Source organism: Muntiacus reevesi, chromosome 12 (genome assembly GCF_963930625.1).
Source record: "Muntiacus reevesi chromosome 12, mMunRee1.1, whole genome shotgun sequence".
In the NCBI taxonomy this organism is placed as follows: Eukaryota; Metazoa; Chordata; class Mammalia; order Artiodactyla; family Cervidae; genus Muntiacus; species Muntiacus reevesi.
In genome coordinates this window covers 42670374-42731321 of record NC_089260.1, presented here as the reverse complement: position 1 = coordinate 42731321, position 60948 = coordinate 42670374, and the positions used below count along the sequence as shown (strand labels likewise).

General features: G+C 42.8%; 1 protein-coding gene across 2 annotated transcripts; it reads right to left on the bottom strand.

Moving 5' to 3' along the window:
• Positions 1 to 806: 806 nt before the first annotated feature.
• SBSPON (somatomedin B and thrombospondin type 1 domain containing) lies at positions 807 to 34313 on the bottom strand. 2 transcript variants are annotated; one of them, XM_065902859.1, is made up of 5 exons: positions 34003 to 34313; positions 21130 to 21358; positions 9848 to 9938; positions 8015 to 8191; positions 807 to 4145 (listed from the first exon to the last, which is right to left on the bottom strand). In XM_065902859.1, exons 1-4 carry the CDS (start codon positions 34214 to 34216, stop codon positions 8033 to 8035), a joined length of 693 nt encoding a protein of 230 aa, XP_065758931.1. In that variant the 5' UTR covers positions 34217 to 34313; the 3' UTR covers positions 807 to 4145; positions 8015 to 8032. The 2 variants fall into 2 exon arrangements, with proteins under 2 accessions (XP_065758931.1, XP_065758930.1); XM_065902858.1 differs by having other exon boundaries at positions 21164 to 21358; positions 34003 to 34312.
• Positions 34314 to 60948: the final 26635 nt, after the last annotated feature.

Genomic DNA, 60948 nt, shown 5'->3' with positions numbered 1-60948 from the left:
GGCTTACTTCACTCTGTATAATAGGCTCCAGTTTCATCCACCTCATTAGAACTGATTCAAATGTATTCTTTTTAATGGCTGAGTAATATTCCATATGTATATAAAAAGACTGGAAATAGAACTACCATATGACCCAGCAATCCCACTACTGGGCATACGCATTGAGGAAACCAGAATTGAAAGAGATACATGTACCCCAATGTTCATCACAGCACTGTTTATAATAGCCAGGACATGGAAGCAACCTAGATGTCCATCAGCAGATGAATGGATAGAAAGCTGTGGTACATATACACAATGGAATATAGTCTTTTCTTTATCCTTGATTTTAAATTTCACAAGTTTGTCTCTAGGGGTGGAGAGTTTTAAAATCCATTTTGTTTGTGCTCGGTGGGACTGCCACACCCCAAGAAGAATGGCTCTGCTTCCATCTTCTTTTCTACATGTTTGAAAGGGCATGGTCCCCCTATTCTGGTTTATCCATCCATAAAATTCTATGTGCTTTCAATCTTCAAAAAGTTTCTTCAAAATCTATGAGCTGATTCCATCCCTGCCTTCTCATCTGTGTTATAGACTCTTCCATGACTCCTATAATCTCAAAGGGAGTTGAGGAAGAAGATAAACATGCTTATCCATCTGTCACCTTGACCTAGAAGTTTCACTTCTCTTTCAATATATTCATCAGAATATTCAGCTTTTTTAAACCATCTTACACTTATTTGTATAAACCTTCACCAAAATAGTCTTAGAGGGAAGAACTAGTTTTATTTTACATCATTTTAGTGCATTCCTAGAAGAAATGGTAATTACAATTTTTATGCCAGAGTAGAACTAAACAATGTAAGTTATTGCTATTGCTGTTTATGCATAATTTCAACATTCTCGGATAAAAACATCCCAAGAAAGGGAACTCCCTGGTGGTCCAGTGGTTAAGAATAGGCCTGCCAATTCAGGGGACATGAGTTCAATTCCTGGTCCAGGAACTAAGATCCCACATGCTGCAAGGCACCTAAGTCCGTGCTCCACAACTACTGAGTCCACACACAACTACTGCTGAAGCCCGCACACTCTAGAGCCTGTGCTCCACAACAAGAGAAGCCACTGCAATTAGAAACCTGCACCTTGCAACGAGAGAAAGCTGGCACAGAAACAAAAACCCAGCACAGACAAAAATTAAGAAATAATTTTTTTTAATTCCAAGAAAGACCCTAAAAAGATTATAGTTTACCTTGATCCTTTTCCTACTCTTTTCTTTTCTCATTTCCCCTCCCTCAGCTTTTCTCTACTAAATGATCACCATCTTTAATTCCTTTCCCCTTCTTTCCTGAGTGAGTATATTTACTTTTGTTCAAATTACTTTTCTCATGCACTTCTGAAAAGCACCTATTAAGTAGTGCTAGAGCCTGTAAATCATTGCAGAGTGTCATTGGAAAGGACCCCAACTCTAACGTACTCATTAAAAAGGAATACCAAAGAAGTCTTAAATCCTTGATCTTTATCTCTGAAAATAAAAAATTTGGGGTTCTTCATTCATCATTTAGACCACATGTTTCAGTTTGTTTCAGTTTTGTACTGTTTCCTTGGGCTTTGCTAGAAGTAATAATAAGCTTTTCAAGATCATTATTTTAGTAGTTATGTCTTCCAGCCCTTGAAATTCTTCATAAAAATAGAAATAACAAAAATATGCTTCAATATGAAAGTAATTAATGGTCCTGTAGTGAAAGCTAAATATGTAATTTGAAAAATTGATTTTATACAACTCAAACTATGCTGAATGTTATAACATATTGGAACCATAAATACATCATAGCTTTATTGCTGTTAGTCATCATACATATGCCTATCAATTCTAAAATGTTTTCTTTTGACTTTTGTTAAATTTTTTGTTTATTCTCTGACTTGTCCAGAAAACTTGGGTATTTTCTAGCCAAACAAGTAAAGAGTTTTTCAAAATGTGAACAGAAAGTTTATTTACTGGTATAAAATTTTAAGTAACATTGAAAATTACCCAGGTATGCCTTCAAAACTTTTGTTTTACAAATGTTAGAAATGGTCTTGAAATGTTAATACTGAGCTGATAGTTGAAGTTTCTAACTTTTATGAGACTCAAATTTTTATTGTTAGTTTATGAAGAAATTAGTTTACCACAAAACAGTCCTGACATTTAAACAAATACATTCTCAGAAATATTGCTACTCTCAGCATTAAATATTGGGGACTTTTTCATCCCTATCAAACTTGCTATTGTCATTATATCATTACATGATAAGTGCCAAGAAATAGGTATTTTAGTATATCATTTGTTAGTAAATAATATTTTATACATATGAAATCAAAGAAATTTCATATACAGGCACACCTCATTTTATTGTGCTTTGCAGATATCTTTTTTTTTTTTTTTTTTTTTTTTTTTTACAAATTGAAGGTTTGTGGCAGTAGATTGAGTAAACCTATTGGTGCCATTTTCCCAATATCATTTGCTCACTTTGTGTGTCAGTGTTCCATTTTGGTAATTCTCAGCATATTTCAAACTCTTTCATCATTATTATTATACTTGTTCAAGTGATTTGTGATCAGTGATCTTTGATGTTACTACTCACTAAAGGCTCAGATGATGGTTAGTAGTTTTGGTTTTTAAAAAAAGTAATTTTTAATTAAGGTATGTACATTTTTTTAGACATAATGCTATTGCACACAATAGACTGCAAACATATGGTGTAAACGTAACTTTTATATGCACTGGGAAACCAAAACTATCTTATGACTCGCTTCATTGTGGTGGTCTGGAGCCAAACTCAAATATCAAAATTACCTGTAGTTTAACTCTCCAGATTCAGTTTTCTGAAGAAAATATTCTGAATTTAAAATTTGCTTCAGAAATAAAAAGGGCTTTGCTTTTACGGAACAGTCTTTGGCAACATTAGGTTCTTCATCAAAGCTGAATTCTGAATGAGAAGCTAAGATTTGGCTCTGTCAGTCCAGATTCTTCAACAAGGCCTTTTGTCTCTGGTTCACTGATTTTCCAATCATACAATAAGGAAACTAATACTTCTGTGTTTGTAGCGGTGGGGTGGGGATGGGGACCATAGCATTTGTAATAAATCTATGCCTTCCATAATCTATGCCTCTACCTTCTACTCCAAACAAAAGAAAACCTGTGTTATAGGGGGTAAAAAAGGTAGGAAGTTTACCTCAATTAAACTTGAAGCTGGACTCCAAAATTAATGTAGCCAATTTCAGGCTTTATGCCTTGGAAATAATTTTTGATGCTAATGATGGTAGAATGTTCATAATTAAAGCAATTGTTTCACTTATCGTTGCCAAAATTTCACTTCATGGAAATTAAAACATTTAAAGGAATTGTACTGACCTAGAATGAACATTTGCTTGATGCTTTTCAGTTAACAGAAGGAAATTTCTTCTATTTAAAAAAAAAAAAAGTATATTTAGCAGAGCTCTTGGTTTTGCTTACTAAATCTCAAACAACTTGTCCTGTGGAAAATTATTTGTGACAAATTTGCTTGAAATTATTATTGCAGAATTTGTGGAATAATATATGGGAAATGCATGCATAAGTATACATATATCTGTAGACATTTTTTAAGGCAAGAAGTTTTTAAGAGATTACAGAATAGAAAGAAAGAACCCAAGATCCAAAGCATGCGTACCCTTAAATGACAACTTACCAGTAAGTGGACCAACAAAATGTAGTCATTTTAGTGCAAACAGATTTACTCTGTGTCCAGAGAGCTATCTGTTCAATGAGGAAGCTCCAAGTGACAGGCCAAGGTCAGAAAACCACAGGAGACTTTAGGATGGGTCCTCAAAATAGTAAAAAATAAAAATAAAGGCACTGTGTTTCTTAAGAACTGGTCCCTGAATTTCTTTTCTCTGCTTCAGAATGTGGCAATGACACATATTTAGGAACTTTAGGCCGAAGAGTTTTCAAAGGATTATACAGCGTCGAACATGACTTGCTAGTATTTAGCATGTTTACAAACACATTTTGAAACGTTTATATCATGATCTATATAAAAATGAAACTATGAACAGCTGGACAAGAACATTGTTCTACCCGCCGAACTTTTTTCCAAGTTCCTTGACATCGAGGATTGCCAATTGCTTGCCAATGGAGGGTCTGATTTCTGAAATGATATTTTGAAAATGTGAGTTACACAAAGCAAACCAAAGATGATTCTAATTTGCAGAATTATAAATCAAGGTTTTGGTTTTTGTTTTTTTAAAAGGTTAACACTTGGAGTTTTGAAGTGCATTACAAATTGAAATTAAAAAACAAACATGATCACAACTCACAACTGTTTCTTTTCTTTGGGTTCTGTCAAAACAAGTTACCAATTAACCCTTATTTGAGGACCTCCCCCAACCCTGCACATTGAGACCTATAGTTTGAGGTCACTGCATTTGTGTCTCTCAGTGGCCCTGAGTATACGAAGTGTTGCATAAAGGAAAATGACTTTCTGTTTTGTGTACATGTTTTTAGTGTATTTTTACTGGAGTCTAGTTGCCTTACAGTGTTGTGTTAGTTCTACTATACAGCAAAGTGAATCAGCTACACGTGTGCATATATCAGCTCTTTTTTGGATTTCCTTCCGATTTAGGTCACACTGATTTAGGTTTCCCTGAGCTCTACAATAGTTTCTCTACCTATTTTATACATGGTATCGATAGTGCATATATGTCAATCTCAATCTCCCCAATTCATCCCATCTCCCAGGGTTCCCACACTGGCGTCCAGCTGTTTGTTCGCTATGTCTGTGTCTCTATTTCTGTTTTACAAATAAGGTAATCTATGCCATTTTTCTAGAGCCGACAGGTATGCATGAATATGAGATATTTGTTTTTCTCTTTCTGACTTACTTCACTCTGTATGACAGTCAGTCCCTAGGTCCACCCACATCTCTACAAATGACCAAATTTCATTCCTTTTTATGGCTGAATAATATTCCACTGTATACATGTAACACATCATTATCCATTCCTCTGTTGATTGTCATTTAGGTTGTTTCCATGTCCTGACTATTTAAATAGTGCTGCAATGAATGTTGGAGTGCATGTTTTTCTGAGCTATGGTTTTCTCTGGGTATATGCCCAGGAGTGGGATTGCTGGATACTGTTTTGTGTACATCTAAATTAGAGGGAACTGAACCAAATGATTCCTTGTAATCCTTTACAACTCTTTGATTCCATAATTAAAAATGTGAGCAGTGAAAAGAAAATAGCCCTATTATTGAAATTATAATTTTTTAAGTCACTGGAACTTCAGCCAGGGTTGAAGGTGCTTTATGGGTACATATTAAATTATAATATTCATTTTAAAGTCAAAATATGGATGAGGTATTCAGGAAAATATTAAGTCTACATATTAAGTTTCTGTTTCATGTGAATTCTTTACCCACTTTACTCTTCGTGTGCATACTCGATATAGAGGCTGTTGGACACAAGAGACTAGTAAACATAAAGTCAGGTTATTAAGTATTAAAATATGATCTGGGAATAATGATTAACTAGAAAGGGCCACATTTTTCTTTCTAATCTATATTTTTACCAATTCCATCTTACATTTTTAAAAGCCATAAGCCAAACCATCACAAATTCTACCCGTCTCTTAGTTATGAATAATGTTATTGGATTTAACTGGTAGATAAGTACAGGACCAGAATGGGTTTTTAGAAAGGTAAAATGTTTTCAAGGGTCAATTCTTTTGGACAGTCTAGATTTCTGTAGATTTATGCAATATTATGATTTACAAGAAACATATTTGGCCATTCAGGTGACTAAACTTTATTTCTCATGTGTATTTGGTTTTTGTCCAATTTCTAACTGACAGTCCCCAAAGCCATTGGAATTTCTTAAATGTTGAGAGTGATAAAGGTGTCTTGTTATGTGAATGGGCAGATTTTTGGAAGCACCTGAAGTTGAGAGCTGGTTGCCAGGAGAATTAACCAGGTGGTTAGCACGTTGGAATTCATGGCTCCACACCCCCAACCCTAACATCCAGGGATGGGAGAGGGGCTGGAAGTTGAATCAGTCAATAGCCAATGACTATTGGTGTCACTATCAATGACACCTCCATCGTGAGACATCCAGGAAAGCCAAAAGGACAGGGTTCAGAGGGTGTCTAGGTGAGTGAACACACGAAGAGGTGGGGAGAATGACACCCTTTCCCACACTTCTTCCCTGTCTCCCTTCGGGCCGTTACTGAATTATATCCTTTTACAATAAACTGGTCATCTCGTCAGGCTTCCCAAGTGGCACTAGTGGTAAAGAACCGGCATGCCGATGCAGGAGGCATAAGAGACACGGGTTCAATCCCTGGGTCGGGAAGACCCCCCTGGAGGAGGGCATGGCAACCCACTTCAGCAGTATTCTTGCCTGGAGAATCCCATGGACAGAAGAGCCTTGTGAGTTACAGTCCATAGGGTTTCAAAGAGTCAGACACAACTGAAGTGACTCAGCACACACACATGCACAGTCATCTAGTCCGTCAATGTGTCTCTGAGTTCTGTGAGCCACTCTAGCAAATTAATCAGACCTGAGGAAGGGATCATGGAATCTCTGATGTACAGACAGTCAGTCAGAAGCACAGGTAACAGGTAACACAGACTGGGCTGGAAACTGGTATTTGAAGGCGGTGGCAGGAGGCAGCAGTCTTGTAGGACTGAGAGTGTCAGAATTAAGTTAAATCACTGGACGCCAACCTGGTGTCCCATGAATTGCTTCATGTTGTGTCAGGGAATCCCTCCCCCCCACCCATATTAAAATTGAGTGCTTAGAACATCAAAAGAGTTTATGATCCTGCAAAACGAGGCTCACCAATACTATCTTAGTCACATTGAGTACTGGTTCTGAAATTTTGCTGTGGGTATGAATCATCTGGACAGGGTTCAGCACACTGTGACCCATGGGCCAAATCCAGCCCACCCACCCCTTGTGTAGTCTACAGGTTAAGAATGATTATTACATATGATCCAGAAATTCTACTCCTGTATATATATATCCAAAGAAAATGAAAACAGTAATTCAAACACATACATGCACCCCAATGTTCATAGCAGCATTACTTACAATAGCCAAGACATGAAAGCATAAAAGTGTTTACCAACGGTTGAATGAATAAAGAATATGTGGTATACATACTGCAACTGAGACATAAAAGAAATGAAATCCTGCCAGTTGCAACAACATGGGTGGACCTGCAGGGTATGATGCTTGGTGAAATAAGTCAGATAGAGAAAGACAAATACTGTGTGTTATCATTTGTATGTGGATTCTGCAAATTAAAACAAACTAGTGAAAATAACAAAGAAACAGACTCACAGATATAAAGAACAAACTAGTGGTTACCAGTGGGGAGAGGGGTGAGCAAAGGACAACTAGGGGTGGGAGATTCAGAGGCATAAGCTACTATGTACACAATAAATAACCCACAAGAATACAGCACAGAGAATATAGCCAATATTTTATAATAACCATAAGTGGAGTATAAGCTATAACATTTTTGAATTGCTATGTTGTACACCTGAACCTAATATAATACTGTAAATCAACTCTATCTCTACTTTTAAAAAATAGTAATAAAAATAATGATTTTTATGTTTTTAAAGAGTTGAAAACAATTCATATATTATTTCATGATACATAAAAATTCTATAAAATTGAAATTTTAGTGTCCATTAATACAGTGTTACTAGAACAAAGACAAGCTCATCTGTTTGCATAGTGTCTGTGGCTGCTTTGGGGGCAGGTCTCTGAATGTCCCTTGAGACCTTGGTCTGAACCCCAATATCCAAATTCACCCACACCTCTCTGGTACAGAGCCTCTAAGTCCTAGAGTGTGAACTGGATCCTGCACTCTGTAACGGCCAGATGGAAGTTTCTCCCCACTGTTGTGACTCCCCAGATCGCATACTGGTCTGCCGTGCATGACATGAAGAGGTCATATCTCCTCAAATGAGGGCCAAGAAAAATCCTCCAACCAGTTTCTCTCCCTTACCCGTCAGAGTCCAAGCCATCACCAGAACAACGAAGGCTCACAGAGTTCATAGCTGGAGGTTGACAATCCACACACACTGTGTAGCCCTCTCGGAGATATTGCATCCATCGGGTCAGGGGGCGATTTTCCATGGCACAGTGATGAGTCAATGACTCTGTCTTGAACTCCATACAGTATCTAGAGCAAAAAAAAAAAAGAAAAAAAAAGCAGCAATTTCACTTGCTGTAATTATTGGATTGGTCAAAAAGTTCATTCTCACTTTCCCATACCACTTTATAGAAAAATCCAAACAAACTTCTTGGTCAATAAGAACAACAAGAAGTGCCCTGATGCTGTAGAAAGTCTTAGGAAGGCTGGAACCTCCTGAGGACACCTGAGAGCCCGGAGAAGGTAGGGTGTGGCCCTGTCACAGGTCACAGAAGGCCTGGTCAAGTTTATCACGCGCTGAACTCTTGACATCTGACAACTGAACCTTTTTGCTGTTTTTCAATCCATGGTTGAATTATCTGGTCAACACCATACTGCACAAATTTCATCTCATTTCCTGTCTAGTTTGACCGTGAAATTATGTCTCAAAACACATTTCAGTAGGAAAATTGCCCTTGATAACTTTGCGGAGATTTTAATGAATTATGGAAATTGAACAAGAAACTTGCTTGAATCTGAGAACATGTGAGCCCCAGGAAGGCTGGTCCTGGATGTCCAGGCCAGCACCTGTGTTTTTCTGCCCCACCAACATTCCCGCGACCTTCCCTATACCCACTCTCCCGGCTCACCTACATAATCTGGGATAATGAGATGAGCTTTGACTTGAAGTCAAGCATCAAAGTTATACTGGACATCACAGATGACAGGACACAGGAAGCTGAGACATGCTTTTCTGTAACAGACTAGAGTCACCTTACACTGAGTTATGGAAAACTCTAACATTATATTATGTGACTAGACCCCGAAGGCCCCAGGGGTGCATGCAGACATGGATGAATATTTCAGAGGTTTGTACTTAAAAGCAACACAATTTTACAACTCTTCAGGGAAACAAAACAACATGGCATTTTAGGTTCTAACTATGCTAAAATGGGCTCTTGTTTTTTAATCCATATAATTATGACTTGTAATCAGTTAGATGGAAAGTGTTTGGAGAGATTATTTTAAAGAAGATCTTTAATGATGGTAGGTAAAGTTTATTTGGTACCTTAAGGTACTAAGGTAGGAAATCTATGATGCAGCTTCAGTCAGCTTTAGACAGCTTAACCCTGATATCTTTTCAAGGATATTTGCTCATTAAATGCTCACAGCAACACCACATGGTAGGAATCAATATTCTCATTTTATAAGAAGGAAAAATTGAGGCACAATAAGAGATGGTATGGGTATTTGAATATGCAGCCATCTGTTGTCCCTATTCTAACAGCAGAAGAGTGGGCTTTTAATGAGCATGGAGGTTCCTTCTGAGCCTTAGGTCTTGATAGAAATGCTCAGACCTCAGATGGGGGCCATGTTCAAATTCACAGAGGTGGTGCTGGAGTCCACGGTTCCATAAAGACTATATGCTGAGAATCCTTAGTGTGAATGACAAAATAATACCATCTCATTTCTACATAGCATGTTTCTTGTTAAGGATCAGAGACAAAATATTTCTAGCCCCTTCTGCAAAAAAAACCAGGGAAGGGACAAGTATTTCCCAGCTCTGGGATAAAGAGTCACATTTTATTTGTTCAAAGTACATGAACAATAGCAGAAGACATTCCACCCCAACAAGCTACTTTCGTGAGCTGACTTGACCATCCGACTGGAAAAAACAGAAGTGAAAGACAAATAATACCAAATTACCCAGCATCCTCTGTGTCCGTGGTCCAGTGTGGGGAGGCCGCCTGTCGTGTTCGCTCCTTGTTGAACGCGGAGGAGGTTATAAAGGCAGGGACTGGGAAGGAGAATGACCTTGAGCACGTGCAGCTTGAAGCGCCCAGAGCAACTGTTCCCAAACTCGTTTCAAACCCATCCAAAGCCCTCCCGTCCTAGACAGCTAAGGACTCAGGGAAGGTCATGGACACATGGCTATACTGACAATGGATAGCCAGCAAGGACCTACCACAGAGCACAGAGCACAGGTCACAGGGAACTCTGCTCAATGTGCCAGCCTGGATGGGAGGGGGAGCCTGGGGGGAATGGACTCGTGTATATGGATGGCTGAGTCCCTTTACTGTCCACCTGAAACTATAACAACACTGTTTATAGGCGATGAAATGAAGTCCTCAGTTGTGTCCGACTCTTTGCGACCCCGTGGACTGTAGGCCACCAGGCCCCTCTGTCCATGGGATTTCCCAGGCAAGAATACTGGAGTGGGTTGCCATTTCTTTCTCCAGGGGAATCTTCCTGACCCAGGGATCGAACCCAGGTCTCCCGCATTGCAGGCAGACGCTTTAACCTCTGAGCCACCAGGGAAGCCCCAATACAAAATGATTTGGGTGTTAAATAAATAAATAAACCCCTCCACCCCTAAATCTATGGCACACCACCAAGGAGTGAAGGAGGTGAGGCCAGAGACCCCAGAACCAAATTCCATAAAGCCTCATGCAGCACAGTTGGGCGGGGAGGGGCACGCCCGTCTGCAGTGATCTCACCATGTGCAAAGGAAATCGGGGGCGGGGGTGAGGGGAGGCGGGGGGGAGGGGCAGGAAGCAGGGGGAATAATAAAAAGATGGGTGGGGCAGGGGGGACCAAGGGGAAAAGTAAGGTAATGGAGAAAGGGAGTTTTTGTTGTTGTTTTTTAATGAAAAGAAGAGAAACAGAAGAAAAGTGAAAAGTAGAAAGAATAAAGTAAGAGAGAAAAGGAACAAAGGCGAGAGGAAGAAGACAAGAGAGAAGGTGGAGTGGAAGGAGAAAAAACGAAAAAGGCGACCAGAGGGAACGAGAAAGGGAGAAACAGGAACAGCAAAGGAGGGAAGAGTGAATGCTCCCAGGTTTTCTGACAACCACAGCCTGGAAGCTTCCCCACCCAGGGTGTGACCATCTGGTGCTGGCCAGCACAGTGAGGTCCCCGCACCAACTTCAGGGAAGGAAGGTCTTGAAGGGTCTCTCCGCGTCCCCCCACCCCCCACACCCCCACTTCTGATACTCTAGGTCGAAGGAAAAAAAACAGAACAGCCAGAAACCCTTTCCTTCCACCTCTTCCCTCTTGTTTTGTTTTCCTCCTGTTTCGTCTCTAAGTCTGGGGTGGAGGCATCTGCTGCTCTGTGTAACCCCTGGAGACGATCTTTTGAATCCATCCTGCTGTCAGTTCAATGAAGATGGGGTTTTGCCTTGATCATCATGGTAGCCCTCACACATTCACATGCTCAGCAAATATGTGTTCAAGGAATGAATGGGTCGATGAATGAATGAATAAAGGAAGTCATGAAACTGCCATGAGGTTTACGGGTCCTATTTCCCTGAGGTCTTCTGTTCCTATACTGAATTTTGCAGCTGAGAAAGCTCTACTACCCTTCTGACCTCTTATTTTAGGAATTAGACCATCCTGGGAAGAGGAGATCCCAACTGAGATTGGCTTGTGAGATGCCCAAGTCATCAACAAGAGCACAAGGGCATGGGGGAACCAGCAGCAAAATAGATGCTTCAAGCCTGTGTGTTCATCTTGCTAAGTTCCTTCTGGCCACGAGGTGGCAGCCTGAATTCTTTAGATTTTCTGAATGAGATGTCATTTATCTATTACATGGAAACATGAGACAAGCATAGCCACTAGGTCCTAAGTGCTGTAGGCACATTCTTGTCCTATGTGGCTGGGCACATTACCCACATCTTGTGTGAGCTCTGGACACCCAGCTGAGTGACTCTTTCTTGCTGTGCTAGCATGTTTGTTTTCTGAAGAGAACATGTCATTCTTTCTAAATGTGACTGTAGCTTTGGAACTTCCAAAATTCACGGACGGAATCAAAAAGGACAAGTGAATGCATGTACGTCAGGATCCTTCTGTTTCTCTTAGACCTAATTATTAGAAACAAACATCGAAAGGGTTTTCATTTTCTCGTGTACTGTTTTCATTCTGTTCTTTTGACGCACGTATGGACTTATTCACTAAGTAAAGAGTGCACTTACTGCTAAATCCTTGTAGCATCCTACCAGTCAAACTATAACATTTTCTGAATATGTTTCTTTAGCTCAAAACATTTACCTGAGTTCCTAATTTGTACTGCGTATGTTATTACCAAAGGTCAAAGGCAATGCACTTAATATATAGCTCAAAGGAATAAACACTTGGTTAGGAAGTAGAGGATAAGTGTAAGACTACAGTTTCTCATATGAAATCCGAAGAAAAAGTTCTGAGATAATAAAACTAACAGCTACCAGTGATGCACTTCTGAGTAAGTGTTTTTCATGCATTCAGTTCAGTTCAGTTCAGTCGTTCAGTCAATTCTGACTCTTTGCGACCCCATGGACTGCAGCACGCCAGGCCTCCCTGTCCATCACCAACTCCTGGAGTTGACTCAAACTCATGTCCATTGAGTCAGTGATGCCATCCAACCACCTCATCTTCCATTGTCCCCTTCTCCTCCCACTTTCAATCATTCCCAGTATCAGGGTCTTTTCCAGTGAGTCAGTCCTTCGCATCAGGTGGCCAAAGTATTGGAGCTTCAGCTTCAGCATCAGTCCTTCCAATGAATATTCAGGACTTATTTCCTTTACAATGGACTGGTTGGATCTCCTTGCAGTCCAAAGGACTCTCAAGAGTCTTCTTCAACACCACAGTTAAAAAGCATCAATTCTTCAGTGCTCAGCTTTCTTTATAGTCCAACTCTCACATCCATAAATGGTTACTGGAAAAACCATAGCCTTGACTAGACAGAGCTTTGTTGGCAAAGTAAAGTCTCTGCTTTTTAATATGCTGTCTAGGTTGGTCATAACTTTTCTTCCAAGGAGCAAGCATCTTTTAATTTCATGGCTGCAGTCACAACCTGCAGTGATTTTGGAGCCCCCCAAAATAAACTCTCTCACTGTTTCCATTGTTTCCCTATCTATTTGCCATGAAGTGATGGGACTAGATGCCATGATCTTAGTTTTCTGAATGTTAAGTTTAAGCCAACTTTTTCACTCTCCTCTTTCACTTTCATCAAGGAGCTCTTTAGTTCTTTGCTTTCTACCCTATGGGTGGTGTCATCTGCATATCTAAGGTTATTGATATTTGTCCTGGAAATCTTGATTCCAACTTGTGTTTCATCCAGCCCAGTATTTTTCATGATGTACTCTGCATATAAGTTAAATAAGCAGGGTGATAATATACAGCCTTGACATACTCCTTTCCTGATTTGGAACCAGTCTGTTGTTCCATGTCCAGTTCTGTTGCTTCCTGACCTGCATACAGGTTTCTCAAGAGGCAGGTCAGGTGGTCTGGTATTCCCATCTCTTTAGTCATTTAATTTTTACAACCATCCTTTGAGATAGGTCCAATTATTTCCCCATTTCACAGATGAGGAAACTGTGGTCCAGAGAGCGTAAGAAACACATTCAAGGCTCAAAAGTGTGGCAGTCTGACTCTATTACAACACAGATGACAAAGTTTCACTAGTTTATTAATATTAATGTTTCATATGGCAGCATATTACTGATAAATTGCTTAAATTTGGTTTCATTTTCCATTTTTGTCCCTTTGTGAAGTGAGGGTGGAGAGAGGAAAGAGTGGAATGGTTAGCCCTGACACTCTGAGCCCCCTCAGGCTGGGGGATGGGCGTGAGGTGTGGTTCAGGGGTAGGGGAGGGCCTGGAGCAGGAGGGCACCTTGTATATTTGCAAAGTGGTTTCATATTCTACATCACCGATCTTCACCAAAGCTCTGTCTAGAGGTATTCTGATGAGGTTTTCTCATCAGAAAACAGGCTCATGGAACTTAATGGAAAATAAATAGTAAATGACCAAGCAGGGGCCCCAGTACAGACAATCAAGTCTGTTTTTTAAGACCTACTATTCAAAAGCAGAGACATTACTTTGTAGACAAAAGTCCATATAGTCAAAGCTATGACTTTTCCAGTAGTCATGTACAGATGTGAGAGTTGGACCATAAAGAAGGCTGAGGACCAAAGAATTGATGCTTTTGAACTGTGGTGCTGGAGAAGGTTCTTGAGAGTCCCTTGGACTGCAGAGAGATCAAACAAGTCCATACTAAACAAAATCAGTCCTGAATATTCACTAGAAGGACTGATGCTGAAGTTGAAGCTCCAACACTTTGGCCACTTGATGCGAAGAACTGACTCATTGGAAAAGACCCTGATGCTGGGAAAGATTGAGGGCAGGAGGAGAAGGAAGCAGCAGAGGATAAAACAGTTAAGTAGCATCACTGACTCACTGGACACAAATTTTAGCAAACTCCAGGAGATAGTGAAGGACAGAGGAGTCTGGTGTGCAGCAGACCATGGGGTTGCAAAGAGTGGGACAAGACTTAGCAACTGAACAACTGTAACAATTCAAACTCAGAGTCAAGTCTCTGTGGTTATGACCCACATAGAATTAAGCAGGTAACCCTGGACCTTGTCTCCCCTGTGTCCTGGCCCCTCCAGGCCAAGCTTGGTTGGATGGCACATTCTACTAAGGGGGTGTCCTTCCCTTTGGCACGAGTCTAAAGTAAACAAGCCAAGAGCCAGATACCTGGAGGACTCTGAACTAGCTCCATTTTTTAACATCCCCCACAAATTTAATTTTTCACTAAGAGCAGTAGGTAATTTAGAAATTATTTTTGCCTCCAGTCTCCCTTCTGCTTCTGTGTGGCAGCACATAGCTGGTGCTCCAGGACAAAAGCTTTCAATAAATGCCCATTCCCCCTCCTCTCCCCTTCCTAGCAACAATATCCAATGTAATAGATTCTTTGTTAACAGACTATTTGCAAACTTTTCTGGCATCCCATCAACCTACCATTGTTCGCTTTTACAGCAGCTTCCACTTATAAAAGAGTGGCACTGCACATACTTACTTTGAACATGAAATTAAATTAAATTTGCTTTGAGAATTTCATAAAGCCCTCTGACACAACGGGGTGTCACAAAAGCAGGTTTAGAACCACTAGTCTGTAGATATGGTGTCAAAGAGAATGGAGTGCAAATTTGACAAATAATGCCAGCCTAGAATCATATGGTTCATAATAATGCACAGTGATCTTCTTGCAGAAGGAAAACCCATATGAACAATAGTCAGTATGGGCAACAAACACATAATATATGCTTCTGGATTTACTTTTATGATAAAAAAAATATACTCATGATACACATTAAATGAAACTGCAAGAGGGCAAAGGCTGTGTGTGAGTTTGGTCACTAACTTGTGTTCACGCTTTTGCAACCCCATGGACTGCAGCCCACCAGGCTCCTCTGCCCATGGGATTTCCAAGCAAGAATACTGGAGTGGGTTGCCATTTCCTTTTCCAGGGGATCCTCCCGACCAAGGGATCGAACTTGTGTCTCCTGCCTTGGCAGGCAGACTCTTTGCTGCTGAGCCACCAATGGCTACTTGATCATTAATTAGAGTGTCTTCATGATCATATTTTATTCACTGACCTTGCATGGCCTTTATATTTCTACTTAGTTATCAGACTCTGTAATTGTGATTTTAAAATATTGGGTTGGCCAAAAAGTTTGTTTAGGTTTTTCTGTTAGATAGCATGGGAAAACCTGAATGAACTTTTCGGCCAACCCAATATAATAATAATATATCAATATTATTGACATTTGTATAGTATTAACATGTCTGTATTATTAATATTCATACTATAATAATATATTAATATCAATTGAATAGTCATATTGATAATGTAAATTCATTTATTTACATTATAAATATTGATTTTCAATATAATAATAATCATAACAACTAATGATAATGCTTAAAAGCAAAACACTATTAAGGGGGGTGGAACGCATAAGATTTAGGGCAATGAGATCACCTGTCATGCTGTCACCTCACTGAGCTCCAATGTGTAAGCCCAAAGAGATGACACTGTCCTATATCCATCAGTTCAGTTCAGTTCAGTCACTCAGTTGTGTCCGACTCTTTGCAACCCCATGAACTGCAGCATGCCAGGCCTCCCTGTTCATTGCAGGCAAAATAATGCCTCCCTCAAGATGTCCATGTCCAAATCCCCAGAAGCTGTGAATATGTTATGTTACATGGCAAAGAGAAATTAAAGATGTTACTCAATTGAACTTAAAATAGGGAGATTATTCTGGATTATCCAGATGGGTTGAATGTAAGCACAATGGTCCTTCGAAGAGTTAGAGGAAGATGTTATGATTGAAGAGAGGTACAGAAAGATGCTACGATCTGGCTGGGAAGGTGGAGGAAGGGGACCATGAGAAAAGGAAGCCTCTGATATGATAGAAAATACAAAGAAATTGATTCTCCCTCAGAGCCATTAGAAAGGAATTCAGCCCTATTGACAACCTTGGTTTAAGTTCAGTAAGACCTGTGTCTGATTTCTGACTATAGAACTGTATGATGATACATTTGTGTTGTTTAAGTCACTAAGTTTGTGGTAATGTACTGTCTCCAGTTTTCTGAGGTATTCACAAAAGCTAATACAATCCTCAAGGAAATCAACCCTGAATGTTCACTGGAAGGACCAATACTGAAGCTTCAGTATTTTGACCACCTGATGCAAAGAACCAACTCATTGAAAGAGAACCTGATGCTAGGAAAGATTGAGGGCACGAGAAGGAGGTGACAGAGGATGAGATGGTTGGATGGCATCACCAACTCAATGGACTTGAGTTTAAGCAAGCTCCAGGAAGATTGTGAAGGACAGGGAAGCCTAGGGTGCTGCAGTTCATGGGATCAAAAAGAGTCGGACACAACTCAGTGACTGAACAACAACAGTACAACACCAAGCGTGTTTTTCTCTAGAAGGTGTTTTCCTGTGAGTGAATCTCTTAATTTTAGTGTTTTCTGCATTTTGGTAGGCTGTTTCACAGTTCAAGTCCTTGTTCCAAGAGGATTAAAAATATTATTTCACTGCTTCCTGAAATAATAAAGATTGGAGTGAAAATAAACAAAATAGAGACTAAAAAATTAGTAGAATATACCCATGAAACTAATGGCTGGTTTTCTGAAAAGACAGACCAAATAGACAAACTTTAGCTGCTAAGTCACTTCACTCGTGTCCGACTCTGTGCGACCCCATAGACAGCAGCCCACCAGGCTTCCCCGTCCCTGGGATTCTCCATGCAAGAATACTGGAGTGGGTTGCCACTTCCTTCTCCAAAACTTTAGCTAGACTCACCAAGAAAGAAAAAGGTGATTCCAATAGGTTAAATTAGAAATGAAAAGGAGAAGTTACAACTAATACCACAGAAATATAAAGGATCATAAGACACTATTACAGATAACTATACATCAACAAATTAGACAAATAAATTCATACAAGACTGAATTATGAAGAAACAGAAAATGTGAATAGACTGACTACTAATAGGGAAATTGAAACAGTAAAGAAAAAAACAAACTCTCCGCAAAAACAAAAGCCAAGGGCTCGATGGCTTTACTGGCAAATTCCACAAAACATAAAAAAAAATATTTAATATCCTTCTCAAACGTTTCCTAAAAATCAAAGAGGAGAAAAATTTTCCAAACAAATTTTATGAAGCCTGCATTACCCTGATACCAAAACCTGACAAGTACACTACAAAAAAAGAAAATTACAGGCCAATATCCTTGAGGAACATAGATGCAAAAATCCTCAGCAAAATATTAACAAACTGAATTTAATTATACAGTAAAAGGATCACACACCACGATCAAGCAGGATTTATTCCAGGGATGCAAGGATGGTTTCATTGATTCTGCAAATCAACCAATGTGAGACATTTACAAAATGAAGGATAAAAATCATATGATCATCTCAACAGATGTGCAAAAACATTTGACAAAATTCAAAATCCATTTATGATGTTGATATCAACAAACTGGATACAGTAGGATTACACCTCAACATATAAAGGCCATATATGACAAGCCCACAGCTAACACACTCAATGATGAAAAGCTGAAAACTTGAACTTACTTTTCAAGTAAGACAAGGATGTCCACTCTTGCCACTTTTATTCAACAAAGTATTGGAAGTCATAGTCACAACAACGAGGCAAGAAAATTTTTTTAAAATAAATTCAATTCGAAAAGGAAGTAATAAAACTGATACTATTTGAAAATGACATAATACTATTAATATAGAGAGAACCTTAAAGACTCCACACACACACAAAAAAACTGTTTCAACTAATGAATTCAGTAAAGTTTTAAGATACAAAATCAATACACAGGGGCTTCCCTGGTGGCTCAGTGGCAGAGAATCTGCCTGCCAAAGCAGGAGATACAGGTTCCCCTGATCTGAGAACATCCCACATGGTGTAGGGCAACCAAGTCTGTGTGTCACAACTACTGAGCCTGTGCTCTAGAGCCTGGGAGCCATGACTACTGAGCCCACATGATGCAGTTACTGAAGCCCACAGCCCTAGAGAGAAGCTACCACAACGAGAAGCCCACAAATCACAACTGGAGTAGCCTCTGCTAACTAGAAAAAAAGCCCACCCAGCATTGGAGACCCAGTACAACCCAAAAATTCAATACACAAAAATACATTGTGGCTAGTAACAAACTGTGAGAAAGAGGAATTAACAAAACAATCTCATTTACAATTGCCTCGAAAAGAATAAAATGCCTAAGAATAAACTGAACCAAGAAAGTGAAAGGCTTGTACTCTGAAAGCTGTAAGACACTGATGAAGGAAACTGAAGATGATACAAAAAGATGGAAGGATATGCCTTATCGTCCTGCTATGAAGAGACTCAGGCCTGGAAAGGGGGCTGAGCAGCCTGGTGCCACACGGAAGGGTCAGCCTGTGCTGCAGGAATAACTTCTAGCAGCCCATCCATGTAACTAAGTGGCGCCGTTGTTTTTTCTAATGGATCCAGCTGCCAGGGCAGGGAACATGGGTTTGATCCCCGGCCCGGGAAGATTCCACTTGTCACAGAGCAACTAAGCCTATGTGCCACAACTACTGAGCCTGCACCCTAGGGCCCACTATACAACAAGAGAGCAGCCCCCACTCTCTGCAGCTAGAGAAAGCCTGAGCACAGCCAGAAATAAACAAAATGAGACAAAACCCTACTGGCACTAAACTCAAATTTTTATATATTCAATTGTTTTTAAAATGGCCAAACAAGCAGACTTTTAGCCATTTAGATCCCACTTATTTTGCATATCCTGTGAAATATACCCAACATCTGCTGGCCATTGATTAGGTTAATCTTTATGGTTGCAAGACCCCAAGCCACCATGACACCTGCCCTATGAAGCCCCTTCACCCAGGGACTCCAAACCATGTTGCTTAGCTGACATCAACTGGATACACGAGCTCCTGGCAGACACTTCTTTTCCCCCTCTGGATGGTGGTCGCCATATCGCAACCTTTGATCATCCTCTCTCACACGACCTGTAAGGTCATTGTGTGTTACTGCCTCTTGTGGTCATGAGTTTTTCCTAGACGGTCCCCAAATCCCTCAACCCCCCCTACACCTGAGTGTCTGGCTCACCATGCTGTTCCCTCTACCTGGATGGCTCTGCATTTTTCAGCCTCATCGTGTCCTCAGGGAAGTCCCTCCCTTCCTAGCCTCTGTGGATTCCCTCCTCCACCAAGGAATCTATTTACAACACAATGGGACCTCCTTGTTGGCTCAGAGGGTATTTACAACACACTCACAGCTCTCTACACCTCTCCCTTGTTCCCTACGTGACATCCCATGCTTGCAGTGCTGAGTCACACAGTTGCATCCGACTCTTTGTGACACCATGGACTGTAGCCCGCCAGGCTCCTCTGTCTATGGGATTCTCCAGGCAAGAATACTGGAGTGGGTTGCCATTTTCCTCCTCCAGAGAATCTTACGGATCCAGGGATCGAACTCGCATGTCATGTGTCTCCTGCATTGCAGGCAGATTCTTTACCCACTGAGCCAATGGGGAAGCCCTTGTTGCATACCCTGTTGGATCAAACTGCAGTGGTAATTCTCTGGGACTAGTTTCCTAGGATGATCTGCTTATCATCTTCCCTTCCCGCTAGACTGTGATCCACCTGACAGCAGGTTCCACAGCAACTTTTCTCCCCACTGTAACTGGCACCCAGCCCAGTGTCTGGCATCCAGGAGACTCTCAATAAACACTTGTGTGTGGAAAGAACAAAGGAGCAAAACGACTCAGGGAGGATCACGTTGACATGGAATTTTCCAGGTTCTTATGAAAAAACATGATCTCTGCTACCCTGAGAAGTCAGTGTTTTTTGCTCTATCAGATTCAACCCCTATCAACACACTGGTTTTGGCCTTTTTGTTTATTTCTTTGTGAGTTTCTTATGGCTCCCAATTCATGAACAAGCTGACTCTGGGTCTCCTGGGCCAGCCCACAACTAAAACAATCTTCCCAAATCACAGATCTCATCACATCAGCCCCAATCTGGTTGGTTCGGTTTTTTAAGAGAATCATTTTATCATGCTTTAGGAATTTGTTGAGCTTCCCAGGTGGCTCAGTGGTAAAGAATTCGAGGGCAATGCAAGAGATAGAGGTTCCATTCCTGGCTCGGGAAGATCCCCTGGAGGAGGGCATGGCAACCCACTCCAGTATTCTTGCCTGGAGAATCCCATTGACAGGGGAGCCTGAGGGGCTACAGTCCATGTGGTCACAAAGAGTCAGACTCGACTGAGCAACTAAACAACAACAGGAATTTCTAATTTTTCTATTATTTTCACAGGTATGGGAGTGTCCCTGATTAAACAGGGATGGCGCTGAAAGGTGAAATTCAGTTATCCTTACTGGACGCATCTTATCCTGTGTGAGATATCCTCATCATACCTTAAGTCCTTTGTGGTCAGCTTGACAGAGTTTGCTAACCACCACAGTGCACGTCCCTTACAGCTGGCTCCTGCAGCGCGGGAGGGGCCCACCTACAAGCTGTAAATGGGAAGGGCTGGGGGTTGGGGAGGGCTTTAATGCAGCTGATGGATAAAGGCGTTCTTTAACACTTCCTGAGCTTCCTATCTCCTCTGCGCAGCCGGGCCCACCCCGCTCCCTGCAGTGCCTGGATCGGATGCTCACCACCCAGGGACAGCAATGAAGGAAAGCGCAGTACCGAAGGCGTGCCCGCAGTCCTGGCCCTGCGGCGTTGCGTACTCCAGGCAGCCGGCTCTCTCCTCCAGGGCCGGGCAGGGCGCGCCGCCATTCTGAGGCTCCTGCTGCACCGCGCGCCGCCGCACGCGCGCCGTGGGCCGACACTGGCCCGCACAACCGCTCCAGGGGCTCCACTCCCCAACGATGCACGGGCGAGCTGAAAAACAGCACCACGGGGACGCACACCTGAGCACAGCCAGCGCCGGCCAGGCCGTTCCCGCCAAGACACATCAAGTTCAGGCTGTGCACACACCGTGCCGGACCCGGCGGTGGATCAGGAGGAACGCACAACGCTGACATTGACGCCACCCGCCCCGATGGTGAACTGATGAACGGGTATCCCTTGGAGGCAGGCGGATGTTCCGGGATCATGAAGGTGGGTCTGAGCCAGGACCCACCCGAGTAAGAGACTGATGCCTTCAGGGTACTTCCTCTTACAGTCCGGTGTTAGATCAGCTCTTTGCCCTTGTTTTCCTTTGATTGTAACTTTATCCTCCTCTGTCCAGAATATTTTTAGGGCAACAGTAACACACACTCATTGGTGGAGGACAGGGAAGTCTGGCACCCTGCAGTCCATGGGGTCGCAAAGAGTTGGACACAGCCTAGCAACTAAACAACAGTAATACACGTTCATTTTATAAAACATAAAGGAAAGAAATTCTAAAAAAGAAAAGGTGGGACTTCCCTGGGGGTCTGGTGGTTAAGAATCTGCCTGTCAATGGAGGGGTCACAGGTTCCATCCCTGGTCTGGGAAAATTCCACACACTGCAGAGCAGCTAAGCCCTAGCTGGCAACTACTGAAGCCTAGTGGCCCTAGCACCCTGCTCAGTAACAACAGAAGCCATCAGAACAAGAAGACCCCTCACCAGAGAGTAGCCCCTGCTCCCTGAGACTAGGAAAAAACCAATGTGCACCAACAAAGACCCAGTGCAGCCAGAAAAAAAAACCAAACAAACAGGTGTTTCTCCCACCAATCTCTTCTCCCACCATCCCATCACTTATCCAGGTCAATTCTTATCAGGAAATGTGCCTCCTTAAGACATGGCACAGGGCCACACCAATGACCCCTATCAGATAGGTTTCTCCTGGTGCTCTATTCTTACCTTCCATGACTCAGGGACTCATACATTATACGAGGTGACATTTACAGATCAGCAACCAGGGCCCACAGAGGGTAAGAATACCCATGGTCAGGCATGAAGGGGCAAAGTCAAGGGATGATTAGGTTTTCAATTCTCTGCCCATGACTGTAAAAATCAATGTGGTTGCATGTTTAACTTTTTCATTTAAAATCCTAATGAGTCGTTTAAACGGACTGTACTGAGTTTTCAAATTGAATTACTTGAAGACTTGAAATTGGATATAAGAAAAGAGAAAAACAAAGAAACAGAAGATGTACCCTGAACTGGATGCCAAAATTCCTTTCCCACAAAATGTGACCCACTTTTCCCAATCACCCTCATACGTTCAAGTTTTCAAAGTCTTCACCAAGAAAACACCCAAACTTCTTTGAAATCTGATGGGACTTCTGACAATTTGTACTTGAAAATGCATTTTGCCTCTCGGCACACTCTAGTTTAGGGTTCGTGGTGTCTGGAAGCTACATCATTCGGTAGCACTACCCATGACAAGAAAAGGGTCACATACAACATAAGTTCGGTCAGTAACTCAAGAGTGTCAAACTGCCCTAAAACCGCTTTTATTAATCATCTAAAAACTTATAGGTAGGACTTCCCTGGTGGTCCAGTGGTTAAGACTCTGTGCTTCCACTGCAGGGGCTCCAGATTTGATCCTTGGTCAGGGAACTAAGATCATATATGCCTTGCCATGTGGCAAATAAATAAATAAAATAAAATCCTGTGAACCTAAAAACAAAACAGATTAAAAAAAAATAGGTATCACATGTCAACAACCTAAGGAAGCAAGAATGAGCCACATCAGAGTTCATTTCCAATATCTGCCATGCACACATCCTTTGGAAAATCAATAACAGGTCACTTCCTGCTCATTGTCTCTTGTTAATCTTCCCTTTTTATTTTCACAGCCCTGTGATTCAACTGGCCCATAGAACCAGAGGGCATTTAAGGAGATTGCAGGTTAGGAGCTGGTTGAGAAGGACACCTCTGTCCTTAATTCCTTTAATAAGTCTTTTTCTTCCCCAAATCTCTTCATCCCTAAGTTTAGTTAGTCCTATGTTTGAACTACACTTCATAATACACTTTAAAAATATACACTTGTTTCAAAGATTAAACATTTGGAGGCACTATAAAATACAATTTTGCCATGGCTTTAACCCAAAACTTCGTTATATGGCCTTGGTTATACCCTATCCATCACTGACTCAATGGACATGAGTTTGAGCAAAGGTCCGGGAAATGGCGAAAGACAGGGAAGCCTGGTGTGCTGCACTCCATGGGGTCACAGAGTTGGACACTATTGTGCAGCTGAACAACAACAGTACGTCATCCATAGGGTAACAGTTGACATGGGAGGATGAATTTAGTTTCCCAGTATTTCTTCAACATTTATGTCTTGTCTTATAAATTTTTATTTTATTTGGTTTGAATCATAGGTAAAGTCCTCAAATCACAGAGTCATTGAATCAGTTGTTGTTCCTATTGGTTAATATTTGTCCTTGGCAAAATGCTATGCCCTTTCTTTCTGATCTATGACTGTATGTATGTGCTAAGTGGCTTCTGTCATGTCCAACTCTTTGTGACCCTACTGCCAGGATCCTCTGTCCATGGGATTCTCCAGGCAGGAATACTGGAGTGGGTTGCCATGCCCTCCTCCAGGGCATGTTCCCAACCCAGGGATCGGACCCACATTTCTTAAGTCTCTTGCATTGGCAGGCAGGGCTCTTTACCACTAGTGCTACCTGAGAAGCCCAATCTATGATTTTAGCAGCCTCATAAAGAGAATCAGAAAGTTCTGGGCCCCAAACAAGAACATCTTGGGGTCTTCATTGTCAGACAAAGTGAAAAAAGTTCATGTAGAGTTTTACCAGTAGACAGGTGTTCCACAAAATATTTTGAGTTAGAAGATGAGTCTGAAGTATTTATTCCTGTTCTGCACAAAAGATTCTCATCTTGATTAACTTGTGAACTTTTGATTCTTTGGATTGCAATTTGTCACAGATCACAAGCAATCTTTGGTCACGGAGGTTGGGAGAACAGAAACTTCTGACAGATTTATTACCACAAGTCATATATCTCAGCTGCTTGACACAGATTTCCTTTTGAACTCTTCCATTAGTGTTCTTGTTCCCTTCCCACTAAAGCTCACCTAACTCACATCTGTATACAGCATAACAAAACAGTCTTTCTTCATATGATTTTCTCATCCTTCGCATTTCACTCGCTGTCACTGGGGGCCGGCAGACTCTCACCTAGCCAGCAGAAAGAGCTCCTGACTCCAAGCTCACTACAGCTTCCTCGAGTCTTTGTTTGATTTTAATGGAACCATCCTACCCCTTTTAGAGGAAAGAAACCTAGATTTAATGGGTGCCTAGAAGCACTGCAAGCCTTTTTCTTCTCCTTTGTTTCAACTCCACATAACATTCAGGTTGAGTTTCCCCAGAAGTGGATCTGACTGAGAGCAATTTATTTGGGAGGTGATCCCAGGAAGTATAAGGGGATGGGAAACAGAGACAGAATCAGACATGGAAGAGAACAGAGGTAGAAAGCGGATGTCAAAGCTTCTACTTTGTTTTTTTTGTTTTTTTTTTCACCACATTTCAGTGGGTTTTGTCATACATTGACATGAATCAGCCATAGAGTTACACGTATTCCCCATCCCGATCCCCCCTCCCACCTCCCTCTCCACCCGACTCCTCAGGGTCCTCCCAGTGCACCAGGCCCGAGCACTTGACTCATGCATCCCACCTGGGCTGGTGGTCTGTTTCACCATAGATAATATATATGCTGTTCTTTCAAAACATCCCACCCCCACGTTCTCCCCCAGAGTTCAAAAGTCTGTTCTGTACCTCTGTGTCTCTTTTTCTGTTCTGCATATAGGGTTATCGTTACCATCTTTCTAAATCCCATATATATGTGTTAGTATACTGTAATGTTCTTTATCTTTCTGGCTTACTTCACTCTGTATAATGGGCTCCAGTTTCATCCATCTCATTAGAAATGATTCAAATGAATTCTTTTTAACAGCTGAGTAATATTCCATGGTGTATATGTACCACAGCTTCCTTATCCATTCATCTGCTGATGGGCATCTAGGTTGCTTCCATGTCCTGGCTATTATAAACAGTGCTGCGATGAACACTGGGGTGCACGTGTCTCTTTCAGATCTGGATTCCTCAGTGTGTATGCCCAGAAGTGGTATTGCTGGGTCATATGGCACAAAGCTTCTACTTTGAATGCAGTGAACGCCTCTGGCTCTGGGCTCACTGGGGAGTGGCAGTGGACAGATCCGGACTGCAAGGAACCATCAAGCCTTTCCCCATACGCCAGCTCATGTCCCTTCCTCTGGAGCCTTCTGGTTATCAGACGTCCCCACCACAGCCATGGGGAGAACGGCCAAGAGCAGAAAAGTAAGTTAAACAGTTCAATAATGAATCTTCACACAAGAGTAGCGGATATTTCCCCATGTTCTAAGGGGAATAGCCAGTCATATCAAAGTAAAATTGGGCTACCTGGGCGGTAAAGAATCTGCCTGCCAATGCAGGAGACTCAAGAGATGCAGGTTTGATCCCTGGATCAGAAAGATTCCCTGGAGAAGGAAATGGGAACCTGCTCCAGTATTCTTGCCTGGAAAATCCCAAGGACAAAAGAGCCAGGCGGGCTACCGTCCATGGGGTTGCAAAGAGTCGAATACCACTGAGTGACTGAACACAAATAGGATCCAAGTGAAATTATTTTAAAAGATGCACCACTATTCTCTCTCTCTCTCTCTTAATGGCTTTCAAAACTCCTTCCAAGGTTTTGCCATTGAATTTGGAATAGAATTCAAGCTCCCTGAGTGGCCCACCACGTCCTGGGGGACCTGCCCGTGCCTGCCTGTCACTCCCACCGGGAGCCAGCCCCCGCGCCCCACCACCTCTTTCCAAGCTCTGCCCACGGTGGCCCCTCTGCCCCTGGCCACACCCACTTGTGCTTTTTCAGGACCTTTGGCTGTGCGTTCCCTCTGCTGGAATGTTCCTCCCACACTGGGCATGGCTGGGTTTGGCTCATCTTTGAGGTCCCAGCTGAACTATTTCCTTTCCAGGGAGACCTTCCCTGACCGGCTTATCACACACACACATACACACACCCCAGAAAATTATTTCCTCTCAGAGTTCAGTGTTTCCTGCCTTCTAGCATCTCCATGATTCAGAATACCAACCAAATGAAGTTGCTCAGTTGTGTCCAACTCTTGCAACCCCATAGACTGTAGCTTGCCAGGCTCCTCAGTCCATGGGAGTTTTCTAGGCAAGAATACTGGAATGGGTTGCCATTCTCTTCTCCAGGGGATCTTCCCAAACCCAGGGATTGATCCTGGGTCTCCCGCACTACAGGCAGACTGTTTACCTTCTGAGCCACCAGGGAAGCCCATAATTCAGAATACATACGTATTTATTTTGTTTATTGTTCACTTTGTATTTCATCCTTAGCACTTGGCAGATGACAGGTGCTCCATAAATTGTTGAATGGATGAATGAAATGGCATTAGACCAGGTCCTCCTCCTTCCTAAATTAAATTCTACATTGAAACAGACTCTGGCTTCCTCACATCATAAGTTAAAATTCGTTTGGGTTTCTCTGTAATGAACTTTTTGCCCAACCCAATAAGAAGCCAAAGGACTGACAGAGGCTCCAGGGTGTGAAGGAAAGCTGGTAGAAGAGCAAAGTCAGAAACTCCCAGAGCCAAACACAGAAGAAATTCCTAACCTGGGCCAGAGTTGCCTGGGATCTCCTGGCAATGGTGGCCCCAAAGAGTGTCCCCTGGAAGGAGCACTGCGTCTCTGCTCCTTAAGGTTAAGAAGAGTCCAGTTTCTCCCAGCAACCACAGTCCATCAAGTCCCTCTTAATCCATTTTTATCTCCTGGCATTACCACCTCTTGAAAGTGACAAGCTCTTTCAGCATTAATATCTGTGGCGTGAAGTGGTATTTCCTTTTATTTGAGCCTGATTTCCCTCACTCGAGAATTTCAGAATATGGTGGGAAAACCCCTGTGTGTATCTCGTCTGAGCCACTCATGGACTTACTGTTCCAGTAGACCCCTGCCCTGCAGCTTTTGGACCCATCTTTCTATAGACACTTTCCCTCTCAGAATCCCTCTCAACTTTGCCCAGGCCCATTCTCAGTCCAGAGAGAGATGGAAACCAGAATTACACACACTATTTTCAACTGTAGGTATCAAGTGTTAGTCGCTCAGCTGTGTCTGACTCTTTGCAACCCCATGGACTGTAGACTGCCAGGCTCCTCTGTCCATAGGATTCTCCAGGCAAGAATACTGGAGTGGGTAGCCATTCCCTTCTGCAGGGGATCTTTCCCACCCAGGGACTGAACCCAGGTCTGCTGAGCTGCAGGCAGATTCTTTACGATCTGAGCCACCAGGGAAGTCCTGTAGGTATCAAAGGGTAATCTAAAATTTTTTTTTTCTAATGCTTTTCTTTGATGATGCCAAATACACACACACACACACACACACTCACACACAGCAGCAGCAGCGGCAAACTCAGTGAAAGGCAAGCTCCCTCATTCATGAATACAGTCTGGATTACTTCTTCTTAATGTAAAACCTGGTTATCTTCCTATAGCCTCTCCTTGGTTAATCAGACACTCAGACTTTCCTCTCTGTAGTCCGGCCCTGCCTGCCTGGCTCTTTGCCACTTAAAAGGTGAAGGCCACCCACGATCAAGCACTTTCTCTCTCACTTTGTTAGATTCCCATCAGTTCTTAGCCCTAACCATTTCTAAGGAAATATTCTTTTTGCACTTTATGCACAGCAGCAGCACTGATGCTTGGCTTCTGTTTCTCGACAGTCTATAGAAGGGAATTCCCTGGTGGTTGTGGTTAGGGCTCCATACTCACTGCCGAGGATCTGGGTTTGATTCCTGGATGGAGCACTAAAATCCCACACACTGCACAGCACAGCCAAAAACTGAAAAGAAAAAACGTCTATGAAGGAAAAGTAAAACAGTCCCTCACACACACACACACTCCTCAGGGTGACACAATTTTATTTATTTTTTTAAAGATCTTTTTCTTTTATGTGGACCACTTTTAAAGTCCTTATTTAATTTGTTACAATAGTACTTCCGTTTTATGTTTCAGTTTTTTGGCTGCAAAGCATGTGAGAATCTTAGCTCCCTGACCAGGGACCAAACCCACACCCTCTGCACTGGAAGATGAAGTCTTAACCACTGACTGTCCGGGAAGCCCCTAGGTGACACAATTTTAAATTTACGTCATCCGCCTTTTTCTCTCTCCTTATGCAGCCCCTTTCTGAGGAAACGTGTCACAACTTCTCTGAAAGTCCAACAAGATCATAAAAACTGCCCAAGTGCCTATGGAGCCCCTCAAAAAGCATAAATAAAATGACCAAATATTTGTTTCCTCTTGCAGAAACCATGTTATTGGTCCCTGATAGATTGTTTTTTTTTTCTTTTGAGATATTAACTGGACAAGTTTATGAAATGCTAGCAAGACAGTGAAATGAATTGTCACCTTAGAAAAACAGGATTGTAGACACCGTGCAAACCTGGGGTGGGAGGGAAGCGGATAAAAATAAAAAAGATAATGATACCTTTCTAGGGAGTAAGTTTCTAAGGTGAGTTCTTTTCTCCTTTTGTGCATTCCCACACTTTCTGCAACAAACATATGTTTTGTGATAAGGAAGGAAAATATCATTTTTAAAAAGGACATGTGGAGATGCCTCAGAGGCACTGAATGGTCCCTTTTTTTTTTTTTTTGGACAATTGTTTGTTAGCAAAACTGTGATAGCTCTTAAGTGTGTGCATGTTGAGTTGCTTCAGTCGTGTCTGACTGTTTGTGACCCGATGGAGTGTAACCCGCCAGGCTCCTCTGTCCATGGGATCCTCCAGGCAAGAATACTGGAGTGGGTTGCCATGCCCAGCTCCAGGGGATCTTCCCGACCCAGGGATTGAACCCGCTGTCTCTTATGTCTCCTGCACTGGCAGGCAAGTTCTTTACCTCTAGTGCCACCTGGGAAGCCCTGCAATAACTCTTAGGGGATTGCAAAGAGGAGCAAGACACATTTTCTTGCCCTCGAGAGGCACACAGTTGATGGAGAAAAAAAGACTCACTCTACCAGTATTTACATGGTGCTTGCTCTGCAAACTCCACAGCTTCTCATAAAGCCTCATTTCCCTGAGGCAGTGAAAACCTAATGTTTAAACCTGTGGGCTCTGGATTCAGAGCGCCTGGGCTCAAACCTCACTTCATCACTTTTTGGCTGTGTGACTTTGGGCAAACTGCTTGACGTTTCTGTGCTTGTTTAGCTCATTCATAGAATGAGGTCAAAATGGAGAATCCCTTGCTGGGTTGTGAGACCTAAGTAAATTGAGAGCTGTGGGGCTCCTTAGAGAGGAGGGCCTGGCACAGAGTAAGTGCTGGGTAAGCACAGATGACTTTCCCCTCCTGGACTGCACACCCAGGGCTGCAGCCAAATCATGTCAAATTCTGGCGCCAGTCCCTGCTCGTTATTTCCGCAGGGACAAAGGCAGGGGAAGCCACACTGTCTCAGGCCATGACGGCTCCAGTGAAATCTTGACTTTCTAAATCATCATGGACTATGCCATCCTTTTTGGGGGGTGAGTTTGGGAGCCTGTATTTTCCAGCATGGTGCCCCTGCTCCCTCCAGTTGAGATGTCAGCAGATTTTGGCCGGTTGATTTCCTAGTGCTGTGTGCTAAGCCATTTTAGTTGTGTCTGACTCTCTGTGCCCCACAGACTGTAGCCAGTAGTCTCCTCTGTCCATGGGATTCTCCAGGCAAGAATACTGGAGTGGGTTGTCATCTCCTCCTCCGGGGGATCTTCTAGACCCAGGGATCGAACCTGGTCTCTTACATCTCCTTACATTGGCAGGCAGGTTCTTTACCACTAGCACCACCTGGAAACCCTTAGTTGGTTTCCTAGATTCCCCATTAATCTGGCAAAAGAGACTGGCCCATATAGGCTACTCATTTCTTTGTTCTGCTTCACTTGAGTTTATAATTACTCTTTCTTAAGTTGCTCATGCAAGATCTAGTGCAACTTACTGCTTCTATGGTCTTAAAAGGCAGACTCTGTGAACACAGCTGATGAGCTGGAGCCTGGGCGTTAGAAGCCTGATAAGCAAATCTTCCAGAAAGTTCTTTCAGGGCAGGGTAACTTGGATCTGCCCCCTCCTCGGCCTTTTCCCATATCTGATCAGGCCCAGCCAATGGTGAATTTTCTATCATTTGAGGATGTGGAGTGGTTATGGACATACATTATTGGTGTCGAAACCCATGCCATCACCCTAATGAGATTTTCTGAAATGATTAGTTTCAGAACTTTTTTTTTGTTGGAAAGCTTAGTCATTCTGGGTTTGTTGGAAAGTTTAGTCATTCTGGGTTTGTGTGTGTGTGTGTGTGTGTGTGTGTTTTCTTGGCTGTACTGTGGGGCATGTGGGCTCTTAGTTGCCTGCCCAGGGATCAAACCTGCACCTCCTGCATTGGTAGCATAGAGGCTTAACCTCTGTGCCGCCAGGGAAATCCTGAAAGTTTAGTCAGTCTTTAGAGTCAACTTATTTTTCCTGAGTAAAAAAATAACTTTCTATTTAGAAAAAAAATTTCCAGTACTTCATCTCTTAGTCACATCAAAAAAGTAATAATAATAATGCATTTCTCAAGATGAAAAAATCTGAAGGGCTAGAGGTAAGTTCCATTGACACAGTTACCTTGTTCATTCACATGTAATGTCATTTCAGGCAAAACTGCTTCCGGCAGCACTGGCAGGTAAGAAGCAAACACGATTCTCAGAGGCAGAGCCGTCCTGTGTACACAGAGTCACTGGAAGCTCTGAGTTGCTGCTCTTGATTTATCCAGGAGGAACTCACAGCTACGAGTTGGCACAGACAGATGGGGCTGCTGGCGGCATGAAAGCAGGCAGTCGTGGGTTCTGACCTCATTCTGTTGCCCGCTAGTGTTAACTTTGTGATGGGAGAGCCCTCTGAAAGCCCCAGCTCATGCAACTGGGAAACACCAATACAAGCCCACCTCACCTTTCCCCCAAACACACAGCATGGTTGTGATGCTGGTCCAGGGCTGAGAAAACCAAGCATCTCAGCTCCATCTTGCCCCTCACTCTCCTCAGTTCTGAGGCCTGAGAAGGCTCAGGCTCACAGAGTGACTGCCTTCCAACTGTCTATTATCTTTCTTCTTAAAAAAAAAAAAGTTTATTTATTTATTTGGCTGTGGCAGGTTGTAGTTGTGGCATTCTCCGAGATCTAGTTCCTGAACTAGGAATGGAACCCAGGCCCCTGGCACTGGGAGGGAGGAGTCTTACCCATTGGACCATCAGGGAAGTCCCTGGCTGTCTCTATTTTCTTGCTGCCTTGCCCCCAAAACTTCAGATGCAGAGGATCTATCACAGAGGAGCCTTTTCCATCCCCAGTCTGTTTCTGCCTAGGCCTGGGAGAGCCTCTGCTAACTCCCTTGGGAAGGGCATTTAAGGTTCCTGAAAATACTCCTTTAAAAATCCTATCAGGCCCCATTCCCTTTTCTGGTTTGGGTTTCTTTGTCTGCCGCCCCAGCCCGCCCTAAGCACTAAGAGCCCAGGAATTTTTTCTGAGTTCTCTGGAAGATAGCAAAATCTTCTCTCTTCTGCTATCACCTTCCCAAAAAATCCTCACTCTGAAATGACAGGCCTTTATTTTAATATTTCTACTTCCTGGACTAAAAAGGAGGGATTTATTTTTGACCAAATAGAGACTCGGAGGATTCTGGAATTCCTCACAGCATTGTTAGGGCTCATGAAAAGGCCAGTTTTCCTCCTGACACTCACCTATCTAGCTGTGTTCACCGTCTGTCCTGTTCACCAGGTGACTGTCAGGGCCTGGCCTAGCACAAAAGGCTGAACAACCATGGATGCTTTCCTCCTAGAACTCCCATTCCCCTTCTAGAGGCTTCTCGCTCATTCTCTGTGATTAGGCTTGCCCATTACTTCCTCTGAGAAACCTTCCTTGAATTCCTCCGGTCTTCTGAGCTTTTCCTCTCTGGCCTCCCAGATCCATTATTTGGACACTGAGCATGTTGCAGATGGTTTTGTGTGTGTTTTCCTGCTGGACTCTGAACTTTCAGGAGGGCAGAAACTGAGTCTTCATGGTTTTTGTATCACTGTGCTTACCACAGACTGGGTCCCATTATCTGAACTGCAGGAATCTTGTCTTTCCCTTTAAAATGTAGGTAGAATGCTCAAGAGAGAAAAAAGGTTTGGAGACAGAGACTGCCATAGTGGGAAGGCTTTGCTCAAGTGATCCAGGGAACTGAGACAAACAGGAGTTTGGGAGGGATGCTGTGAGGAGCAGGGGCACCTGTCCAGAGGCTACTGCATTTCCTAAGTAACTGACTCTTCACCTTACTTGGGTAGTAAAGTGCCCTGGCTTTGGTGCAGAAGCAGGAAAGCAGCTTATTTAAAAAAAAAAAAAAATCTGTATTCTCAGATGTGTCATTAGCTTTCACTCAAGATAAAAAAAAAATCTTCATGTTTTTTCAACTGTGTTCTTTCAGCAGCAGGCCTGGGTGACCATCCTGCCATGGGCCCGTGGCCTCTCCCTGCCTAAAAAGAGGCAGAAAGAGTGCTATTCTCTACCAGGCATCTGGGTACCTGGGGAATAACAGCCCTGCAGGTTCCTTTTCCAGGAACATGCTGAGGATCCCACAACACCAGGATCCTTGAGGTCTAGCCCTAATGCATGCGTGGCTTTTGGGGTTTTGTGATTATCAGGGAGCAGGGCTACTTTTCTTTCCAGACCTGGCTTCTTCTCAAATACGCCTTGTTCTTCAGGACTATTCTCACCACATCTTCCTTTACCTTTTAATTAAGTTGGCATTTATTGCGTCTATACCAGGAGCCTATACTGTGTGAGGTTTAAAGATCAAAAAGACTGAACCTAAAGGAAAACCAGCAAGAATGAAACATACTAGGAATCCTGGGATAAAACCCTTAATCATGTTATATGGATACAACTGAATTTAAAGAATATAAGGAACACCTCATAGGAGGTGCAACAGGTCCAGAGTGCAAGTGAGGACAACTGTGGTCCTCCAGAACTCCTTCTCCAGAAGAAAGCACCCTCCAGAGCCAGGCCTTGGTGCCACGTTCCTCCCCTCACCCCCTCTTGATTGAAAGCTAAGGGTTAACAGAAAGCACTGCGGTGGAACCTGGCCTGGGGTTCCCCTGGCACATGCCAGTGCCATGTCTCCAGGCAGGCGGTGGCCGGACCAGGCCTGGAGCTCCCAAGCAGAGGGCTTCACGAGGCAGGATGGCCTGTGCGCTTCCAGAACACGGGCTCTAGTCCCTATGGCCAGGCCCTGATGGGAAGGGGTGCTTTGGAACTGTATGTCCAGAAGACTGGAGATGCCTGGATGGAGGGGGCAGGGGGACCCTAGGATGGAGAGTCTGGGGAGTACCTAGAGAGAGGGGGCTGAGAACCCTAAGACAAAGAGAGCTGGGTGGGCCTGAATGGGGGACAGGGGGTCTAGGGTGGATAGACGAGCCCAGGAAAGCCTGGCTCCGGGACTGCGGTCCCCGGAGTGGGACCTGCGCCCCTCTGCTGCGGGCGAACTGCCAGCTGCCCACCCTCAGGCCCGCCACCCACCTGGGCACGCCCTGGCATAGTCGAAGCAGCAGTCCCCGGTGATGCGGCAGGCTTGGTCGCAGAAGCACGTCCCGTAGACCCGGTCCTGCCTCCAGCCGCTGGCGAAGCAGGCGGGGTCCCGGCCGGGGCAGCAGCGCCCGGCGTCCGCGCAGCCGGCCAGGGCCCCGGGCCACGGCCGCGCCAGTACGCACAGCGCCATCCACAGCGTCCTCATGGCGCGCGCTCTGCACACCTTCGGGGCAAGTGCCGGGGTGCCTCGGAGAGCGCCGGCCCCGGAGCAGCCCGGCCCGGCCCTGCCCCGCGCCGGCCCCCGCCCCTCCCCAGCCCTGGCGGCGCGCCCGTCGGAAGCCGGGCGGGGACCGGCGGGGAGGGCGCCTCCGCCCCTGGCGCCCGCGATCGACGCTCGGGACACCGGCCCCCGCCCACGGCGCCCGAGGCCCAGCCCGCGGGGAAGGCCGGGACGCAGCGAAACAGCAGGTGCTCTGGGATCTCAGGGAGCGAGCGGGCCCGCCAGCCACCCCGCCAGGGCGGCCGCATCTCCTGGCTCCAAACTCTGCTTCCTGACGTCTGGGGACAGGTTAGCCAGTGGGCGGCTTGACTCCGAAGCCAGGAGCCGTATAGCACTCGATGGGCACGAACCGGGCTCAGTCGCACGGCTCGCCCAGACTTAGCCCAGAAAGCCACGATGTACTTTTCCCAGGACACCCAGTTCCCCTCCACTATCTCCCCAGGCCACTCAATCGAGAGATAAGACTGAAGAAACGTCCTTTCTTTCTACGGCAATTTCTAATGGGTTTTTCCTGCCCCAGGAAAATGCCACTTTGTTTCACTGAAGAATCAATTAATGATACATAGACTACCAACGGTGCCTGTCTTTCTGTTAAAGCAGATTTCCCCAAGGAAATTCTGCTAGATGGTATTGTAGAATTAATTTCTGCTTTAATCAAGTGCCATCCTACCTTCGTATAGACATTTTCTTCCACCTTTTTCTCCAAATATATTTTCTGTACTTTTGTTAACCAAAAAGTTCTGGAAGTTTCATTTTCTTTTGTATTTTTAAACATTTAAACTATTCATGGTTTTTGTAAGAAACTGAGACCATAAAGTTGTATCTGAGAAATTTAATTAATTTCAGGATAATTTTTTTCCTTTCTCACATGAAGACTTCTCAAAGAATTCCTGTTGCTCTTCAGAGACTAGAAAAGTAACAAAAGGAAAAAAAAAACTTGGCCGCGAAAATAAACAATAATCACACATTAAAAAAGATTAAGCAAAAAAGCTGTGACATGAAAAAGATTGAATCTTTTACAAGAATTGTACCTTATAAACTGACATCACAGATGAAGTTTGACAAGGGTACAAAGCAATTTTTCCCCACTGTCCAAAGAAAACACGCTCTAAAATAAAAAAGAAATCTTTTCTTTGTGATTATTTATACTAATAAATCTCAGGCTTGGAAATAATCTTATTTTCCTCTTTAGGTAAGTCTTTTTGCAATTTAATTTAAAAAGATTTACTTTTTAATATTTTTAGTTCTTGGTAGTTGATATTAAATAACTTTCTCAGCAAATTATACCCTCTGCTTTTACCTGTGTACATTTTATTAGCATCTTCATACTAACTCATTCATGTAATTTGTCTCCCACATCTTCCCTAAGTCTGTCTGCTTTATGGAATGCCTTTAGCTAGAGACTTGTTCTGTAATGTCTTAAGAATCTGGACTTGTTCCAGGAAAACATAAATGCTCCACTGACAAGTTCATTTTCAGATACAGAAAGTAGAAGAAGATGACCTCCAGTTTAAGAGAATTAAAAATACTATGCCCAGTGCTTCCTCAAATACTTCTTTTCATCCCTTTTTCCTTATACCCAGACAAAACCCAAAATCTAAAATCAAAAACAGGAAGTTGGGAGTCTGTGCTCAGAAAGGTTGGGTCCAGTTCTGACTCTGTGATCTTGGACAGTTCGCCTCCAGTGTCCTCGACTCAAATAAAGAATACTAACTTTTAAGATTGCTGTGTGTTGTCTATAGAAATGAGGTGATGTAGGTAAATTGAGAACAAAGTGGTCATTAAATATCAATTAGATGGTGTCCTAATGCCCACCCACCTCCCAATTCATCATTTAAAGCCTAAAACCAAGTAAGAGACAAACTCCCATTTCAACTGTGCAAAGCAGGGGGAAGGACTTCCCTGTAGCTCAAACAGCAAAGAATCTGCCTGCAATGCAGGAGACCAGGGTTCCATCCCTGGGTCAGGAAGATCCTCTGGAGAAGGGAATGGCAACCCACTCCAATATTCTTGTCTGGAGAATTCCATGGACAGAGAAGCCTGGCGGGCTTCAGTTAGTGGGGTCGCAAAGAGTTGGACACGACTGAGTGACTAACACACACAGCAGGTGGAAGCACAAAGTTAAAAAGAAGAAACTGCAAATATAGCCATCCCTCTGTCTGTGGTGGTGAGAGAATTGGTTCCATGACTGACCGCCCCCCCACCACCTTCTCTGCCACAGATATCAAAATCCAGAGGTGTTCGAGTGTCTTAAATACCATGGCATAGTATAGTCGCCCCCCATCCCAGTATCCACGGATTCTGCATCCACAGATTGAACCAACCACTGGTCAGTCGAGTACTGTGCGCGCGTGCATTCATCCAACTCTTTGCAACCCCATGGACGACAGCCCACCAGGCTCCTCTGTCCATAGAGCTGGATGTAAATGATTGCTTCCTATCACCAAACATAAAAAGGAGCTTGTCTGTGGTAGGTGACGTTGAAAGAAACTCACAATTTCAAGTTAAATCTTGCACGGCCTTGAAACCATCAAGATAAGATTCTCCAGCCAGCCCCTGCAAGGGAAGCAGTTCTTGCCGGAGGGCAGAGTCGAGAGGACACTGACATTTAAAGCTGTGGAGTTCACATTCTTACTGCAAGCTGGGTGCAGTCGAATGCAACAATCAGTCACTTTGTTTTCCACGTCCTGTGGATCTTAGGAGAACAGAAATCATCCCAGTGAATGTGTGGTGAGTATAGGAATTCACAAAACCTACCTTAAAAGACACTTTCTTCTATAGTGTTGTTTTTGGAAGTTTCCCCAAGACTGCTAAAATTTCAGAGGGGGTGGGAGGCCTTTCCGTTCACTGGATTTCAGAAGGCCAGTCATTTTAAAGGACATTGACATATATGATCTCATTCAACCTTGCACAACTGTGAGGAAAATGTTGGCACCCCCATACCACAGATGACAGAGATTAGACATCTAGCTAATTAATGAGAAAACTAGACCCAAACTAAATATTTCCAAAATATTGCAGAGTTCTTCCCATTACTTAAAGCTTGAGAGGGTAATGGAACAGAAGGACAAGTAAGACTGAGTGCTGTGCTAAATGTGTGGAAATGAAAATATGAATCATTTCCAGAAAGGTTTGGATATATGTCAGATGGATGAACAGAGAGTCATAAAAGGCATCCAGGATGCTCTGAGGGCTGTGGAGGCAATCTCTAGAGGTTGATAAGTAGGAGAATTGATTCTTTTTTCCTTCCTTCCAGTTTCACTGAGATATAATTGACATACAGGGCTTTCCTGGTAGTGCAGTGGGAAAGAATCTGCCTGCCAATGCAGGAGATGTGGGTTTAATCCCTGAGTTGGGAATATCCTCTGGAGGAAGAAATGGCAACCTACTCCAGTATTCTTGTTTGGGAAATTCCATGGACAGATGAGTCTGGTGGGCTGCAGTCTATGGGGTCGAAAAGGAGTTGAACACAACTTAGTGACTTAACGACAATTGAGATAGAGCAGTGGATAAGTTTAAGGTAACAATTGACCACACACATCATCATATGATTATCACAATAGGTTTTGTGAACATCCATCATCTCATATAGAGGCAACATTTGCAAAATAGAACAAAAAATTTTCCCTGTGATGAGGACTCAGGGTGTTTACTCTCTTTAATATGTAATGAAGAGCAGTGTTAATTACCTATATCATATTGTCCACTACATCCCGAGTACTTATTTATCTTATAACTGGAAGTTCGTAGCTTATGCCTGTCAATTCCCCACCCCTCCCCCACTCCCTGCCCCCAGTAGCCCCAAATCTGATCTCTTTTTCTATGAATCTGTTTTTCCCTATACTGTACAGTAGGCTCTCATTAGTTACCTATTTCAGGTCTACCGCACTGCAGCTGATTCTTCATCATCTGAGCCACCAGAGAAGCCCATTTTATACAAAGCAGTGTATAGATGTCAATCCCAATCTCCCAGTTTATCCCATCCCCACTTTCCCCTCTTGGTGTCCATACGTTTTTCTCTCTGAATCTGTGGCTCTATTTCTGCTTTGCAAATAGTTTCAACTTTTTTTTTTTTTGAAGTATAATTGACTGAAACACTATGTTAGTTCCTGGTATTCAACATAATGGTTCAGTATTTCTATACATCTCAAAATCATCACATCATAAGTTTAGCTGTCATCTGTCACTCTACAATGCTATCACACAATTATTGACTGTATTTTCCATAGTGTACATTTCATATCCATGACTCATTTATTTTGTAACTGAAAGTTTGCCCCTCTTAATCTCCCTCACCATCTCATATCCTCCCCAAAGCCCTCTCTCTCCCCTCTGGCAGTCACCTGTTTGTTCTCTGTAACCTATGTCTCTGTCTCTATTTAGTTATGCTTACTTATTTGCTCTTTAAAATTATTTATTTTTGGTTGTAATGGTCTTCGTTGCTGTGTGTGGGCTTTCTCGAGTTGTAGTGAGTGGGGGCTACTCTTCCTTATGATGTGTGGGCTCATTGCTTCTCTTGCTGGGGAGCAGAGGATCTAGGCCCAAGGGCTTCAGTCATTGTGGCTCTTGGGCTCCAGAGCACAGTTTCAGTAATCATGACTCAGGGGCTTAGTTGCTCTGCAGCATGTGGAATCTTCATGGACCAGCGATCAAAACCACGTCCCCTATATTGGTAGGAGGATTCCTACTCACTGTCACCAGGAAAGTTCTTTGTTTTGGTTTTTTTTTTTTTTTTCTTTTTTTAGATTCCACATGAAATAGAATAGTTGATTCTTAGGCAGGTTTTGGGGCATTTGTCAGAGGCAAAATACTGCATGGATATTTGAAAGTGAAAGTGTCAGTTGCTCAATTGTCTCTGACTTTTGTGACCCCATGGACCGAAGCTCACCAGGCTTCTCTGCACATGGGACTTCCCTGGTAAGAATGCTGGAGTGGGGTGCCACTCCCTTCTCCAGGCAACTTCCTGACCCAGGGATCAAACCTGGTCTCCTGCGCTGCAGGCAGATTCCTTACCATCTGAGTCACCAGGAAAGCCCATATTTTATTGACAGTCAGGCATAGTTAATTGTAAGATTCACCATTATCTTATATTATAGTACTAAGATATAGTATATAAGACAAAGCATCCTTGGTGCATACTTATTCCTGGATTGCAGTATTGTCTCAGTATATTCAGGCTGCCATAACAAAATACCATCAACTAGGTGGCTTACCATCAACTGTTGTGGCCCCTGATAGCTCACTTCATAAGGAATCCACCTGCAATGCAGGAGACCCTGGTGTGATTCCTGGGTCTGGAAGATCCCCTGGAGAAGGGATAGGCTACCCACTCCAGCATTCTTGGGCTTCCCTTGTGGCTCAGCTGGTAAAAAATCCACCTGCAATCTGGGAGACCTGGGTTTGAACCCTGGGTTGGGAAGATCCCCTGAAGAAAGGAAAGGCTATCCACTCCAGTATTCTGGCCTGGAGAATTCCATGAACTCTATAGTCCATGGGGTTGTAAAGAGCTGGACATGACTGAGTGACTTTCACTTTCACTTTCTTTTCAGGTGGCTTATAAACAACAAAAATGTATCCCTCACCTGTCTGTGGGCCCAAGATCAGTGTATGGTGAGAGCTTGCTTTTTAGTTCACAGATAGTGCCTTCCAGCTGTAACCTAACATGGCAAAGGGCTAGGATCTCTGTGGAGTCTCATCTATGAGGGCACTCATCTCCCTCCCAAGGACCTATAACCTCCCAAACCTCTGCTTCCTAATACCATTGCTTTGGGCATTAGATTTCTTTTCTTTTTTAAAAAATACTTTAATTTTTGTTTGTTTATTTATTTGACTACCCCATGTCTTAGTTGAGGCACTTGGGTCTTCGATTTTTTCTGTGACATGCAGGATTTTTAGTTGCAGCTTAAGAACTTTTAGTTATATTCCCTGACCAAGGATGGAACCCAGGCCTCATGCACTGGGAGCACAGAGTCTTAGCCACTGGACCACCAGGGAAATCCATAGATTTTAACATATGAATATGGGGGAAACATACACATTCAGTACACAGTAAGAATGGATCTCAGTTTTCGAGTTGGTAAAATGTAAAAATATGCATCTGGGAATTAATGAAAAATCTAAAGAAGCAGCACTTTCATCCCTTTACATTCTATAATATACTTTGCAGGAAACCCCATGGGGCAGGTATTGGTAATTTTCTCATTTTGTTGGAGAGGAGACTCAGAGGGGAGGCTTCCCAGGTGGAGCAGTAGAAAAGAATCTGCCTGCCAATGCAGGAGACACAGGAGGCATGGGATCGATCCCTGGGTCAGGAAGACCCCCTGGAGTAGGAAATGGCAACCCATTCCAGTATTCTTGCCTGGAAATTCCATGGACTGGAGGTCTATAGTCCATGGGGTTCCAAAGAGTTGGACACGACTGAGCACACACAGCCCGGCAGGCTCCAAGGAGCCGAGTGACCCCCCAGCACTCCAGGGCTCGGGTCGAGCCTCCCTTCATGGCTAGCGCTGTAGTCATTGTATCTGTGCAGTCATTCCCTTCCTGTGGGTGAGATGCTACTCCAGGCTGATGGACAAAGATGGGTAAAAACTGGTCCTTCCCTAGGGAGCCTGAGGTCTCATGGAAACAGTAGACTTATAACAGTTCATCACAGCATGTTGTGATGAGGGCTATTCTAAAAAGAGGTGATGGGAGTGTCTGAGATGACGGACAGGGGATCTGGGCACGCAAGGGGAGATTGAATTGGGTCACTATTATTTCCTTTCTCTCTCTCTGCAAAGTGCAGACTTATCCCCCAGGAAAACCTCACATACCTGGGAGGTATGACTTAATCAGTTGATACCTAACTGTTCAATAATGCCTAAAGTGCAGGCAAGAATCCAAAGATGCTTGCTAAAGATTGGTGTGCTTCATGGACCTTGAGAAGTTCCTCCGCTACCACCTTATAGCAAGCAGTCAAGGTTACCAATATCAAGGTTTATGCTGCCAATTTTGTATCTTTGACCTTACTGACTAAATAAATGTAGGGTGGCTATGAAGGTGGTAAATTCACTGGTTGCTTATAAAATATTCATTCTTTACTTCTTTTTTAACAGCCCCCAATTTTCCCTTCCAGAGGGAGTACCCCTTCCCTCTCTTATGTGACAGCAATTCATTTGGGGTGGCTTAACCTCACCTGGAGTGCTAGTGACGAGTTTTGAGGTTAATTCCATCCTCAACCTATGGACCAGTCATGGGATTGTGCAATCAGAGCCTCAGGATTAGGATGCTTGTTTGCCCCATAGATGATTTAGTTTTATCTTTACCCTCACTGAATATGCCTGAGTACAGATTCGACCTATGTGAACCCACCTAAGATCTTAGCCAACAAGCCAGGGAAGACAAAGTCAGGGCTTATAGGGCTCTGATTGAATGACATTTGAAGTCACATTTTCATCTTGCAATTCCCTGCCCCAATAAATCCCTCTTATAATTTATACCAGTTTGTTGCAATTTCTTAAAACAAGAAATTGTGGCTTAAAACAAGAGCACCCAACAGAGGTGACATGGAAAGTGAAGAGTTCAGGTTTTAAAGAAAAAAGTAAATTTGAACTATGGTTCTCTCACTTACTGGCTACATAATATGGAATAGATAGTTGTAAACACTTTAAGCCTCAGCTTCCTAATCTGCAAAATGAAATAAAGAGATAAAGAAGGAAAGGATTATATAATGTCTAGTTTAGTTTCTGATATATAAGAACAATTTGGTAATCAATGCTTATTATATGTGTTCTCTGGACTTTAACACAAGACATGCTTTAATTATAAGCAATAAAATTCCTTTTCATAAACAATTTCATATTCACAAGCTGTCAGACTATAAGGTACAATTGCAACAGCTCTTCACTGAGAATCCAAAGACCTGGCTTCCAAATCTTGCCACTGAATGAACTTGGGCAATTCATTTAGACTCTCTGGACCTTGATTTCTATTAAATAATTTGAAGGTGTGAGCCAAGAAAATCTCCAATGACCCTTTTAGTTCAAAAATACTAATATTCAACTTAAGTAGTGATATACGTCATGACAGAGAGGTCTCATATGCTTTCCTTACCCTTAATACTAGGCTGCAAGTAACACAGTTGAAGAAGTCCTTTTGCTCAGTCCAAGACTCTCCAAGTTGAAATCACAAGGGTTTATTTGGATACAGACATTTATGTCCAAAGATTAATTATGGATTCATTGCAGATGCTTGCATGAGTGTGTATGAGTCATAGAGATTATTGTAGAATGACATGGTTTGAAAAATCTGATTTAGGGACTTCGCTGGTGGTCCAGTGGTTAAGACTCCGAGCTTCCACTGCAGGGGGCATGGGTTCGATCCTTGGTCAAGCAACTAAGATCCTGCATGCCTCACAGTGCAGTCAAAATATAAAAAAACGAAATAAAATTACAAAAATACTTTAAAAAATCTGATTTAGGGTCTTCTCCAGAGGTCCAATGGTTAAGACTCTGCCTTCCAATGCAAGCAACATGGGTTCAATCCCTGGCTGGGCAACTAAAATCCCACATGCCACAGGCTATAGTAAAAAAAAAAAATCTGATTTAGGAATCAGGAGATGGGAATTATGGCCCATAATGGGAATTTTGGCCCATAAATCTCTAACGTATGACTTTGAGGAAACTATTCCTCTGTGTTCCAGAATCTTGGCTATCAAATGAAGGGCTTTTAGAAACTCCAAAATCTTCCATGGATCCAACACTGATTCTGTGAACTACAGTCATCTACTTCAGGGCTAGACAAATTATGTCGATTTTTGTGCAGCTTGTGAACTGAGGGGAAAAGGTTTATAGAGATTTGTTGGTAACATGTGAAAATTAAATGAATCTCACTCTTCAATGCCCCTAAAAATTTTACTGGAACATGACCACACCCATTGTTAATGTATTGTCTATAGTTTCTTTCATGTCCAAGGGCTGAGCAGTTGCAGATAATAGAAACTGTACTGCCCGCAAAGCCTGAAATATTTACTGCATGCCTACTAAGTCACTTCAGTTGTGTCAGACTCTTTGAGACCCTATGGACTGTAGCCACCCAGGCTTCTCTGTACATGGGAATCTCCAAGCCAGAATACTGGAGTGGGTAGATGTTTCCTTCTCCAGGTGGATCTTCCCCTCCCAGGGATCGAACCCAGGTCCCTTATGTCTCTTGCATTGGCAGGCAGGTTCTTTACTGCTAGCACCACCCGGGAAGCCTGGAAATATTTACTACCTGAGTATTTACAGAAAATGTCTGTCTGACTCCTCCTTAGTACCTCCAGCTCTACAATTTATGAATTAATATACCTTCAACACTTTGGAGACTACATAGCGTTCCTCCACATGAAACGGGTTCGTGTAAAATGGGATTCTGAAATCTAAAAGGCACAGCCAGAAAACTCCTGCTTGGCACTGCTTGTTTAGGACAAGGGTTGAAGCTCTGGCTTGTGCCCAAGTTGGGCCCGAGCTGCGAGGAAATAGTGTGGAATTATAAGCAAAGCTTAAAAACTGAAAAGGAGAAAATCATCTGGATAACATTAAAGAAGTCAAGTAATTTACTCCTTTTACGGTAAAATTACCTTCTCCGAGCCACAGTGGGGATTTTTATAGTGGATTGTTTTCTCTTTCTACGTGTACAACTCCCACTAAGTCAGTGAAAGCACAGTCTTCAGAAGTGCCTGCCCTATAAGCCAGAGAGAAATGTGCCCCATTCAAGGGGGAGGAGTGCTCCTCCTCCACTTGTTCTAAGAGGCAAGTGGGAAACCACTGTACTCACTGGCGTGTCGGGAGCCCTGTGTGGGTGTGAGGCAGCCCAGGCTGCGCATTACGACTTTGACCTTGATCCTAGAAATTTGCTACAGAGAAAACGTGTTCTTTGCACGCTAAGCCTCCAGATGCTCACTTCTTTACAGAGAATAAAGGAACTACCATTTATTAAGGCCTGCTTGGTTCTACAAACTACGTGTGCATGCGTGCTAAGTCACTTCAGTCATTTCCCACTCTTTGCGACCCTATGGACTATAACCCACCAGGCTCCTCTGTCCATGGGATTCTTCAGGCAAGGATACTGGAGTGGGTTGCCATTTCCTCCTCCAGGGAGTCTTCCAGACCCAGGGATCGAACCTGCTTCTCATACGGCTCCTGCATTGGCAGACAGGTTTTTTACCACTAGCGCCACCTGGGAAGCCCACCACACCATATTACATATTTAATCGTATTTTAGTTTATTGACTCTTACAAGGGAAGTATTGCTACTTATTTTTGAAAGTTAGAGAAACTGAAGATTGATGGCATTAAAGAACTTGCCCAAACTTGAGATGTTCAAACCTGTTTTGTGCAATTTCAAGAGTCTACATTTTATTTTCCACTCAGAGAACTAATTATATAATCAACACCGGATTTCTATTACAATTTCATAGGTTCTTTATAATAAATATCTTGACGGAGGGTGCATACTTAGACCATGAGATAACTGAAGACATTGAACCCTGTGGTATTATTTTCAATTATCAGTTCCTTAAATATTCTCTCTCTCTTTTTTTAGTTATAATATTTTTTCCTGTGATGAGATCTTTTAAGATTTACTCCCTTAACAAGTTTCAAATGTACATATAGTATTACTAATTATAGTCACCATTCAGTATTCTATCCCTTATTTACATGGCTTATTTATTTTATACCTGGAAGTTTACATCTTTTGCCCACCTTTACTCATTTTACCCACCTCCCACCCTCCACCTTTGGCAACCATCATCTGTAGTGATGAGCTCAGTTTCTTTAAAAAAAATTTTTTTTAACTTATTTGACTGCATTAGGTCTTAGTTGCAGCACAAAGATCTTCCTTCACTGCAGCGCGGACTCCAGAGTGCATGGGCTTAGTTGCCTGAGGCTTGTGGGATCTTAGTTCCCATCCAGGGATGGAACCTGTGTCTCCCACACTGGAAGACGGATTCTTAACCGCTGGGCTACCAGGGAAGTCTGTGAGGGCTTTGTCACTCTTGTGTCCAACTTTTTGTGACACCATGAACCAGGCTCTTCAGCCCATGGGATTTTCCATGCAAGAATACTGGAGTGGGTTGCCACTTTCTTCTCCAGGGGATCTTCTAGACCCAGGGATTGAGCCCAGGTCTCCTGCATGGCAGGTGAATCATTTACCATCTGATCCATCATGGAAGCCACATAGAAGTGAGATTACATAGTATTTGTCTTTCTCTGTCTGATTTATTTCACTTAGCATAACGCCTTAGGATCCAACCAAGCTGCTGCAAATGGCAGGCATTTCCTCTTTTTCATGTTTGAGTAGTATCCCACTGTATATATAATATGTACTCCATATTCTTTATTCGGGCTTCCCAGGTGGCCCTAGTGGTAAAGAACCCACCTGCCAGTGCAGGAAACATAAGAGACACAGCTCCAATTTCTGGGTCAGGAAGATGCCCTGAAGGAGGGCATGGCAATCCACTCCAGTATTCTTGCCTGGAGAAACCCATTGACAGAGGAACCTCGCAGGCTCTGGTCCATAAGATTACAAAGAGTCAGACACAACTAAAGTGACTTAGCATGAATGCATGATTCTTTATTCATTCATCCATTGATGGACACCTAGGAAGCTTCTCTGTCTTGGTTATTGTAAATAATGCTGCAATGAACATGGGACTCCAGATATCTTTTCTAGTTAATCTTTCCATTTACTCTGGATAAATACCCAGAAGTGTGGCCATTCTAGTTATAATTTAAGAAATCTCCTTACTGCTTTCCATAGTGGCTGCACCAATTTACATTCCCACCAACAGTGGACAAGGGCATTTTTCCTCCTCATTTTCACCCACACTTCTTTCTTCTTGATAACAACCATTCTGACAAGTGTCATATGCCATTGTGGTTTTGATTTGTATTTCCAGCAGTTCCTAAAATTCTTAAATATTTAATTAAGGATAAACAGATGAATGAATAATAATAATATTAATAATAATAATAATGAATTTGGGGTTGGAAGAACTGAGTTTTTTGTTTTGCTGCTCCCTACTTGTACTTAAACTCTGTGAGTCTCAGTTTCCTGACCTGTAAATCAGGAACCATAAGATCTACCTTGATAACAGAGCTCTTGGGTGAAAGAGCTTGGTAAGCACTTATTGTTATTACTTGGTCACTGTGGGATTCTTCATGTAAATAACTTTTATCTATTTATTACCATTTTTGGTTATGCTACACAGCATGTGGGATCTTAGTTCCCTGACCAGGGATGGAACCCATACCCTTTGCACTGGAAGCCCAGAATCTTAACCACTGAGCCACCAGGGAAGTCCTCATATATTAACTTTTATATTAAAATGTTAGCTGTTAATATTCTAAGGAGTAAATTGGAGAGCATGCCTCAGAGATTTAAGTATATGCAAATACTATTGACTTAAAAATGTAATTTTTTAAGGAAAAAATGATCTTTTTACTAAACTCAAAAGGATAAAATTATTACCACCACGAATAACCATCTTCTAATTTTGTGTAAGATTCTGTGCAGAGAATGGCACGGCCACTGTCTCAAAGCCTCTAGGAGTTTGCATTTTTGTCAGATGCAGCAAAAGTTTAAATTCCATGCACACATACCACTCTGAGCAGCCCGTCTAAATTACAGCCATCAGAAATATTTCCCACAATTCCTTGTTCACAGCCTTCCAAGAATCACAGAAGATGCTGGACACAGTTTGGCAGCAGTCTACATGTCCAGTAATTACCGGTCTGGGCTACTCCACTTGCAAAAGTCCAACAAATAGTAAAGACAGGGTTTCTTCTCTCTCTTCCCAGCCCTGCGAGCTCTTCCGATCAACAGCGCCATCTGCTGGCTAGCTCCAGGAAATGTTTACTTTTCTTCAGACCTGGCTTTCAGCCTTCTCCTTCGCTGCCTCTGTATTTCACAGTTCACAATTCTGTCCATTCCCGCCCAAGAAATCATTCTTTTATGTGCATACATACGTTCTCTTTCATCCCTAGATTAATTTGCTAGGGCTTCCCGTAACAAAATACCACAAACTGGGTGGCTTAAAGAACAGGAATTTGTCATCTATCATCTCTCGCAGTTCTGGGGGCCAGAAGTCAGAAATCAAGCCTTCAGTGGGTTGGGTCCTTCTGAGGTTGTGAGGGAAAGATCTGAGCCAGGCCTCTCTCCTTGGCTTGTGGATGGTCGTCTCCATAGTCACGTGGTGTTCTTCTTGTTAGTGGGTGTCTGTGTCCAAATTTCTGCTTTTTATAAGGACACCAGTCATATTGGCTCGGGGCCCCCCCTCATGACCTCAACTTAACTAATTATATCTGCAATGACCTTATTTCCAAATAAGGGCACATGCTGAAGTTCTGGGGACTAGGACTTCAGTGCATTAACTTGGGGGTAGGAGTGGGGACATAATTCAACCCATAGTGACTTCCCTCCTCTCTCCTTCCAACTTGCTCAGATTCCTTCAGGCAGTTTTTTAAACTCTCATTTTCTCCTCTGTTCTTCCTCCTACCTGACTTGTCAATCTGAAAATTATCTTATATGATGGAAACACATAAGATTGGGCAAGTCCAGTGGTTAAGACCCTGCATTCCTAGTGCAGGGGGTACAGGTTAGATCCCAGGTTGGGGAACAAGATCCCCACATGGCTTGGGGTGAGGCCTAAAATAAATAAATAAATAAATGCAAATAAATAAAATAAAATGCATTAAGCATTAAAATGTAAGAATATGTTTATATAAAAAAGCATGGACATGTCTAGGGAAAAGAAGGCCTTGTGCTTTGAAGTCTGACCTGGAGGGAGATATGAGCGACTCCCTAGAACACTCAGGATCTCTCTCCAGAATCTCCTAACTTCCTCAGTCTCATTTATTTAAACCAGCTTGTTCTCTTTTTCTAGCACCAACATTCAAAATAAGTATTTCCCACACAGAGTTTTTCTGTTTGAATCGCTTCTATTCAGATGGTATTGTATTCTGCTCTATTTTCATCATCAGTGTGTAGCATTTTAACTGTTATAAGATAGCTTGATTAAAAAAAGCCCATTTGAGATGGTAGCTCCTCCTCCCCACCGTCCTCTTCTGGCTCCATCGTTGATACAATTCTCCTTCTCTAAGTATTTGCGTGCTGGCCACTGTGGTAGGGTTTCCCAGGTGGCACTAGAGGTAAAGGACCTGTCTGCCAATGCAGGAGATGTGAGAGATGTGGGTTTGATCCCTGGGTTGGGAAGATACCCTGGAGGAGGAAATGGCAACCCACTCCAGTATCTTTGCCTGGAGAATCCTGTGGACAGAGCACAGCCTGACAGGGTCGCCGAGAGTCAGACACGACTGAGGCGACTTAGCACGAAGCACGGCCTGTGGTAGGTGTGGGAAACACAAACACAGGCCGTCATGATATCCGCTGTAAAGGAACACACAGTCGAGAGGAGCAGATGGACATAACATACTCTAAGCCTTATAGTCACAGTATTTATAAGACGCTGTGGCAGCACAGAAGATGGCATCCGCGTGTGTGCTCAGTCACTTCAGTCATGTTCAACTTGCTGAGACCCCGTGGACTGTGGCCCGCCAGGCTCCTCTGTCCATGGGGTTCTCCAGGCAAGAACACTGGAGTGGGTTGCCATGCCCTCTTCCAGGGGAATCTTCCCAACTTAGGGATCAAACCTGCCTCTCTTATGTCCCCTGCATTGGCAGGAAAGTTCTTTACCACTAGCGCCACCAATCAAACATTAAGAATCAGAAGGCATCATCCCAACCTATCTACTAAAGGACCTCATTCTTTTCTTTTTTCAAAAAATATTTATTTATTTGGATGTTCCAGGTCTTAGTTGCAGCACACGGGATTTTAGTTGCAACATGGAAACTCTTGGTCGCTGTAGTATGCAGGATCTAGTTCTCTGACCAGAAATCGAACCCAGGCCCCCTACATTGGGAGTGCAGTGTCTTAGCCACTGGACTACCAGGGAAGTCTCAAGGACAGCATTCATGATGAAGGTAAAACTTCATAGCAGGTTGAATGATGAGAGAGAAAGGCTGGCCTACCGAAGAGAAGGGCATTCCTCAAAACTGGGGAACTGTTGTGAGCAATCTCAAAACTAGATGGAAGATTGGGAAGTGGGATATTAGATGAAAGAGTCTTTGAGCATCTTCCATCCAACCACTGGCCTCCATCTACTGCTATGGATTTGTTGGAATTTATTGAAGGCCCAAGTATGTTAAAGTGATGGATGCCATCTTTGACCTCAGGGACATGGACATTGACCAGTGGAAATGAATTAAGTACTCCTGAATTGCAACTCAAGCCTCTTCATCAGCTTACAAGAATCATTATAATCATTCAACCAATGAATTATTTTCATCTACTCTACAGATGACTATTACGAGCAGCAATGTGGCCAGTCATCCTTAGAGACTTTTAATTTTCTCTTGGTAGTTAGTTTCACATCATTTCCTCCAATTCTTCAGTGTGTTTGGAACTAAATTGTTTCGGCATTTACCATGTACTGTCGGAGCTAAAACCTGGACACACTTGTAAGCAGGTTTTAGAGTGAGTCTTTTTCAAAAACAGTCTCAGAATCCCAGTGTTTCACCTTTGTCATTTGAAGGTATTCTCAAAAGCCAGAAGGAATATGTTGGTTTTATTTGTTGTCTTTGACTTGGTCAGTATCTTGTAAACAGAATCCTCTGTTACCACTGACTTCTCACTGTTACTTCTCCCCAGTTAATACGATGTGAAAATATTCACAACCCATGTTACATCAACCAAATCCTATCTCCAACCCTACAATGGTTTCTTATCCCCCAAACAGTGGTGCAGACTCAAGAAATATCAAAATGTTGAAGTTGAAATTTAGAGATTATCTTATCCAACCGAATACTCTTACAGTAAGACAACTAAGGCCAGAGACGCTATAGGACTGACAAGATTATGCAGAATCCGAGCCAGAATTTAGGTCGCAGGATATTCAGTTTTGCAGTTAGTGTTTGCTGCATGTTGTTGTTTGTTTCTGTTCCACCCTCACCTCTCTATGTGAGCCATACTAAAGATTTTGATCCTTATCTTAAAAAGATAAGAAATCCCCTGAAGGATTGTGAACATGACCTGAAGGATAAATTTAAAAAAAAAAAAAAAGACTCTCAGTGGCAAGCAGAGGAAGGATTGGAAGGAACAGAGTCACAAAGAAGTGTTATTGTGTTTTCCTTGATCTCAACCCTGAAATGGCCCCACATTCATCCTGAAGCCCACCCACCCTGGCCGCAGTCCAGTGTCCTTGGACGGGCACTTGACCCCAGGGCAGCCATCGGCAGTTCTGACAGTCAGAGCAGTGGTCTCCTATTCTCTCCTCAGAGATGCTGACCTAGTGCTTGGGACAGACCCCCAGGAATCTGTTTACAAAGCCTCAAATGATTTCGATGGTCGGCTAGATTTCAGAGCCGCCGCCCTGTGGAATTTGAATTGAGAGACACAGAGACAACTGTCGGTGGCGGTGGGCACTGGACTAGGACGGTCATGATGTTAGGACCTGAGGCCATTTGGGGCCAAATGCCAAGTGAGTGATTAGAAGACATTGCTTGAGGAACAAGAGAGGCAAAAGAAACAGAGGGAATTCTGTTCTTGAATTTCCAATTGCTCAAGACCTACTATACCTCATTTCATTTCCCCATGAAAGTGAAAGTGAAAGTCACTCAGGCGTGTCCAACTCTTGCAATCCCATGGGCTATACAGTCCATGAAATTCTTCAGGCCGGAATACTGGAGTGGGTAGCCTTTCCCTTTTCCAGGGGATCCCCCCAACCCAGGGATCGAACCCAGGTCTCCTACACTGCAGGTGGATTCTTTACCAGCTGAGCCATAAGGGAAGCCCAAGAATACTGGAGTGGGTAACCTATCTCTTCTCCAGCGGATCTTCCCGACCCAGAAATTGAACCGGGGTCTCCTGCACTGCAGGTGGATTCTTTACTAACTGAGCTATTTCCCCATAGTACTAATAATATTGGATCTTTACACTTATCCTTCCTTCCAATATCCCGGTGTGTGTGTGTGCGCACGCGTGCACATGCACGTCTGTGTGTTTCTTTGCTGTTGGAACATCCATCACACTGGAGGAGGTCTCTAGACTCAGCTTCTTCCCTAAACTTCCCCTCCCTTAACTTTTTTCTTCCTCACTACTTCCACCCCAACCCAGACCTTGATCAAAGCCTTCCTCTCCTCCCAGAAACTGATGGTTACTAAAAGCTTGATAAGAGTTTGGTGAACTGTCTGTAAGCAGGCATATTTCTCTTTGAGAAACTTCCCAGGATTCCTGTAGCACAAAAATGAAAGGCTGTTGCAAAATGTAGGGACCAGAGAGGGCTAGGGAGGAGGCTATTTATGATGGCCTCGCTGGGGGCTCCCTTACTTCACACTCAAATCACACCACATAGGTGAGATCAGACAAACCCTGTTCAGGAAGCTCTGTCCTCCACATCTATTCAGATCCTTTAATCTGAAAATCATGTTGTATTATGGGGTTCAAGAGTTAGCTAAAGGTCCCACATGCCACAACTACAATCCTGAATACCACAAATAAAAATCCTGCAACAACTAAGACCCAGGGCAGCCAAATAAATAAAATATTTTTAAAAGCTCAGAATGAGAGGAAGAAAAGTTATCAGACCCAAGAAACTTCATTTCTAGTCAAGTAATCATTAATAGGTGAATACACACACACAAGGGCTTCCCAGCTGGCATTAGTGGTAAAGAATCCCCCTATCAATGTAGGAGATGTAAGAGACACAGGTTCGATCCCTGAGTCAGGAAGATCCCCTGGAGGAGGGCATGGCAACCCACTCCAATATTCTTGCCTGGAGAATCCCACAGACAGAGGAGCCTGGCAGGCCACAGTCCATGGGGTCACAAAGAGTCAGACATGACGGAAGCAACTTACACACACACACACACACACACACACACACACACACACACAGTTAGAGACACAGGGAGATGGATGGTCTGGAAGAATTTTCACCAGAATGTTAATCGAGATTACTTTAGCATGAGGTAGTCTATGGTTTTGTTTTGATCCTTTTGTGTTTGCTTGTTTGTATTTTTCCTAATATTTTGTAATGAGCATTACATTTATAATAGAATTATGCTAGTATGGAAAAAAAACAAAAGGCTGAAAGCAATTTTTTTTCTAAGAAACAAAGGAAGAGAGGCAAGAAAGTAAGGAAGGGAGGAAGGAAGAAAGAAAGGAGGGAGGAGGAAGAAAAACTTCAGAAAATTATTATTAATTGTTCGCTGTTTGTACGCCACGCTCAGTCGTGACGTATGTGTCCACCTCCTCTACAGAGTGAAGCTTCCTCGAGCTGTGTGTGTGAAGCGTGGAGGCAAAAACGCACCCCGAGAGGAGCAGAGAGGAGCCGTGTGCGCTGGAGAAGCTGCTCTTGGAGCAGAGGATTTACTCAATAGTACAAACACTTTGTTCCTGTTTCAAGTTTAAATTATAGCCACGGCGATATTGAGAACCCGATGAAAGGATCGTTCAGGTCAACTTCAAAGCAGAGCTGAGATGGGGGATCTGTCAGCAGAGTGCTGGCCCCACCTCACCTCCACCTCCTCTCCCAGCCCGCCCGCTCACTTTGTAGGTTCTCTGGGGGATTTCACTGATGGAATCAAGATGGGAGACTTCAAACATGCTGCTTGTCTCTATTTTTCTTTTCGTTTTTTTTCCCCTCACTTGCTTATTTCCTTGTCTGTTTACTCTTTAGAGATCCCTCTCTTTCTCTCACATCCAAGAGCCTAGGATGAAAGGTTCTTAAAACCAGAAGCTGCGGGGCTGTGTGCACACAGGGTGTTGAGTCTGTGACTCACAGTTCATTCCCGATTGAGGAGTGGGTGGCTGGCTTTTCTGGGTCCCAGGCCCTAGCTGGGGGCTAGCCCAGAGCCATCTTCTCACTAGCATGAACCCTGAGTCATTTTGGCTTTTTGTTGTTGTTCAGTTGCTATGTCGTGACCGACTCTGCGACTTCGTGGACTGCAGCTCACCAGGCTTCCTGGTCCTTTTTTTTTTTCCTTCCACTTACAGGAATCCTTTTAATTTTATTTTTAAGATTATTTCAAAGATCTCTAAAGGACTCTTGTCATTTTCTTTAGAAAAATTAAATTTATTTTATTATCTTGTATACTGATAAGCTTCAAACAGGTCAAGCTTAAGTGAGCATTATAGTGATCAAAACTGCAATTTAAATTCCAGGCCTCAGAGGCTAACATTTCAGAGATGGGCATGTCTCTCCTTTACTAATAACAGTCATTAGCAATTATGTTTTGTTTGCATACAAGGCATTTCTGCATTATCTTAGGTGAACCTTTCTACAATCCTGAGCAGGAAACAGGGCATGTATTGTATTACCTTCAGTTTACAAAGATGGGAAACAGAAATTAAAAGAAGTTCAGTGACCCACGGAGCTCCTGGGACTTGACTGGGCACAATTTTTCATGCCCATCACCACTCAGTTCTGTTCTTAGAGAGAAAGAAGTTCTTTTCCTGGAATTTGCTTCACTGTCTGCAGATCATCATGGTAAGGATGGTGCTGGGAAAGAAGCTGGAAGCTCTCTAAAGCATATTTCCAATAAAATTGTGTGTTTCATGTTTTTTTCCAAAGAGGAAATGCAGATGGCCAATAAGCACATGAAAAGATGCTCAACATCACATCAAGGAAATGTAAATCAAAACCCACGATGAGAAATCACCTCGCACCTGTCAGAATGACTATTATCAAAAAGAATACAACTAATAAATATTGGTGAGGATGTGGAGAAATGGGAACCCTTGTACACTATTGGTGGGAATGTAAATTGATGCAGCCACCGTGTAAAATCTTTACAAAGGGTTCTCAAACAACTAAATTAGAATCACCATAAGACCCAGCAGTTCCATTCCCAGGAATCTTAAAAGAAAAAAAACCCAACTAATTCAAAAAGATACATGGACTCTAATGTTCATAGCAGTATTATTTATAGTAGCCAAGATATGAAACCAACCTAAGTGTTCATCAGATGAATGGATTAAGATGTGGTATGTATTTGCAAGCATGGGTGCTAATTTGCTTCAGTCGTGTCCAACTCTTTGTGACCCCATGGAATGTAGCTTGCCAGACTGCTTTGTCCATGGGATTCTCCAGGCAAGAATACTGGAGTGGGTTGCCCTGCCCTCCTCCGGGGGATTTTCCTGACCCAGGGATCAAACCTGAGTCTCTTATGTCTCCTGCATTGGCAGGCGGATTCTTTATCACTAGTGCCACCTGGGAATATATAAAAGAATGGAATTTTTCCATCTACAACAAACAGGGAGGGATTTGGAGGGCATTATGCTGAGTAAAACCAGTCAGACAAAGACAAATACTGTATGATATCACTTACATGTGAAATCTAAAAAATTACAGCAAATTGGTGAATATAACAAAAAAAGCAGACTCCGGATGTAAAGAAAACACTAGTGGTCATCAGTGATGGGGGAGAGGCAATATAGGGCTAGGGGAGTAGGAAAAAAATAAACAAAATATATTTCCAATTAAATTGTATGTTTTATGTTTAACAATGTTATTTATTTAAATATTTTAACATGTATATGTCACTTTGAGCAATCCTTATAATATTTGAAAACTCACTGTCAAATAAAAGTAAAACACTTACAGTCTTAGAGACATAAGAGACCTAGACTTTTAAGTTTATACACATATTTTTATTATAAAGCATTGTGATAGGGTGGTTCCTAAACTTTCAAGCATAACAAGATAATAAGATAAAATTCTATGGGAGAAGCGGAATGGAAATACAAGTTCACAGAAGCAAAGGAACATTGCAAACTTTCCCACGATGACAGAAGCATTTTTCCATGTTTTACAAATGAATGACAATGGTTATAAAATAACTATGGTATTCATACTTCAATGAATATATTTAAGAGAGTAATACAATAGCGTATGTTTGAGTACCAATATTTATACTACAATTGAAATTGTATAAGTTACCACAAATTATATCACTGAGAAAAAATTTTAAAAGTCAAATTATCTTGAACCATGAGGGTTTAATGGAGAAGGAAATGCAACCCACTCCAGTATTCTTGCCTGGAGAATTCCATGGACAGAGGAGCCTGGTGGGCTACAGTCCATGGGGTCACAAAGAGTCGGACACAACTGAGTGACTAACACGCACACACATGAGGGTTTAAAGATAAACCCTCGTGAGGGTTTACCCCAAGTTTAAAACACCCTTTGGTGGGGGGTGGTGCATAAACAAACATTTTGAAAACCAACGCATCAGGGTACCTGTGGCCTCTTCTGAGGATGGAAGAAGCCGTGAAGTGTATGTCTCTTAATGAATTATTTAATGGGAAAGAGAAACTTTCAGTGGAGTAGCACAGAACATAGCCAGTTTGGATATGAGGCTTCCTTATGGACTGAACTTGATCCAACTTTTTAAAAGCTGAAAATGACCCAGAAACTGTGAGGGTGGGGGATTTGCCAGAGTATTTTTAAAGGCAACAATTAAGTAAGAAAAATTGAACTCTTTTGTCTTTGTAATTAACCGAGTTCTGACTGTTCAAGAGACCACTTACATAACATCTTTCCGCTGAAAAAGCAGAACTCTTCCTTTAATTAGTTCAACTGAGCTGTGTGAAAGAGCTAAGGAGAACCAGAGTGGGTTGCCTATAAATTAAGGCAGCCTAAATATATTACTTAATAATGACTTAGCTGGGGTTTTTAAAAATTCATTCATGTAGCCATATTGTTGTAATGAGATGGGCTTGGTATACATTTTATTCTTGTTTTTATGAGCACTGAGAAAATGTTCATATAAATAAGTATATGAAAATGAAAGATGCTTTGTTATCGCAAAGTCCCTCAACTCTTTGAACTCCTTTAGAGTCTTCTGTACTTAAAAATTATCTTTTATCATCAGCTTACAACTGAGAAAGGTCATCCTTCAATTTTGTTGAAAGTAAGTATTTGGAAACCATCTGAGTTGGAAAAATGTGTATTCCTTGATTGTTAGAATCACTCACTTTATCCACATCTTTGCCAATCGTTGTTCTTTAGTCACTAAGTCATGTTTGACTCTTTTGCAACCCCATGGACTGTAGCCCACCAGGTTCCTCTGTCCATGGGATTTCCCAGGCAAGAACACTGGAGTGGGTTGCTATTTCTTTCTCCAGCGGAAATTCTTAACCCAGGGATCGAACCCGTGTCTCCTGCATTGGCAAGTGGATTCTTAACCACTGATCCACCTGGGAAGTCCATGATTGCCAATATGATATATCAAGAGGTCCTTTGTTTGATATTCTAGAGGTTGTCAGACCCAGGACAGTGCAGTGTTGCTAGGTTAGAGATGGATGATATCTTTCCTTTGTAAAATGGAAGAAGAACAGTTATCAATGTGGAGGTAGCCTGAGCATCTTCTGGCCTACAACTCCTTTGCTGGGCAAAGACATATGAAGAAGTATATATGTGAATGTTGATGACTGAATTTGATAGCTTTAGCTATTTGTGGGACATCCCTGATGGTCTAGTGGCTAAGACTCCGTACTCCCAAAGCAAGGGTCCCGGGTTTTATCCCTGATCTGGGAACTGGGTCCTACATGCTGCAACTAAGAGTTCGAGTGCCAACTAAAAGAACTCACATGCCACAACTAGGGCTCCACACAGCCAAAATAAATATTTTTTTAAAGAGATATCTGTGAGCTACATGCCTCTTGGAAAGATTTTGTATATTCCAGGGTAATGTGTTTATGAAACAATGGAAAAATGTACATTTGTCTCTGCCCCCAGTTCCTGGCACAGAGCCCCTGAAATCCTTGTCGTTTCCTGGGTGAGAGGAGTGCTGCTCCACTCCCCCTTCTCTTGAGAAAGGAGAAAGGCTGCAGATAAAGTTGACAACTGATCATGCCTCTGTGATGAAGCCTCTGTAAAATCCCAAAAGCACAGGTTCCAGGGAGTTTCTGGGTTGGTGAACAGGTTTTGGAGCTGGGAGAGTGGTACCCAGACAGAACACGGATGCTGCACACACACCTCCCTCCTAGCTTGCCACATGTACCTCTTCCATCTGGATGTTCATCTATATCCTTTATCATATTCTTTGATAATAAACTGGTAAGAGTCAAGTAAACTCTTTTTCTGAATTCTGTGAGCTGCTCTAGCAAAGTAATCAAACTCAAGGAGGGGATTGTTAGAACCTCCAATCTACAGCTGGGAGGTTAGAAGCCCAGATGACAACTTAGGTTTTCAACTGGCATCTGAAGAGAGTGTGTGTGTGTGTGTGTGTGTGTGTGTGTGTGTGTGGCAGGGGGTGGGACAGATAGTCTTGTAGGACTGAACTTTCACCCTGTGGAATCTGATGCCATCTCTGAGCAGATAGTGTCAGAACTGATTAATTTGTGGGACACTCAGTTCGTGTCATAAAGACTTGCTTCTCTTTGTGGAGAAAACCCTCCACACATTTGGTGACCAAAGTGTCAGAAATGAAATGCCCCGTGTGAGCAAGAAAGAAGACACACAGAGGAAAAATTGAGTTAAAATTGTGTTTTTCTATTTCCATGTTCCAGCCCGAAGACCACTGCCCAGGGGATCTTTCACGCTCCAACATTCCTCCCACTTCTCCATCCTGTTAACTCTTGTTTCTCCTCCATGGCACCTTCTGGGGCACCCATCTGCTGTCCAGTCTCCTGTGTGGTCTCTTGGCTCCACAGTGACTCTCCAAGGTTCAGTTTTATCCCGTTCCTCTTTTCCAGACAAGCATCTTAGAACTCAGACTGAGTTTAGTGCAAAACCAAAAAGAAAAAAAGAAAAATCAGCACACCAAAAACAAACATTTGTTTTAAGAATACCCGCATCAGATTCCCCTGGTGGTCCAGTGGGTGAGAATCCAGCTGCCAATGCAGGGGACATAGGTTTGATCCCTCTTCCAGGAAGATTTCACATACTGCAGAACAACTAAGCCCATGAGCCACAACTCCTGAGCTTGCACTCTAGAGCCCAGGATCCTCAACTACAGAGCCTAGGTGCTGCAGCTACTGAAATTAGGGGGCCTAGAGCCCCTGCTTCACAAGAGAAGCCACTGCAATAAGCCCACGCACTGTAATGAAGAGTAGCCCCCACTCACCGCAACTAGAGACAGCCGGTGGGTAGCAACAAAGACACAGTGCAACCAAAAATAAATCATATGCAAAAAAGAATACTTGCTTAGCTCATGTTAATAGCTCAAAATTAAATAAAGAGGTCATCTTAAGTCCCTCACCAGGGCTCCTTTTCTATAAAGTTATCCATAAAGCAGGAGAAAAAAGGTAAATGGCTGTACAAACGGCAACTACTACAATAATTACAGTAAGAGACGTCAGTTATTGATCACCTACCATGTGGTGAGATCCTGCATGCATTAGCTGAAACAGTCCTCATAATAAAGTTATGCTAAGGACTTCCCCAGCAGTTCAGTGGTTAAGGCTCCACCTTTCAATTCAAGAGGTATGAATTCAGTCCCTGGTCAGGGAACTAAGATCCCACATACTATGGAGTGCAGCCAAAAAAATTTTTTTAATATGCTATTGTCAAATTTATCTTCATCTTACATATGAGAAAACTAGGGATCTAAGGGGTTAGATAGCCTGCCTTTATGCGAGTATCTAGTAGGGCTTCATTTATAACCCATAATGTTCTGATTCCCAAATTCGTGTTAACCATTATGCCTCCTAATAGCAAAACCGTGTAAAGTGACCATTTATTGCTCATGTAATGTTCTAAGAGTCGTTGCCATCCTGTGTCCTCCACACCCATCCACTGTCTTTGGTCCTTCTCTGCTTGCTCTTCCCATTTTTTTCTTTAGGTTCTGAAGTCTACTAAAGGCACCCATGAGCGTCCCATCGTTCTTCCCAGGGTTAAAAATCTCAGCACACCCTGGTCTGGTGAGAAGAATATTCAGGATTTGGGCCTGTTTCCAATGTCACATTCCATCTCTGGACTATTTTTTCCACTGAAGCCCACACAGAGTAATTAATATCAAATAGTAAGACAAATTCTTCAATAATTATCACCTGGAAAGGAGCCAGTCAACTGGCATCAAAGCCAGACTCAGTGTAATTTGGTTTCATTGTGCTGGACAAATAATAAAGAAAAGAACATTTAGTCACCACTGGAGTATTTGGGCTTTAGTGTGGTCATAAAATCTGGACAATAACCAAAGATAGGAGATAGGGAAGTGCAAGTCTCAATGTGAACAAGGACAGCTAAGCTGAAGCAACACATGAATTGGAGGTGGGACATAGTGGAAAATACGGTGTGGCCTGTGGACAGTGGGAGGCTTTATGTGGTTAAAACCACAGATCTTACTGAACTTTCATAGGTTCTATGTTGGCAGTCAAAAGGGGCATTTGGATTAGGTAACAAGTGTTCTTTTTTTTTAATTGGGATATAGTTGGTTTACAATGTTGTGTTAGTTTCTCCTGCACAACAACGTGAATCAGCAATATATAAACATACATCCCCTCCCTCTCGGACCTCCCTCCCACTCCATCCCCATCCCACCCGTTTAGGTCTTCACAAAGCACCAAGCTGAGCTCCCTGTGGTACACGGCAGGTTCCCACTAGCTATTTTATACATGATAGTGTATATATATGTTAATCCCAGTCTCCCAACTCACCCCCTTCCCTCCTCACATCCACACATCTGTTCTCTGCATCTGCGTCTCTATTCCTGACCTGCAAATAGGTTCATCTGTACCATTTTTCTAGATTCCATATATACATGTTAATATACGATATTTGTTTTTCTCTTTCTGACTTACTTCATGCTCTTTGACAGACTGAACTAGAGCACTCAATGTGTCTATTACAATGCGCACCTCAAGAACATGTTGGAAGATTTCAATGCTATGACAGCTCTCACGGCAAGAGAGGCCACATGCTCAGCACTGCTGTGCCATGGCAGACAGAATAGCGAAGTCACTTAAACTCCACAGTTTACGACCACTTCTGTTTTGGATTTTTGCTTTTTAAAGAAAATATTTCTGCAAACTTTTCTAACGTTGACTAAAATACATTAGAAAATACATCTTCCGTCTCAATGAAGTATTAAATCCCCTATAAAAATCACCTTCACTGGCAAGTGAGTAACTCACTCCAGTTTTTTAAAATTCAGGTGAAAATCACATAGCATAAAAACCACTTTAACATGAACAATTCAGTCAACTGAATTGGTGGCTAACTCAATGCAAGACTCAATGCAATTTGGTTTTATGCAGCTGAACAGATGATAAAGAAAAAGAACAACATTTAGTTACCACCAGAATATTTGAGGCTGTAATGGGTAATAAAAGCTAGATTGTAGTGGTGTTTAGTACAGTCATGATAGTGTGAGATCATCACTTTTATCTAGTTCCAAAACATTTTCATAATCCCAAAAGGAAACTCTGTACCTATTAAGCAGTTACTCCTAAATCTTCCTACCTCTAGCTCCTGACCACTAGCAACCTGTGTTCTGTCTCAGTGGATTTACCCATTCTGAGTACTTCATATAAATGGAATCATGCGGTGTGAGACTTTTAGGGGTCTAGCTTCTTTCTCATATCATAGTATTTTCACGGTTCATCCAGGTTGTATAAAAGTATGTATACATAGTTCA

Coding starts and splice junctions, on each gene's coding strand:
- SBSPON (XM_065902858.1), bottom strand. CDS start 34,216: ATGAGGACGCTGTGGATGGCGCTGTGCGTACTGGCGCGGCCGTGGCCC. Junction 9,939..21,163: donor GGACTGCGGGCACGCCTTCG/GTACTGCGCTTT, acceptor TCTCCTTCCCAG/TCCCTGCCTTTATAACCTCC. Junction 8,192..9,847: donor ACGGACACAGAGGATGCTGG/GTAATTTGGTAT, acceptor TTTTTGCTCTAG/ATACTGTATGGAGTTCAAGA.